General features: G+C 36.7%; 3 protein-coding genes and 1 long non-coding RNA gene across 4 annotated transcripts in view; all 4 read left to right on the top strand.

The window, feature by feature from the left end:
* Positions 1 to 454, top strand: part of LOC140135485 (uncharacterized) — a 5,956-nt gene extending 5,502 nt beyond the window's left edge. Inside the window, exon 5 of the mRNA XM_072157001.1 lies at positions 1 to 454. This exon is cut by the window's left edge and continues 398 nt beyond it. The gene's annotated coding sequence lies outside the window, so the exon portion shown is untranslated.
* A 4,154-nt stretch (positions 455 to 4,608) lies between these two features.
* Positions 4,609 to 26,050, top strand: LOC140135484 (uncharacterized). The gene is given in 19 exon segments (XM_072157000.1): positions 4,609 to 5,008; positions 6,995 to 7,054; positions 8,335 to 8,403; positions 9,212 to 9,283; positions 10,643 to 10,714; positions 11,532 to 11,606; positions 12,854 to 12,922; positions 15,869 to 15,949; positions 16,517 to 16,597; positions 17,537 to 17,608; positions 17,881 to 18,024; positions 18,137 to 18,205; positions 18,918 to 18,992; positions 19,573 to 19,644; positions 20,660 to 20,716; positions 21,192 to 21,355; positions 21,965 to 23,638; positions 23,641 to 23,880; positions 24,400 to 26,050. Coding segments are annotated over 17 exon segments (3,198 nt in total). The 5' UTR covers positions 4,609 to 5,008; positions 6,995 to 7,054; positions 8,335 to 8,371; the 3' UTR covers positions 24,549 to 26,050.
* A 7,640-nt stretch (positions 26,051 to 33,690) lies between these two features.
* LOC140172405 (uncharacterized) lies at positions 33,691 to 60,638 on the top strand. Its single transcript, XM_072195554.1, has 18 exons — positions 33,691 to 34,057; positions 34,473 to 34,532; positions 34,869 to 34,937; positions 35,729 to 35,800; positions 36,583 to 36,654; positions 36,982 to 37,056; positions 38,586 to 38,654; positions 49,836 to 49,946; positions 51,735 to 51,803; positions 52,133 to 52,204; positions 52,487 to 52,630; positions 53,365 to 53,433; positions 53,936 to 54,010; positions 54,194 to 54,265; positions 55,371 to 55,427; positions 56,309 to 56,472; positions 57,967 to 59,898; positions 60,463 to 60,638. The coding sequence occupies exons 1-18, from the start codon at positions 33,834 to 33,836 to the stop codon at positions 60,609 to 60,611; spliced, it is 3,555 nt and encodes a 1,184-aa protein (XP_072051655.1). The 5' UTR covers positions 33,691 to 33,833; the 3' UTR covers positions 60,612 to 60,638.
* On the top strand, positions 42,962 to 46,036 carry LOC140135483 (uncharacterized). Its single transcript, XR_011856523.1, has 3 exons — positions 42,962 to 43,092; positions 43,587 to 43,693; positions 44,553 to 46,036. It is a non-coding gene; the product is annotated as an uncharacterized lncRNA (long non-coding RNA).
* Positions 60,639 to 72,089: the final 11,451 nt, after the last annotated feature.

Below are 72,089 nucleotides of genomic sequence, written 5' to 3'. Positions count from 1 at the left end.
TTTTACTCTGGATGCGTTTTACCTGAAAACAAATCGAATTTTCTATAATAGTAACACCATATGTGGTACTGATCATGCGCAAATCGAAGAATAGAAACTAAGCGGCAGGCTCTATGGCAGGGCTATGGTATTTCATATCATGTAAATGGTATGGTTAGCCTGAGTCGCTCGGCCTATCTCGAACAAAATCACCATGCGTAGCTTTTGAAAAACAAGAGGATTCGCCGTACTATCACGGCAATTATTGACACGACGATATAGGGAAGATGACGCAGTGCAATGGCTGTAAAAATCGTCTCACCAACTCTAGTCTACAGAACATGTGAATCCAAGAAAACATAATAAAATACAAGGTGGTTAAAAAAGCATCCTTCATTACTTGGTTCTTGTTCGTTAATTGGTTAAAGGTGTGCCACGTGATCACAAATAAATTACTAGTTTGTAAATGCGTGAAGGCCAGGTGGAGAGAAGTCGTATTAGTACCATATATACGAGGGTCATTCAAAAAGTTCTTATTCCATCATCACATCTTTATTATTTTACATGCCAGGATATTGAAATTACCCATGATTATACTCTTAAATCAAGGCTGCAAAAATAAAATTATTTGATTAAAATGTGATTTTTTATGAAAACACACTACAACAATATTTTTAAAATGTTTTCAAAATGTTATTGTGAACTATTTTTGCAACATCTTTTGACAAATATTTTGTCAACACTGAAAGGAGTATTTCGTGATCCTAGCATCCTCTATTTATGTCATTTTTCATTAGATATCCACGAAAAAACCTATTCCCAAAATTTCAGTTGATTCCGATTTTGCGTTCGCGAGTTATGCATGATTGTGTGTATTACACTGCTCCATAGACAATGCGTTGTAATTTCGTTCTGGTGCACCAGAACGAAATTCAAATGTCACGATATCTTTGCTAAACGAATTAATCTGCAAGAAATATTTTGTACATAAACATTATGTAGCCAGAGGTTTCCAGTGATATAAAAATCTCAACTTTTTTTTTAGAAAAGTGGGGGATGAGGCTGTGGATCACGAAATGCCCTTTTAAATAACATTATGTTAAAATATTTGCACCCAGCAAACGCAAAAATGTTCTTAAAATGTTTTTATTTTCAAAACGTCTGAATAACATTTAAATGTCAAGTTATATAAAGGTCATGAAAACGTTTTAAAACGTTTTGTATGAAAAAACACCACAGAGCCATTCCATGACGAATGGAATGTGTTTCAGCTGCAAACATTTGGAACAATCTGCCATTTTCGGTTCGCTCTGCCAAGAGCTTGTGTAGTTTCAAAACAAATTTGAAAACACATTTGTTCCAAAATGCTTTTAATTGACTCTTTGCATATCATGAACTATACAACACTGATGAACTGTTTTTGTTATTAATTGTTATAATATGTTTGTATCATTGTACATTGGTTGTTTTTTTGCAAAGCGCCATGAGCGTCTCGCGACGGATACCGGCGCTTTATTAAGTGTACATTTATTATTATTATTATTATTATTATTATTATTATTATTATTATTATTATTATTATTATTATTATTATTATTATTATGACAACTCCAGGGCAGCAGCACCTCTTCAATTTTTTTTCTTTTTCTGTGTGGTGGTAGATATTGATGAGAAAGTAAAATCCTGAAAATTTGAGCTTTATACTCTATTTGGTTTTCCGTGGCATCAATTTGAAATTTAGGGGTCAGCGTAAAAATGTGTCGCAACGCGAAAGACGATGTGTGGAGGTCCATAAATGTATAAAGGGAACCCCCCCCTACCTTGAAATGTATGTATCCTGGGGTACTTTTTTGTGTAGAATTCAAATCTGGCATCACAAAACTTATGACTCCTTTACTTTAAAAAAAGATATAGGGCCCTCAAAATGCAACTTCGTCCATCCAGGACCAACTTCGGGGGTCAGAACTCCAAAAGTAAAAATAATTTTAATGTCCATTTTTGCCAGTCAGAGCCCTTTGGTAGGACATTACTCTTATCCCATATTGAGCCTATTAGAATACTTTTAGCTGAGATATTAACCATGTAAAAATCAAATTGTACATTTTTGTACATTTTGACCCCCCTGAAAACCAATGTCGGACATTTTGCCCCACAATAAACCCATTTTGTTGATGTGGTTGGAATGACATATATGTGAGTAGGCAAACCTAACTGATGTTTTTAAAGCAAAGTCATCGAGTCCCAAAGCCAATATCTCTCAGAAATGTTGTCCAAGAACATATTTTCAACATACCTGAAGTTGATGTTTATTGTAAACTTAAAATATTTGCACCCAGCAAACACAGAAATGCTCTTAAAATGTTTTTTTTTTATTTCAAAACGCTTTAATAACATTTAAATGTCGGGTTATATAAAGGTCATGAAAACGTTTCTAAAACGTTATTGCAAATATTTTGGGCAAACATTTTTAGCAAAGTATTTTTCAACCCCAAAATAACATTCTGTTTAGAATGTTTTGCTTCAAGTTTTCACAAATGTTTTTGGAATGTTATTAAAACGTTTTAATACCGTTTATATAACCAGACATTTAAATGTTTTTTGTAAAACATTTTGTATTCGCTGGTCAGAATATTATCCAAAAATGTTTTTTAATATTATGAAAACGTTTTATACCTTAATATACCCTTTATATAACCCGGCAATTAAACGTTTTCTGACATCCTTTTTATAACCTTTTGCGAATGATGTCGAAAACGTATTATGTTTTTGTATTTTGTAAGTATGTACAAGGTTAACAAACTGTTCATCTTATGTTAAATCTTTGTATTTTTCAGGCGTTAATGTGTTCATAAATAGACACTCCATACACCTTCACTGTACAAACGTAGGTCATTAAGGGTCCCTTCACAAACACTTGGTAGGGGGTGGGGGCCTGATGCCAAAAAAAAAATCATCGTGAGAATTTTTCGGGGCCCCCTTTAAGATCTCACAAATTTCATAGCCCCCCCCCCCTTTGACATGGAAGTTATGGGTCAACCCATATGAAAATCATATGAACTCAATTTTCCAAGGAAATTATTTTCAAGCCCCCCAATAGGAGAGTCAAACATTTTAAGGCCCCCTACCCCCCTGTTTTGCATCAGCCCCCCCCAACGCGTTCAAGTGTTTATTACGTGCGTTAAAGTATTTTTAAGCCTTCAAATCCGACGGGTAATGGTGAAATTGTAAGCGTCAGAACGAAATTGTACAATAATGTATTGCTCTGCTCATAAATTAATTTGAACGAGAAAAAATGGAATTGCTTGCGATCATTCAATTTCGCGAGAAAAAGATCACACTTGTATAAAATCGAACGCACAAGTTGTGTAATTGCCTGGGAAAACCCTATACATTGAATGTAATACAGAATAGCCAATTTAGACTGGATAAGGAGGAAGTACATGCGTATTTCGAAATGTGTATGCTGAAGGCATTGAATGGAGTAATTGAGCCTTGAACAACTGATGATAAAACATGTATTGAAATTAAAAGAAAAAGATTCATAAACATCATACAATCATTTGTCCTTTTATACTTTGCTTTTTGCAATCTGAAAATTGGAAATTCCCACCATTTCTATGGAATAACTATATAGTTGCTGTTGCGATGACTCATCGTAACTTTACAATAGGGACGCACCATTTGACTCCCAGGGGTGTGCTGTGAGTTTAGGTCGGGGCAAGATTTCCGCATGAGCCCTATCATGATCATGTACACAGGGCATCTTCCATCTATTGGCCCCAAGCACAAGCGGCATGGACTGGGGTTGGTTAACAATATAACCAACTGTGCACATAAAAATAACAGATGTGGAAATATGATAAACTGACCAGTAGATACCAGTTGTAGTCCGGGGTTGTAGTCCTACTATTCATTGCATATTCGATGGCCTAGGGGAAAGTTAGCCCATATTTGCAAGACTATCCTTGCCTTCAAGGTGAAACAAACCTACTCATGTTACACTCTGGCCATGGTCTGGCTTGCTAGTCAGATCTTTCCCAGGGAAAGATGACATTCCAATGTTCTTCTTTAAGTTTACCAGTTGTGGTGGTAGAGCTGTCTCCGATAAATCATTGTAAACGCTAGCGTCATGTCCCCGCAGCGTATTATTTAGCCCTACTATAGGGCCTTTAGACCTTGGCGATCCAAAAACCATTATAAACCCTGGCTATATCCAGAGAGCTGCTAAACTGCGTCGAGTGGAGCGGTCATTGGGTTGTAGCGGTTCTCGGGGATAGTGTGTTTATAGGGCTACGTGTTATGACCGTTACTATTTAAGGGACGCGCCATTAGACTTCAAGGTGGGGGTTTGGAAGTTTTGAAAAAATAAAAAACTTCCCCCATATCCCACTACATGAGCAAAAACAAACAACTTTCCCCACCAACACTAAAAAAAAAGGCTTTCCCTGTCTAACTGTGTATAAATGCTTGAAATCAAAAAAAATCCCTGACCCAACTTCCTAACCCCCACCCCCCTTGAATTCTAATGGTGCGTCCCTAACTTCCGGGTTTCACTCCTATTCTGACCCCGTTTACCTTCAATGAACTTGTATATCTTTGTTAAATCAATATGTTTTGATACAACTACCTTACAATTTCTGTATTAATGGGCCTCAACTACCGGTTTTCCAATGTGGAAATACCATACTTTTTCTTCTTTGTTTTGTCCTAGCTATGTCAAACTACATTATAACTTGACATTATCTTCTTGTAGCACACTTTGGGGGAAATTAAACCGTTAATGGTTAGCCAGATCCCAAAAATGTTCACTCACGTGAATATGAGATTTTTACTGCAAATAGCCACAATCTTTATTGGCGTAGGGGCAAACGAGTTGCCTATGGAGACTCTTAGCGACAATATCAGCGACAAAATGATGTGCAACGTTTTGCAATTGTACATTAATATTTGATGAATATCAGTTTATCAACTGTTCATCTCGTCAACTACAGGATCTGCCAAGAGATTTTCCTGCAACTACTGTGGAATTGTAAGTAAACAAGTATAATATTCGTATGTAAGTTAATATTATTGGGAATAGTTCTAAGTGTTCATTAAGGTTACTTGCCCATCAATTTCATTCAGAAAAAAAAAAAAAAAACGGCACAGCGCATTAGTAAAAGAATAAAAATACTAAAATTTTCACCGGGGTTCGAACCACTGCCAATTGCACTATGAATGCTAAAGATGCCTACTGTGGTTAACATTCGGCGATTTTAAAAGATATACATATCAACACGTTTCTAGTGTATTGGAAATCAGATTTAGGTAGGAATACGGTCATAGAAAGACATATGACTCTACTTGTCTGTTTGTTTTTCATTTAATACAAATTAAGTTTGATGAATTGAACTGGGACTCTTAGGACTCGTGATAAACGACGATTAATTTAGTAATAATAAAATGAAAACGCTGGGTCATTCACGACGTCATTTGTAATTCATGTCAAAACCTGGGGAGGACCACACACATCCGTGTTGCAAGTATACGTGCGCAATCGATACTCAATGATCCAGACAATAGCGTTTGAAAATACCGCCCTTATGTCACTTGCAGGAAGATATACTATAGGTCTACCCTAATAGCTAACAATAGATACCCCACCGTAAATAGCTCTCTTCATTACCTCGCTGATCCAGTATATACGCGTAGCGTACGCACTTTTGAACCATATCTTGTTCAAAAATGATAGGAAGGGACTGTTTTCAGCTAAAATGTTGGTTATCAGCAGATGCTTGATGATACCGGAAAGTGTTGCAGAAAGGTAAGCGTACTCTTTATTTATTCAAAATATCACATATCAATGAATTTAAATTGGAAATCCAAAACGGAAATGTCAGGTCAAAATTTTCACCTTAAAATTATTGTGAAATAAAATCACACCAAATTTAGGCTCCGCAAACAACGTCCAATTATTCCCATTGGTGTGTGCTACACGTGCATATAATAAATTATGATTTTGGGGCTAATTTGAGAAGAATTTTTTTGATCAAAAACATCGACAATTCAAGACACTGTAAAAACAAATCAAGAATTTTCTGGGATAATTGCAACTAAGTACAATGAAAGTTATGATCTAAGCTACCAGATACATCATTAATTTCCTGACTATGATATTTAGTTGTGGGAAAAGATTACTTTAATGTTTTGGCAGGATTATTTCCCGCCAAAAATTTCAACCAAAAAGAGCATGTATCCTTAATGGTGTGGTTTGTATGGAAACTTAACAGTGTTACCGAGAAGTCTAGTCTGAGTTATAGATTGGGAAATTGACTACTACACGCTAGCTATGTGTAGGAGTATAGCATGTTAATAATTGAGTTGGTTCGATTCTCGGGCTTCACCCTCGTCTCGGCAGTGGCAGCGCTACGGAGTTTTCCCCTCCCCCCACTTTTGAGGGGAACACCCAAAAGTACGTAAATGTCTACTACAAAATTTGTCGACCCCCCCCTGAAATTCACTTTGCCCCCCCATGCCCTCCCAGACCAAAAACCTGGTGCCACCACTGCGTTTTGGGCTTCGCCCTCATTTTGACCCCCTAAAGCGGTTTATTCCCACCTGGACTAATCCCATTTGGTCCAATCCCACTTAGTCCATCCAATCTCATTTGGTCCAATCCCAACTTGGTGCATGTCCCACTAGGGCCATGTCCCACTTGGACCATGTCCCACTGGGGCCATATATGTCCAACTTGGTGCATGTCCCACTAGGACCATGTCCTACTTGGTCCATGTCCCATTAGGGCCATGTCCCACTTGGTCCATGTCCCACTAGGGACATGTCCCTAATTACGTAATAAATATTTATGAGGTATAGTAAAATTAATAAGCTTACTGTACACGTAAATATCACAAGAAGTACTAAAAAGTAGCGCACTGTAAGTTTTGTTTTCGAAAAAAAGTATTGTATTTTGCTTTTTGGTTTCCAGACTTGTTTTTTTCAGTGTATTTTTGTTCTTATTTGATACCTCTTTTAGGAACTTTGAACACAACCAAATCAGATCACAAATTAAGCTACCGTCGTCAATACTTCATTTGTAAGTATTTTTTCGTTAACAAAGTCTAACCGATAACCGATAGCAAAAACAAACAGGGAATAGTGAATTAGACACTCATATGCCTAAGCCTGCATTAACACATACCCCAACCCCCCACATATCCAGTCCACATATCCCCACATGTATACACCCACACAGAAGACCTCAATTTTTTTGGTGTTTTGGGGGAAAAAATTGATATCTTCAATACGAAAGGTCAAAAAATTTCAAGTATCGTCGGCTTTATATCCAGGCCCAGCTACATAAACTACAGCTACATGTACTTCGAGGGTTGTTAAAATCAAAAATATCAATTTTAAATCATTTGCCATAAAATGTGTATTATTTCGCGCATTAATAATTATTTGATAACAGAAGGACCATATGACTTCGGCAGTATATTGTGGTATACCACTGTCACCCAGGGGTCATACTTTCTTGGGATTTCAGGATCATATGGAAAGATTTCTATACAAAAAAAGATTTCCTTATAAACCATCATGCGCACAGTTTCCACCTCGATACACCTAAGCACACATTTTCGTCCAAGAGCTTCCAGGCAGAGAACAACAAGCAGCGAATGTCTCCACCACAGTCTTTGATTACACTACACGGTTGAGTGTATAGCAATGTGAGAGCTGTGGAGCTTCAAGCTAAAAATTGGACTCTTTGATTGGTTTTTGTCAAAACCTCAACTGTTCCCCGCATCCAATCAGAATTGTTTTATATCAAACGAAAGCTAACACTTCCCCCTAAAACATATTTCGTCAGTAGGTCAACAGATAACGTAATTCATTGCTATAGCGAGGTGGTAAATCTGTTGAAAACTACTTATCCAAGCACGGGCCTTATGATGAGTGTCACCTTCGGGTTAGGGAAATATTTTCATTATATTTTTCCTTTTTTCCTTTTCATTTGACACGATTGGTTGGTTGGTTGGTTGGTTGGTTGGTTGGTTGTTTGGTTGGTTGGTTGTTTGGTTGGCTGGTTGGTTGGTTGGTTGGTTGGTTGGTTGGTTGGTTGGTTGGTTGGTTGGTTGGTTGGTTGGTTGGTTGGTTGGTTGGTTGGTTGGTTGGTTGGTTGGTTGGTTGGTTGGTTGGTTGGTTGGTTGGTTGGTTGGTTGGTTGGTTGGTTAGTTAGTTAGTTAGTTAGTTAGTTAGTTAGTTAGTTAGTTAGTTTCATGGTTCAACAATAATGTAACCTATAACAATTATTGTCTATTCACCATCATCTTCTTTATATACATGATCATGATGCCAATGGTAACATTTTGTCTATAGGTACGGGCAAGATAATCAGCTAACAGACATCGTTGGCATGTTCAGCAACACTTCCAAGATACGCATTGTGTAAGTTGAGAATTAAAAGGGTACCTCGAGTGATCCATAGTCTTATCACCCAACTTTCTCCAAAGAAGTCGATATTTTTATATACCATGTGGCATAAGTATTGTGGCCCCAGGCCTGAGTCCCACGTTCCCTGCTTGTGTTCCAGTTTTCTCCTATTAGTTTTTAAATTTTGCCCTTAAGATCAAATAAAGTTGGAAAGTACTCAAACCTCATGGACTTTAATTGCGACTGTGATGTCTCAATCAACTGAAATTTTGGAATAAGCTGTCTTCGTCGAAAAAGACGATGCTAAAATCACGAAAGCAAAATAGTATAATAACATACAGTAACATAACGAAATAGCGAAATAGTTTTTCATTTTGTCTGATATCAAATCATTGAAAGTTTTCCATTTGGTCTGATATCCATTCATAGCTGTTGTTGTTTTATGGAAGTGGTGCGTGATTTGCCATGATATCCTTCAACATGTTCAATAATAAGAAATTCAATACGCGTATTACATAACAAGTGGGTGGATTAACGTCCGATCTGTATTTCTCGTTATGTAATATGTCTATTGCATTGTGGAAAGGGATTGACTACATCTATGTGCAACACAATAAAAACAAGGTCAATTTTAGAACACAAACATGATTAAGCCAACAAAAAAGTTTGTTTCCACAGGCAGGTCTGTAAAGTGCAATGCGCAAATGCGGTTTTTAAAAACAATATGAAAAAAGCACATGCAAACAACACCATTGTTAAATAAAGTAAATAAAACACGTAAAAACCTCTATATTATATTACCCTTTTTATTTCTATGATGTAGGGATCTACGCCACAACCTTATCACTTCTATTCCAAAAGGAACCTTTGCATCTTGTCACAGGATGACCGAGTTGTAAGTATCCAATAGCATTTTGAAAACGATTAAAGTCACATATGTCCCGTGTGTCAATCTGTTATTTTGGACACATGACGAAATCAATGGCTCAGAACCATAAAGCCTTTACTCACCGTTTGGCCATTTTTGAGATTTTGGTACCAAAACAATCACCCGCACCCACAATCTTTCAATCATTAAAGTTTAACCCAATCAAACTTCACATTGCAGATATGATATAATTCCACTTAACCACATCTCAATAATAGCCAACTGCAGTAAGCCAGAAAACCTCAACTTATACAGTTCCTGAGTTATAGGCATAACACATGAGATATTGCAAACTATTCTTTGGTTAGAATGTTTTTCCAGGCGGAACAATTTGAGAACATTTTGAACAAAATCAGAGCATTTTGAGTTTTTTTTACCCCTGAACATAATTCTGGAGAACAAAATTTGACATTTGACCTTTATGCTATAACTCAAGAACTGGACAATGAGATGAATACAATTGGATAGTTTTTATCCATGTCCTCCCAATTTTGACATTTGAGGCCTGCATTAGCGGCTATTTTGGAAATTTGCAAATTATCATATTTCCATATGCCCTTTTTGTCCTCTTTGGATGTGAGGGTGTTTAGAGTCACCAGCAAGCAGTAACATTAGAAATGACATCTCCTCTGGTAGCCGGGATGGGGTCCATACAGTAGCGTCTCCTCTGGTACCCGGGATGGGGGTCCATACAGTAGCGTAGCCAGGATTTTGGTGTGAGGGTGCAAAGCCAAATTTTCGTCCCCATTTGTCAATTTTTGTCAATTTTTGAGTCATTTTATGAACAAAAAAAGGAAGGTTTTATTTCAAACTCTAATGGTGACCCACAGGTCAAATTGCTAGAATTGTACATTAAGCACAACTAAACAGAAACAATGCAATTTGCAGGCAGCAGCTTAATCAGTGCCAATATTGCAACATTGAAACAAATAACTATACAAATATCCAATCCAACCCAACCCCATCCCCCAGTAGGCAATGAGGATAAAGTGCCTTGCCCAAGGACACAACACGTTGGCACGAGCGGGGCTCGAACTCGCAACCTATGAATTATGAGTCGGGCGCCTTATCCACTCGGCCACACGTGCTCCTGAACAATTTACTGTATCCATTTTATCCCTGAAAAATGTCTGTGTGCATGGGCACTCTAACCCTTACACTACCCTAACTCACCCCCGTTACGTACACCACTGGGTCTGTTATCATCTAATTAACGCATCATAAGACTTTGTTTTTTGTCTTGAAATTAACGGTCTTGAAGGTAATGGAGCCCCTCACATTGATGTCTTCACCGATCGTAAACATGCTGTTGATGCTTTTTTTCAGATACCTCTGCCATAATCCAATCAAATATTTCAACGCAGACTCCTTCATCGGGTTAACAAGTTTACAGTATCTGTGAGTATTATATAATTATTTCTAATCAAATATTTCAATGCAGACTCCTTCATCGGGTTAACAAGGTTACAGTATCTGTGAGTATTATATAATTATTTCTAATCAAATATTTCAACGCAGACTCCTTCATTGGGTTAACAAGGTTACAGTATCTGTGAGTATTATATAATTATTTCTAATCAAATATTTCAATGTAGACTCCTTCATCGGGTTAACAAGGTTACAGTATCTGTGAGTATTATATAATTATTTCTAATCAAATATTTCAATGCAGACTCCTTCATCGGGTTAACAAGGTTACAGTATCTGTGAGTATTATATAATTATTTCTAATCAAATATTTCAATGCAGACTCCTTCATCGGGTTAACAAGGTTACAGTATCTGTGAGTATTATATAATTATTTCTAATCAAATATTTCAATGCAGACTCTTTCATCGGGTTAACAAGGTTACAGTATCTGTGAGTATTATATAATTATTTCTAATCAAATATTTCAATGCAGACTCCTTCATCGGGTTAACAAGGTTACAGTATCTGTGAGTATTATATAATTATTTCAAATCAAATATTTCAATGTAGACTCCTTCATCGGGTTAACAAGGTTACAGTATCTGTGAGTATTATATAATTATTTCAAATCAAATATTTCAATGCAGACTCCTTCATCGGGTTAACAAGTTTACAGTATCTGTGAGTATTATATAATTATTTCTATTCTGTTGTATTGGGACTATTTTTTATCTGATGAAATATTACACTCTTAACAATCTTAATAAATAAAATACAATATTTCATTATTCTACGTTTACCACAGTAAAATGACAGACATTAACGGGACCATCGTAGAGGTGGATCTATTCAGAGAAATCCGTCACTCTCTTCAAAGACTGTAAGTTTGCTAACCTTTATTGCTGACCTAAAAATAAAATAATAAATTCTTGGTCGGAGATGGGTGGAATAATAATTTCGAGGGCAAAGACGGAAAAAATCCCGATTGCATCATTTTGACCCGGTATATCGGTGATGTATAATACACATATTTTTTTAGAAAGACTGCCCATGTAAAGTCTTTGAGTTTCTAAAAAGGGCTTTATTGGTACAATGTGCGTGCGTAGTAGTATAGTGCCGAAAAATTGGCATTTTACACTATCTTAGCCCATGATCGTGGTGAATTTTGTTGGGAAACGGGCTCCTTTTCTCATTTTCTTTTCCTTTGCCTCCCCGACGTTCTCCTTCATTTTTTGTCAGAGGGCACTTTTCTCTTCTTTTTTGGTTGTCAGGGGCACTCTGTCCTCTGCATCTCCCACCTCCCGCTGGCTACGCTACTGACCTTGTTGAACCTGAACTGTTCAAACCTGGCAACCATGATTTTCAAGATGCGCCTTATATTACATACACGTGTTTGGCCTTGGTTCAATAGTGGGAAGTGCAGATGTACCGGAAGTGAAATTCCTAAAATGTTACTAAAAACGTACGTTTTTTGAAAAATATTTTACTCATATGTGGGAAAAATCGTCGCAACATAAATATCATGCTGCAAATGTTTGATATAACTGCAAACGTAGTTTACCATAATTTTCAGTCGTAACTGTAAAATTCACAAATTTACTAAGCTATGGACCTATATCGTGTATCTAAATTATATTCTTAAACACTTGAGAACGTTCCTGCAATCTCATTGGTTCTTACCCGTGTGATATGACACGATATCACACGGGTCGGCGCGTGTGCATCAACGCGATTCGCGGGCTCGCTATTTGAACGAATCGGAGGCGCATAGCAACAACGGGACTGATCGATTTTAAGCCCTAGGTAGCTCCTTGTAAAATGTAGGATTTAATTTGATTAAAATTACTTATGATATTTCTATTTGAATTGAGGTGTTTAAGAATGAGAATAAAGGTATTGTTTTTAGCCGCTTTCGTGCATCTATCAGCTCTGTTCCACCATGGATAGTTCAACATCGTTTCCTCAGAAGTGTCACACTGTGTTGCGTTTCAGACGCAATCGGGTCACATTATTGCTGTTAATGGACGAACCCTCACGTGACACGGTGCTTCATTTTAAATAATAAGCAAACGTCTCTTCAAGAGGTGCACTATTAAAAAAAACCTTTATGCTCATGTTATTTTTCAGCGATATAAGATCTTGGCCTGAACTAAGGAAAATTGAAGCAGGTGCATTGAACTTTTCACTCGCAGAGCTGTAAGTAATAATCTAGTGTGTTATTAGACATGCAGTTGTCATTGCCAGTGCATTTTGTGGTAATCTGTTATTTGCTGTTGATGTAGACCCTCCCTCGGGGCCAATGGAGAACGACTGGTAATGTAGATTATACAACATTAAATAAACCCGATACATGGACCCTCCCAATGTGTAGGCAAGTTGCATTCCAGCTTCCAGCATTTTGTGGGAGTTCACTTTTACCGATCGTGGATCAGAAGAGTTGTCTATATATCACGTCCGTGGTCTCACTGTCTTGCCATTTGTGTAAGCGGCTACTTAACCTGACCAATCAACGTAGATCTCAGTAAGCAAGGCGATATTTGAAATAGGTTTTCATTGATAGTCTATTGATCATAACCAACACGCGCGCAAAATGACAATAGAACTGGGTCATGCATGTTATGTGCCTACCATATTTGAATTGACAATGCCTGGCTATCATAATTGACGCCACAGTCACGTTACATAGCTTGATAAATATTTGGAAGGGAGTTTACTATCAAAGCGGAACAGCCTGGGTTTAGGAGAGCTATTATAAAAAAAAATGAATAAGTTGGTCTGTAGATTATTTGAGTTTTCGTCGACACACAGTGCTCTAGGAGGACTATAACTTGGTTGTCATTTATAATTAGGGCTTAGTGGTGTGTTGTTTTAATCTTTGGAGTGAAGGAGAAGGTGGTTTTAGCTCTAATTATTTACCCACAGATGGAACCCAGACTGTGGGGCAGTCTACTGTTGATGTTGTATACGATGACATTACAGTGCGTCTCAGAAAAACCGCATCATGTACCAATAATACAACTCCGATCTTTCAATGATTATCTTCGTTTAGACTATCACTGGAGTATTAGGTGGTGATAGAACTTTCACAGTTCCTGCATCAAAAGAGTGGGATAAGCTATCTATCTCCATCTACAAATATTCTCAGAAAAGCTATTGAAACTCATTTTTCTGTTTTATTTGTATTGTATTATGTATTTTAAGATGCACAAGCAAAAGTACTTTAGTAGTTTTAAGTGGTGGTAGTAGTAAGGTTTATATTTTGTACGCGTTCCGAGCCTTTTGGAAATGGCGCAAATGCTCTTTGTATTACATTGTATTGTATATTGTATTGTATTGTATTGTATTGTATTGTATTGTATTGTATTGTATTTCATCATGTTCAAATTCTCAATTCCAATAATGAACAGGGTGTCCAAAAAAAAAGAGGCCCCACATTGCACCCTCTTTTTCTCCTATTTTTGAATAGTTGATCAAATATATTTTGGTATATAAAGAAACCTTAAATCGGTAACTTTAATAAACCAAAACAATTATTTCAATCGGCTCATAACGTTTGAAGATATGTCCTTTTAAAGAAATGTATCCGTTTTTCACTCTGTCCACGGAGGAGGTTTGGCTACTTCAAATATTGAAAAGTGCATATACCATGCATGAATATAAAACATTCCTAGATGATAACATTATAAAATAACAACTTTATTTTAGGAATGGGCTTTACAGGTGGGCTTATGGGTTATGGAATTGGTTAAGTATCCATAATTTGGGCGAAATTGATGTGGGATGGGACTTCTTTTGCTATACTTGCAATTACTTATGTTTTTCTCGTTTCTTGCTTTCTTTTTATTGACAACATAAGTAATTTCTCTTTTTGGAATAAAGGTAGCCCTGAAAAGGGCCGTTTAGTTTGTTTTTGGTTCTTTTGAAGTAAGTTTACTGTGCTGCTAGGCCCTCTACCTGGTTGCCTCCATGACGAATACAGGTTTCAGCCCTAGTTCTCATTGCATTAATTGCGTTGCGTACCATCCGTGTGCGCAGGATACTTACGAATGCAGCAGAAATACGGGGTTGCGAAGATGTTTGAAGCTAGCTGGTGATCCTCGCTTATAGTGAATGCTTTCCAGGGCCTAATGCTATTATCTATCCATGTCATTAACCGTGTGTTTCGTTAAAATCTTTTATGTAGCCAAACCTCATCCGTGGACAGAGTGAAAAACGGGTAAATTTCTTAAAGAGGGCATATCTTCAAAAATTGTCAGCCGATTGAAAGAATTGTTTTGGTTTATTAAAGCTAACAATTTAAGGTTTCTTTACATACCAAAATATATTTGATCAACTTTTCAGAAATTGGAGAAAAAGAGGGCGCAATGTGGGGCCTCTTTTTTTTGGGACACCCTGTATTAAACATAAAACTGAATGGCTTAGTTACTGGAAGAGCTCCAACTCATTGATTTATTCAAGTTTGGATTGAACCGTCGGAATTACATAATTATAAACTGTGATAGAGGGTACACTTAACGTCTCTCTGTGTGTATGGGGTGTATAGGTGAATGAGGGAAGTCGGGGTGAGTGGGTAAACCCCCAAACCGTAGACACACAGCCAACCCCCAAACCGTAGATCAAAAAAAGGCCTAAAAATCTAAAATATAACGACGGGCAGCATCCCACAGGGGAGCGGGGCAAGATTATCGACAGGGAACAGCTTCCTCCTTGCTGCTGCTACCTACCTCAAGTAATCGCAAAAGGCCTAAAATACGTTTAACATTGAATAATCGATTATTGCGAGCAGGTAGAGTGTCAGTCCGTGGTTCTCTGGGTGTACTTTGATAAGGTCCACGATTTGATAATAAAGATTCACGGTTGCTGGTGTTTTCTGCTGTTCATGGTAGACATTTCGAACGTCTTACCAATGGTTATGTGTGGGGGGGCGAATGTATTGCTATTACTTTGAGGAATTACACAAGTCCTCTGAAAACATCGGAAACGGGGTCCTATGTCCTAGCTACCGCCTCTCTTAAGCTACTGTCCTCTGAGCGTTGGCATTTCGTTTGTCATTTTTCAAGTCCTCGAACATAATGCATAATGGTGTGATAATTAGGGTGGGTTTATATGCATGATTTACGTTTTTCTGCTTCTAAATTCCAGCTTCGTTTCAACTGGATCTATGACTTATTTCCCTGGAAGCCTATTTACACCATCAAAGGGAGAAGTTCAATTTGGCCTCTGGTAAGTCCACATTAAATGATCTTTTGGCATAGGAGTATTGAATTTTGCTTTTTTTTCGACATCAGTTCTGTGTTACAATTTTGATATACAGGGTGGTACAAAACAATTTTTTTTAATCTTCATTCATATTTTCACCAAATACTAATAGAAAGATGGTCTTTCAGAATATGCAACAACAATTTAAAACAGATTTTTCAACTTTCAGAACTTAACCTTTGAAATTGGGCAAAGTTGTTTTCGGACCACCTTGTATTTTTGTTGAATCCATGTCCATGTCCTTCTTACGTGTGTCAAATTGAATATAATGATGATCAAGTCAATTATAAATGGTTTAATACGAACATTATAAGTTTGTGCAGCACTGGGGATTTATTGATTTTGTAATTTAGAATTGTATTTTCCTATGTTTTCTCTTTTTTACATAAAAATAAAAATATTCCTGCATTTTCAAATTAAAAACCCAAAATAATGCAGATAAAAACAAAATGCGCGCAGCATACGGACAGCAAACTGAATATGTATTTTAATACAAAAAATAAATGATGACATTTTGCTCAAACACTTTAGCACTCTGCATGCTCGATGGGATAAATCAGTTGTTGACATATCGGCAAAGGCTTTCACTGGAATAGGACAAGTATCAGAACTGTAAGTGTAAAACTATACTCATCCACTATTTTAAATATTTTCAATTACTTCAATTTGAATAATTTCGTTCCAAAGCTTGATATAAGGGGTGTCATTTTAGCCTCATGTGCATTATTTTTCTCGCGAGGGGAAACGCCAAAAACTTAACTCAAGAACGGCAAGACCTGTGGAAATATAAATGCGATTGGCTCTCTTGACTCATTTGCTATAAGATCAATGTATTAATATTAAGAGGACAACGCAAAATATCAATGACGTCCTATAAACGAAAGTGCTTTGTTAAGAGGCTGACCCCCTACCGCCATACAATGTTTGAAATATTGAAACCGAGAGATCAACTTTAACTTTTTTACAAATGTAATCGGTCTTTTTGACCCCTTCCTCCTAACTAAAGAAATATCGTTTATAATATGTACGCTAATCGAACTATTCGTTTGTTCCCTAAAAACTACACTACAGTTTTTTTGTTAAATTGAAAAATTGAAAATTAAAAAGCCTTAACCATGTAAACGGGTTATGGTGTTCGAAATCTGCGATTAACTTGGGTCATGGTGTCAAATATGAGGCATGTCCCCGGGTTTGGCCACTGATCCTGGTTTGACGTAGCTCAGTATAAAATCATTCCGGTTATTTAAGGGAAAGGCTAAAACAATATTATTCTGAATATATTATTGAGTGAATAATAGAGGTTATCCACTTTACTCAAAAGGCGCTGGTTCCCGTAGTATTCCTCATTCAAACCAATTCAATGCCCGACCTCGGAGTTCCCTGCATTACTTTGGCGGGTTATTTTGAAACAGTCATGTTTGCTCATGCAGGTACGTGCTAGTAAAGGGGCACGATATGCATTGTATTTCACTTCTCTTATTCACATAATGTACAGATACTGCGTTTTACCAAATATGGTTGTAATTGTTATACATTTTATCATACCTTTAGGGGTCTGGCAGACCACTCTTTGAAACATTTACCAGAGGATTTGTTTACAAACACCAGCATCATTTTAGGAGTGTAAGCTTGAATTTTAGTTGTATATCTATAAAATTCATCATTAAATTAAAAATATTGAGATGGGGAAATTACTACATTAGGCAAGCGGAAATAAATTTGCAATCAAGGGTGAGAGCACCCTAAACATTTTTTCCAAGAATCGAGAGCAGATTGTCAAGGGCTTGATCAGATAGTACTGTTTTGGTGTTTGTTGTAAGATACTATGACAACACTAAGATGGACGACACCGGAAGCGTAGATCTACCATTTTGATTTGGTTTGTCTGTTCGCAGGTACTTGGAAAGTAATAAACTTGAAGATTTGCCAGTTGGATTCCTGCGTTCATCACCTCAACTAGAGTTTCTTAGCTTATACAACAACCGTCTCAAGCACATTTCAGCAGATATATTGATGGGTTTGAATGGATTGAAGCACCTGTAAGAAATGATTCAAATAAATGCTTAAACAAGTAATTACTCCAAGGTATCACATACTGAGAAATTTTTGTAATAATGTTGCTTATAACGATCTATTTTTATATATTAAAAGGTACCTGTTTCAAAACTTGATCATGGAAGTTCCTCCTTTGACATTCTACAAAACAAGTTTGAAACAACTGTAAGTAAACCAAGTTTGATTTATTCAATATCCAAACCTCGCATAGGAAATACCTAGTAGACACAGGGTTGATAAATCAACGTTGAATCGACGTCACAATTTCAACGGTTTAAATGATTCAGACTTGAAAGTTTGCGACAAAGTCAAGTTTACACCCAATCAACGATGATGTGCGTCCGCATTCCAACCTGACACCATCATGTTGATTATCGACGAGTTGATACTTCAACGTCGATTCAACGTTGATGTTGATCTTGTAGCTTTGTGTGTTTAGTTTTAGGAAAGATCATCATAAGACTGATCACATAGTAAATACTTTGATGAGAAAAGTATAGAAGAGGAGAGGAAGACATCGAACTTGGTGATAGAAGAGATGAAATGAGATAAAAAGAGAAGAGTACGTATAGAGAAGAGAATACAAGACATAACAATGCAAGAACAAAGAAAGGAATATTACGAATAGGAAAGGAACGCTGCAAAAAGGCAAGAAGTGGATATAAGAGAAGGAACAAGGAAGGGAAAGAAGAACAGAGCGCAGACAATGTAAATTTTTTTTAACAAAAAGGCTAACTGCGTGACATCCGGTACCGGTGGTAGTTTCACACAGCTACAATAAATTAAACTAGAACCATTTTTGCTTTATTGAGTGACTTAAAACCATTGTTATACCGTCCAATTTTTATTGTTATAATTTATTGCTTCCTTGTTTCAGGTGTATTTTTAACAACAATATCTCTTCTATACGAAAATCTGCACTTGACACATCAAGTAAAACCCTAGAATCGACGTAAGTTCAAATACTAAATTAATATTGCTGGGTTTTTTTTCGAATCGAATTATGTTGTAAATAGGCCAAGGCCTCATGATCATAATTGTATATAGAATAATATTTCCTGAAGCTTACAGTGTAAAAAAGTGAAAAATGTTGCCATTAATGGCTTCATTAAAAAATTCAGACGTCGTGCGGGCATATCCTAATTTTCGCCAGCGTCTCCGCAGCAACTAAAATTTTCCCAGCGTTTTTCGCTGTAGAAAACATCGAGAACATAGCTAATCACAAGACTGTGAACCGAATGGTACTGCGGGGAACTGTAAACGCACGTCAAATTGCCCGCAAAGATATCGGACTATATCTAAGTTTCAACTGAACAGAGTATATTTAATTATAATTGTTGAAGACAAAGCAATGATGATGTAGACAGTGGCGGCACTATACAGGGGACAGGGGCATTCCCCCAATATTTTTTATGCCCAACCAGTCCCCCTCTGAAATTCACTTTACCCCCATTGCCCCTCCCCAGAAAAAATCTGGATGTACAGTGTTATTTTGTTAATTTTCATTTATGTCTATGTTCTTTTCACTATAGTTATATGTATTATAACGACATAAACACCATTGACGATAATGCATTTGACGGGCTAGCAAATAACAGCACAGTGTAAGTATACTTTTCATGTTTGTAGCTGGAGCATAGTAATACCGTTAAATAAAAGATGTATATTTCTGTGCTAAAAACAACCACGCCTAGAACCTATTTCCCGCCAACTTCCACAAACACGGTACTTTCTTCCGAGCCAATGCTCACGTATTTTAATGACGGTGACTGTGGAGGTATATAACAGCGTGTTCCAAAATCGAGTAGTAGCCAAAATCAAAAGCTTATCTACAAGATTTTTTACAGAATTTTTCACCCATTTTACTGTTTTACCTTATGTAATATTTTTTTTCTTACTGTGATTTCCTAAAATTTGTATGATATGCTTCAGTTAGTATATTTTACAAAATATTGATGTCTTAATGCCGGTTTCTTCCACGCGATTCTGATGAAAATTTCCCAGAATGAAATAGAAATTTGAATATTTTTATTTCGTATGCCCAATGCAAAAGTTCACGGTCACATTATTTTTAGAATGAGGTCACGTCAATAATATGACGTACTATTCGTACTATGATATGAACGTTTCGACAGTATTTTTGTTCTTAAATTTTTGATATTTAACAGTCCTCGAAGTAAACTTTCTAAATCTAATGATATGTGCCTAAAGTGTATGCAGCTGGGATGCAAAGCCGACGATCAATTTTGACCTTTCATATTGAATATACATTTTATTCCCAAAAAGACCTCATGTTTTTGGGTGTTTTTTATTTTTTGGGGGGGGTCTATATCTTCAATACGAAAGGTCAAAATTTTTAATTGATCGCGAATTTTTAAAAAATCCAAATTATTTGATATCAGAAAAACATTCTTCGTATTTAGAATGCAATTCGACATGTCTGATGTGCTCTCATGTGCCCATAATAAATACTGTCCAAACGTTCATACCCCAGCCCTCAATAGTATGCTCGTATTATAGGTTGTAACCCAGAAGATTTGGTAACAATCCACGCCCTACTTACAAAATTGGCTCGTAGACGAGAGTTAACAATGACTGACAATGATTATTTTGTTACAGATATCTTTCGACTAGTCATCTATCTAAATGGCCTCAGTACCATGCTAATGTCAATGTGTAAGTACATATACACAATACGTATACATTATTTGTTTCCAAAACGTTATTGCATGTTATACGAATAGTAATTTGTTGCATAACCAACGTCCATTATTTAATTATAAAAAAAATATTTAAAAGTATTATAAATATTCCAAATTTCATCAGAAAATACCACTTATTAAATCTTATTAATAATATTTTAAATAAATATTGTCAGTATTATGAATATTACAACTATGATTCTGATTCTAATTTTGAATACCCCGGAATGGCCCGGATGACCTCAAAATGACCTTCAAAAAATTTGACTCTAAAAATTAATGTTGACTGTACCCACCAAGTTTTATGCCCATACGACAGTACTATTACATTATTATTAGTACAGATTATTATTATTAGTGTTATTATTATTATTATTATTATTATTATTATTATTATTATTATTATTATTATTATTATTATTATTATTATATATATTTTTTTTTTTCAGGTTTGCTGTTGGTGATTACACAAATATTCATCTTTCTGCTTATTATAATTTGTACTCGGGGATGGCGAAATTTGGCTTTCAATGTAAAGAGCATCAGTGTGTTCCTTGTATGCCGGGCACATACTGTAACCAAGATGACAAGGGTTGCATCAACTGTCCTGCAGGTATATGTCTAAAAACTGTAGTGTAATCATGGTAATAACTTATTTTTCCGGGGTAATCTGCAACATAAATCCATATCATTTGTGGTGATAATAGCGAATAATTTTTCCCGTAATCCTTAGCAAAACAGGCAAGAAACGGCGAAACTGCCCGGACGTTTAACGCGATACCCCCCCACCACCACCACCACCCCTGTGCGCTTTGTGCTCTTATCCGTTCCAGAATAAAATGTGCACAAAATAATTATATGTAACATTTTGGGTTGAAAATGAATAGAAACAAAAAACACCCAAACGAATTTAGACTAGTACTATATTGCTTGATAATATGAACACGCCTTCGCAGTCATTTCTCATAATTTCGTGTTTACGTGCTAAACAAATGACGACGTCAAATTTAGTTAATCTTGTCCCCCTACCCCGGAAATGAGTTTCACGGGGTTACAAAGCCGCTAGTACTTTTCCACCCGGTCATTGTGTTACCAAAATGTCCCTTAAGTAAAACATAAATCGTAACAAAAGATATTCACGCAATATGAAATTCATATACTCTTTTTTCTAAATCAGTATTTTACTCGAGTTTCATCATGTTCATTGTTCTTCTCTATACAGGTGGATATTATCAGGAACGAAGGGGACAAGTGTCGGAAGAACGAGGAGGCATCGGATGTAAATTGTGCACAAATGGTACCTTTGTTTCTCCTTATCAAGCTCCTGGAAGACAAGCAGCAGATTGTGAAGTATGTCCAATTGGTACCAACAAGACAAAGTTCGCAGGATTCCGTGCTTGTCCTTGCTTAGATGGATACTACAGAAAAGATAGATTTGGTCCTTGTATGCTTTGCCCAGAACAAGGTATCGACTGTACAGATGAGTATCAGAAGCTTCAGCCAGGGTTTTGGTGGACGTGGAATTGGAACGTCTCAACAAATTCGTACAATTTTGAAATTCCTCAAAACCTGAGTACCAAATACAAATCATTTGTCTCCAATTTACTGATACCTGGTACATCTTATAAGCAGAAAAGTACGAAATTTGACAATCCACTACCTAAGCCATTTCCGTGCCTCCGAGGTAATGACTCTTGTCCAGCTTTGAATGGAATTGATGAATCGTGTGAAGAAGGATATGAAGGATGGCTTTGTTCCAGATGTAGCGACGACTTCTATTCATGGTTTGAATATTGTATCGCATGTCCACCAATCTGGCATCTGATTTTAGAGGCTTTGGGTGTTATTATTCTGATGGGTATACTTGTGGCGGTCACAATTTGGGATATAAGAAGGCGAGACAACAGTGGTCGTTCCCTAATAGACATCCTTGTTGCTCGATTCAAAATTGTCCTGGGTTATTATCAGATAGCTGGTGCTATATTTACATCTCTTCATAACATTCATTGGCCACAAGGAATCTCAAATCTTGCTACGTTGTTCAGAGCATTGGAACTAAACATATTCAAGATTGTAGCTAAACCCCGATGCTTCATAAAAACCCTTGAATTGAACATCTACAATGAATTTGTTCTTGGATTGATCGTCTGTTGTCTTGCCATTGCTTTGCCATCTATTGTTTACTCGTGCACATGGCTATACCTCAAGGTAAAGTTTTTCACATATGGCAATGACCATGTTAACGGGAGGACCAACTTGAAACGCTTGCGCCCAAAGTCTTACTTGTTTGTAATCCTAATCCTGTTTATCTCTTACCCTAGTCTGTGTGATGTGATCTTATCATTATTGCCAGTAGCGTGTCAAACATTCTGCGTTGATGAAAACGATCTTTACTGTACGCACCGAGTAAGGTCAGATTACTCAATCGACTGTGATACCCAGAAACACAAGAACTACATCAAGGCAGCTTATTTTGCTTTACTTTACATTGTTGGGTTCCCTTTGACGGCGTTCCTTGTAATTCTGAAGAATTCTCCTCGTAAGTTGACAGCAATCAAAGAATACCAAGAGAATGACAATGATTCCAATTGTACAGAATTATCTGCAATTGAAGAAGATGATGAAGACAATAACAATAACAGGAGAGAAAACGACCTTGACGAGACAGGTAACACCGCTGTGGAAAATGAGGAGACTGAAAGTGTGGCATCAGAGGAGAGTGCAACTGTTCTCGAAGATTGTGACATTGCAGAGATGAACAATCACACTTTGAAATATCCATTGTATATTCGGTTTCTCTGTGAGAACTACAAGCCAGAATACTGGTATTGGGAGATAGTAGAACTATCCCGTAAAGTGCTGCAAACGTCTCTTGTAGTTCTCTTCGGCTCAGGGGACCCCTTACTTTAGGAGCTACTATAGCTATGTCAGTGGTGTTCCTCACGAGCCATGCTTATTTCAAACCGATGAAAGATGCATTCGAACATTGGCTGCAGATGACTTCACTTGTAGCTATCTTTCTCAACTTACTTTGTGCTGAGGTTCTACTGGTTCCTATGGACTCATCTGGATACCGACAAACAGCAATGGCTGTGTTCATAATTTCACTCAATGTGTCTGTTGTGCTCCTCGCCATTGGTGAGTATAATACACTTTTAAACCACACTTCAATAAATTAATCGAGTTAAATAATTAGAGATGTACTTTATTACCTGACCAACTACCACATCCTCGAAAAATTGTTCATGTGTTATCATCAAAAACCTACGACTATTATAGTACGCATACATAAAGCAGTAGTGCATATTATGGCGTGTTCAGGGGATATAGAATTTGTATCCAATTTGATGTTTTTCTATTTACCAACAAATTACAACACCGTCAAAATAGAAGCATATTAAACCCTTGGTAGTTTTCAATTTTTATATCTTTAGAACAAAATACAAAAAGATCAGGTTATGATGAGGTGATAATCGTCTCTTTTGCACTCTTTTAAAATAATTATTTAGCATTAGTTTCCGATAGACGTTAAAATAATGATCGTTATGGATTATCTGATATAGCGTATATGTCCATAATATGATAATAATTATTATTAATTTCCGCATTAATTTTATCAATGCAATCCTACTTCATGATTTATCACTTATCTTGCAGGAAATTCAATTCTTATATTGTGGCGAGCAGTGAAGGTACATGGACGTAGTGGAATATGCTCCTGTCGAAATTGTTTGACCATAATAACTGAGATATTATCCAGTGTATCTGGTGTTAGTCGGAATACTCACAGTCCTACTGCAGTTTAAGACACGTCAATATAGTTATTTTAATACAACTATTCAGAGTCGAACCAATTATTCCAACCTTAAGCAGTGTATTATAATAAGTGGTGATGGTGACATAAATATGTGAATATTGAACCTAAATATATTCTACCAAAAGGAGTAAAGATATAATGTAAAATGAAATATATATTACATTAAGTTTATGCAGGGGTCCAACAGGTATGATTACTGAACATTACCTTAACATTCTCTATTTCCTGCTTAAAAAAGTGATGGAATCATCATAATAATCATAGGCTTAGGAACCGGGGGCTTGAGTGATCAGCCCCCTCAATAATTTTGGTGCTGGGACTGGAATACCTTTCAGCCCCCCCCAAGAATCCTAGGTGAACTTAAAAAATTGTGATAAAATAGAGCACCTCCAGTCTCGCCCCACAATTTTTTCACGTTTCAGCCCCCCCCCCCCCCAATGTTGAAAATCCTCCTAAGCCTATGATAATAAACCCAAAACTACCGGGTTTGCCCATATCATTGCAAGTTGTAATACGCTTTAATAAAGATCGCGTTCTTGGTCAAGTATATAGATTCAAGGATACTGGATTTTTACTTCATAATGATTTTTCAGCTAGTACACGTAAGATCCGCAAACTCCTGCTAGATAAAAAGAAAGAAATTGGAGCCGAGGAGCTCCGAGGTGAGAAAAGCAAACTTGAAGTACAAGAAAATGCATGTAACTCTTGTTTACAAATTTGGGATTCAAAGTTGAGAACATTTTATGTATGATCCTGATTTTTTCGGTCATTGTACATCATTTGATATATTTGCTTTGGTTGAAAAGTGGTATAAACATGAATTTGATTTCAAGGAATTATTTTCATGCCCAGATAGAACAGTAGAAGGAGAAAAAGCATGGGCAGATATTCAAGTGGTTTATTAGTGTATATCAAAAAAAAATGGTCCCTGGTATTGTAAATATTGTAAATAACCATCTTGATCGTATACCATTCTGGTTAAAGAAAGATTTGTGATATAGGTGCTGGAATTAAATATCGAACTAACGTTTTCTGGAAAAGAATACGAGTGTTACAATACCCGGTTGCAGGTGGAAAACATAAATAGTTGAATTGTAAAGTAGTTTCGAAATTCATTGATGGTTGCATTGAGGGCAATACGAACCTTAGCATTAATTGAATATATTTATATATATGTGACCTGCTATGACAAAATGACCGTAAAATTGCAAGTTGGTAGTTTCGAGATGTTCTGCCTGCTGCGTTGATGTTCTTCATACGCATCTGTTCAAGCCAATAGTATGTCTGTATGTCCTTTGTGAATGGGGCACAATTGGTCATTCCTGAAGGACATTATTGCGGTTTGTACAAGTGCGCGACAAACAAGAAACATCAACTCAGCAGCCAGGATGTCTCAAAACTACCAACTTGCGACTTTATTCTCATTTCGTTGAATCAGGCCACATAATGCTTCTGTGAACGAGGAATGATTTGCAAAATTTAATCATAAAAGGAGGGAATTTCCCGAAGTTCCTAGTTATGATGTCAGTGTTATACAAATTGTCCACCATGATCGAGTTGAAATCAGTTCAGTGAATCGGAATGTATGATAATCTCAAGGTATGCAACTGTTTGGTAGTCCAGGGAATTCGGTTCCATTTTGCCGCAGTTACCTTTGATTTCTGCACTACATTTGTGCCTAGACTACGTTGATTTAGAGACACATCATGATGTTTTCACCAAGGTATTTTCATCATTGGCAACCGCCATAATTCTGATTGGCCTATGTGGGATTGTTCCATTGAATGGTGACACTTGGGGATTTCGCATACTTTCTAAGAAAGAAGTATATCCAATTCATGTTTGGCCTCCACCTTCGGATGAAGGGGCTCTCAAAAATTGTGGTAAGTTGATAATGATAACAACAATAAGTTAAGTAGTGCAATATTACTAATAACTCCTAAAACTACTAGTGATAATGATGATGATAACTACGATGCCGACGACAACGATGACGACGACGACGACGACGACGATGATGATGATGATGATGATGATGATGATGATGATGATGATGATGATGATGATGATGATGATGATGATGATGATGATGATGATGATGATGATGATTTTGACGAAGACAGATATGAATGATGAGGATCGCTAATACTATTCTCTTTATTCCAGGGCCTCCTGCAAGCTGTTCTGTCAGCCCGTGGCCTTTAGTCCTGAAGCAGAAAACAAGAGTAGAATGTAATATAACTGCAGGTAATTATTATAGTAATTACAATATAATTGAAAAGTTTTAAAATTAATCAATAAATCTTTAAAATCACGTTTTGTTGTTGTTGTTGCTGTAAACTGTTGCCATGTAAACTGTATTGTTGGTATAGTAACGTAAGTAATCTGTTGTGACATGAACGTAACGGGATTTTTTCCATTAATCATGTTATTATAATACAGACCTGGATTTTTTTTACTTAAAAACCATTGTTTTATAAAAACAAAAGTCATTTCTAACGGACGAAACGAATTCTTCTTTAAACAATTACTAAAAAATTAGTTTAGTAATCTTTTTTATCGTTCTCATCTTACTAGCTCACACATTGATTGACGCCGATTTTAACCTTTAATCTAAGCAAATGGCCGTACATTGTTAGCGGTAACGTATGTGGAGAGTGGCGGAACAAAATTGAAATTTGTCCAATAAAGAAAGGAGGTAAGGGGTATTTTGCTATTGTTGTTGTTTGCTATGTCTTATTGTTACATAATCACAGGGCCGGATTGACCTTTTGGGGGGGCCCTGGTGGCAGAATCATTAAAATTTAGAGGGAGACTATTATCTATCACAGTCCTAGTGCAGTTATACTGCACAGCAAACATGATTCGACCTTTGCAGTACTTAAACCTGGTTAACAGGAAACTATTCCAGCAAAATCAATCGATAAAGTCGAGTCTATCCTCCACATTGAATGGTACACTGCACTTATGCCCAAATATGGCACTTGCCAATCAATAATCACCCACTTGAAATCCCCTGGCTCGTTGCACTGGCCAAAGTTATGGACAGATATGGGAGCTGTTTTTTGCTGTTATCTGTCATTTACATATCAGGGAGGTACGAACATTTGCCGATGCCCCACATACTCAGTTTTTAGACTACATGTAATGTATACATTATTCTTGATTGACATCAAGTACAAAAAATATCCGTCAAGTTGTTTAGCTTTAATGCGCTTCGGAAGAGAGCGGTCTACAAGTGAGCGATAGTCACTAAAAGTTGCATTCGATTTACACAGGGAATTTTGCAGGCCATGCCGTGCCCTACTTGATAAAACACCAAAGTGCGAATATTTCCAAATATCTAAATTAGCTAAAAATTTATGACATGTTACAAAACTATATGTCCTAGAATTTCAGAAAGTACTATAAATATTAGCCGGTTATTTTTCACACAGTGGCGTTAACTAGGAAATGTCCTATACCTTTAACATACACTGTTTGTAGAGGTCACACCTCAATGGTGAGAACACTGTGTATTGTGTATAGGAAAATGAACAGTAACTGCAGTATGTGACACCTCATTATTTTCCCTGGACCTGCAGTGCTAGTGTTCGTGCCCCTCCAATGAACATGCATAATCATACCCACGCAAATATGCATGAGATGTCGATGAAGTTGGAACAGATAATAGCATATTTTTATCCGATTTTACTAGGACATTTGCGCGTGCGAAAAAAAATCAGTGCTTTTAGCGCAAAATACGGTAGTTTCATTTCAGCACAAAGTCATTTGAAAGATCAACTTAAGACAGATATTCAACTTAATTATAATCAAAATTAATGAGTGATAGGGCCTATTTGTGCAAATTTTCGCGCGCTCGGTTCGCACTTGTTTCAAAGATTGGGGAGGGGCGCTATTATGTATCCTTAGCCCTAGGTGCCACAACCCCTAGCTATGCCACTGGTTAAAAGTACTATTTTACGGCTCATCCGGGACACAGAAAACGGCTAAGCGCGGCTTATATTCTTCATTAATATATTCTCCGTAAATAGTACCTTTAAGCCGTAAATAGTATTTTAAATATCCCAGAGGAGCCGTAAATGAGATCTTTTACCTCCTGGATTATGACTATTATAATTATAATTCTATAAGTATAAAATGTATTTTGTTTTGGCAACTTTTACACTATTTTTGAGTTGTCCAAACTTACTCCTTTTGAATTGCGCCAACAAGGCGAACAAGTCATTTCTATGAGTGCATGGACCTTGAATCGCTATTTTGCAGTGTCTTTGCAGTCTAATTCAATCCATAAAGAGATTACGATGTTTGTTGGAAATGAATGAGAATGATGTGTGACTTTAAAAGATTTACGAAAGATTTACATTTTCAAATGATCGTCGGCTTTTCCTCCCAGATACGTACACCTAAATACATATCATTAGATTTGTATATCGAGGACTGTTAAATATGAAAAATAAAAACAATATAATGTGTTAATAATTTACCATAAAATGTATATTATATCGCCAATTTCAAAAAAACAAAATCATTTTATATCAGAAGGCCATTCCTCGCATTCAGAATGCAACTGAATACTTAAGAGGAAGAAGGGTCCAATTCCATCAAAACTTCTTTAAAGATATTAAGAAAAACTCCATGGAGTTTGGCCTTTCTTCCATGCAAATCATGATTTTAATTCGCTAGTTGGGCCCTTCTTCCACTCAGGTATTCAATTTGATATGTCTGGTGTGCTCTCAGGTCTCACAATAAATAAATGAATAAGCCTTACATGTCCAGATTTGTGCTTGATTTTGTATACTAATTTTATCTTTTTAGGGCAAAACTGAAGGCAACGTGACTATTACCAACAGCGAGGATGAAGTTTTAGTGTGTGTCACTTTTTGGTCAAACTTTTAATGAAAGGAGAATGGATATTGGTACGATGGACAAGCCAGGGACAGTAACTGTTACTGTAGTCTACATCTATTGGGAATGTATTGTCTTTGCCAAATTTTTAGGGGTCAAAGAATATAATTTTGTCATAAAGCCATAATGTACGATCTTATAATATGGAATTGTGGGTTTTTTTTACAAACCTGATTTTTTGGCATATTTGTAATGTTTACAGTACACATGTCCCAACTTGCACCTAAATGGAACCAGCCAAATTTGTTGTGTTTTATTACCCGCCATATTAGTGCTGTATCTATAGTATAGTATATCTCTAAAACAAATAGTTTTCTGAAGGAGGGATAGATCATTAGGCGGAGGTGCCCTATTTAACGTTAGCTATGGACATTTAATTATTTTACTCGGGTAATCCGGATGGAGAATAAATAAGTAGTTAAAAAGTACCTTGGACACTGGTGTTATAAAGTGTATGTGTTTTCTGATTTTTTTTGCAATGTAATTATTTTAATGCAATTTTTCTGATGCCATCAATCGGTTGTCTGATATAAATTTGATCTAATACAAGTCATGCGCAAATTAATATTTTTACTCTCCGATGAGAGATGGCTTGGTTGTATTATGCTTTTCTATTTGATAAAATAAATAGCATAGCGTTTAACACATGCATGTTTTCATGTCTTTTGATAGATATAATCAAAGTACTTTTCACATAGGCAGAGGCCTCTTTGTTATGGGTCTTAAGGAAGAACAGATGATTAGTTGTGTTTTGAGTGATTAAAAGGAAATAAAACAAACACACAAACAAACAAACAAATCAAACTCATAACTATATTCAATTACAGATTTTTGCTCATGCCAAATTACTCGTATTCAGAATTTGCACTTGCTGCTGTGCTCATAAAAAAGTACTCATACCCGTACTCAATTTTACTAACGTATATGAATGAGAGGGAGAGACAGATAAGCAGAAAGTGGAATTTTAAGACTTTTGGGGCTAATACATTAAATATAATATTATTAATATATTGATTGCCAATTTAAGCAATCTAATGGTAAGGAGGAAGTTTTTTAATTTTTGTATTCTTAATCAGGTCAAACAGTTAGCAGCCTGCACAACCGATTCTTTTGTTTGGCAAGGCTCACTCAGTCATTTAATGAGGCAATACAAACGATCGAATTTGGTGTTGAAATGAGCTAAATTTTTAGTTACACCTTTTCGATGTAAAATTAATTTTCTCGGCCAAATGAAAAGCAATCATTTTCATTTTTTCAGTAAATGTCAGGAAAAATTGTAGTGCTTGATACTGTCTTTTTTTTTTTTTCAAATTCTAGTGTTAAACTTAGGCGTGAAATTTAGTCATTTAGTGTAAGATTTTCGATTTTGATAGGCTTAAACTCTGTCCGCGAGCCTTTTTTTGGATCAACCTTTTAGCTTTTCAAAGTAAGATAGTTCGCTAATGTAGGATTTTTCCCAACTTTCTAACGCACATCACCGTGAGCGATATATCATAGTTTTGTCAGAATTTGCGTTTTCATTTCACTATTTTAACTGCCGGCTGACCATTTTTCAAAATCAACGAGTGAAATCTATAGGCTAATACTAGCATTGTGGATCGATATCCCTGGGTTTAATAGGAATACCGGCATGGCTACAGTGTTGCTAGAACTTCAATATAGCAAAGAAATTCCCAGGCCTATAGCGCTCCTACTGATCATGTTTAACCAGAACACTCAATTGGGGATTTGGGCTACCAAATCGCTGGTCGGGCAATTTGCTTTCAATGGAAAATTGACCTGGATAAACAACAAAGGAAATATCGACTATTTCTGTTGGTTGCTCTCGAGATAAAAGTACTGAGTTAGACATTTTCGGAGTAGGAAGGGAAAAGGGTAAAATAAAACGGAAATTCTAACAAAACTATAATATATAGACCCACACGATGTGCTTTACAGAGGTGGGAAATATCTTTCTTTAGCAAACTATATTAGTTTGAGACGCTAAAAAATGAATTCCGTAAAAAGCTCGCGTGCGAACTGAAGGCCTATAAAAATCAAAAATATCACACTAAAAGACACAATTTGATGCTTAATTTTAACACCAGGATTTGTAAAAAAAATGTATATCCAAGCACCAAGTTTTTAACTAACATTACTGAAAAAAAAAAAAAATATTGCTTTATATTTGACCGAGAAAATTAATTTCATAGCAAAAAGGTGTATCTCTGAATTGTGCTGATTTTAACATGTATCGATCGACTTTCAGCGCGACTAAGCATTTCTAAAGAATCGGTTGTGCAGGCTGCTAACTGCAAAGACATTGAAAACGAGTAAATGAGCCTTGAAAAGGAACTGAACCGATGATAACGCATGTATTGAAAATGTATTATGAAAATATTCATATGATTAAATCCTTTGTACTTTGCTTTGCGCAAGACAAACATGGAAAATCCCACCAAGTTCACTGAATCTAAAAATATTCTATAAATAAAATGTGTTTTTGTTGGCCTGAAACTGCGCACCTTTTCAAATTCAATACCTGTTCAAGTTAGTTTAATTATATGAGTTATTGTATCACACCTAACATCCTTAGGTTGTATATACAGGCTCGTATCCAGGGGGAGGCTGAGGGTTTTTTTATGCCTTATTGTCAAAAAAGGTCAACATTTTGAAAAAAAAAAAAAGTCCACTTTTTCAAAATCAGTCCCCCAGTTTAAAAAGGTCCAAATATTGAAAAAAGTTTCACTTGTTCAAAATCGCCCCACCCCCCAAAAAAAATAAATCCTGGTTTCGGGCCTGCATGTATGAGGTAAGTTAAGGAATTACTGTACACCGTAAAAACTCGATAGTTAGCATATTATGCGCTTACTATCGAGCGCTTTTAAATCATACTGCAGTTACTGTCCGTTTTCCTATACACAATACACAGTGCTCTCACCATTGACGTGTGACCTCAACAAATGATGTATGTTGGGAGAATGGACACTTGCCTAGTTAACATCACTGTGTGAAAAATAACCAGCCAATATTTTATTTATTCTCCAAAACTTCTAGCAAATATATTTCTCTAACATGACCTAAAATTACAGCTAGGTTAGATGTTCAGAAATGGTCGCACTTTTGTAAAATATGAGTGAGGGCAAGGCATAGCTAGCCAACTCCCCGTGTTAATTGAATGGAGATTTGACCGAAAATATTGGTATCGGACCGCTCACTTCTGATATGAAGGATGCCACAAAAAAAACGGTAAAAGCTACATTTAAATTATTCTAAATAGGTTCTAGAAAATAAAGTTTTGTAACATGTCCTAAATTTTTAGCTAATTTAGATGTTTGGAGAGGGTCGTACTTTTGTGTTTTAGGAAGGATATGTAAACGACAGATAACACCAAAAATATGAAGAAATTATTTCCAAACTGTGTTAAGTCAACAATCATTATGTTGCTCATTTTGAAGAATGCTGGTTAACAAAAAGCAGTTCTTTGTGTCATTTCGTGAACAATGGTACACATACCATTGTTTCCTTTCGTTTCCTTTATAATCGGTTACCCAACTGAAGCTGTAATACCAGCTTTATTGCGATGTCGCACATTGAAAACAGACACTTGTACACAACCAGAGAAGATCTGATTTAATCAGTTGAGCTGCTTCAATGAGTGTTATCTTGGTTTAATAGCTTTTAATGGGGTTTAAGTCCTGCAAAGGTCGAGATGAATTCTACTGTAGACATGACTGCATCATGTCAAGCAAACATGAAGAGCCTCATCCACAAAAGTGTAAAGGGTTTTGAGCAAATCATCTATACACATAATTATGTACGAACAAGTAAACCGGCAAGTGTGGGTCTCAACCCCAATAGCTCAGTTGGTAAAGCGCCGGACTTTGGTACATGTTTCAAAAGCGCTCGATAGTAAGCACATAATGCTAACTATCGAGTTTTTACGGTATATGTAACATGCAAGCAATCCTCATATTGACCCACATTGAAATAATATCACTTTTCAAATGTGCTTCAGAATAGTTGCACTGTAGTTGCATAGTAGAGCTGTATTTATCATGTTTATGTGAAGTTAAGTTATATTAATAGAATTCCGATTAATTGATTGACGTCAAAACGATTTACTTAAACTCAAGCGTCATGCCCCATGTGACTTTAACCATGAGTTTCAGGATTTCCCCGTTATATACCCTTCAATGAACTTGTATATTTTGTGTGTCAATTCCCTATTAACGGCTGAAATTTTCCATGATAAATACTTTTCAGTTGTCCTTTTCTCTATATTTTGCCCTGTCACGCTTCATTTTCAGGGCTACACTAAAATATCAGTTATCTTGTAGCACGGTATTTTGAAAATTGAACCCTTTCTGGGTAGCAAGACCTCAACATGGGCTCGCACGCGAATATGAGATTTTTACTGCAAATTGCCGCGATATTAATTGGCGTAGAGTCAAATGGGTTACCGATGGAGATTATTAGTGGCAGTATCAGCGATAAGCAAATGTGTGACGTTTGTAATTGCACAGGAATTGATGAATATCAATTTATCAACTGTTCATCTCGTCATCTACAGGTTCTGCCAAAAGACTTTCCTGCAAATACCGTAGAACTGTAAGTAGATGTACTTAAATATTATATTAGCATGTTATGGAGTGTTCATTTTAATGTGATTGGGACTCGTCCATATTCGGGGGTACGACGGGCCATCAAAAATTATCATAGAGGGGGTTGGTGAGGCCCAGCGTTGGTTTCTACAGTAAAATCGATGATGTTTACTTCGCTCTTGTAAAATTATGATTATTCCAAGAGCTACTGACTTTTTACTTGTTAGTTATAGGTTGAAATAGTCGTTCCCTTTTATATCCGTAAATATAATAATATTATCATACGAAGTCAAAAAATAATAGTGTACTGTAAATTTTTATTTTTTATTTTCATAGTTGATTGGAATTTTTTTATACTGACTTCTGTCATTGTATTTTTTTGTCATTGTATTCTTTTTTTCTTTTTTAATCTGTCTTAATAGGAACTTTGAACACAATCAAATCCAATCAGAGATTGAACTGCCATCGTCGGTACTGCATTTGTAAGTATATTTCGTTGTTATAAGTTACGTCTTGGCTGCTTTAAACCTTTATAACTAATCAGTAGCAAAACAAAACAAAACAGTGAGACACGCGTATCAAGTATGCACACCAACAACCCCATTCCCAACCATCACACCCAACCCACCTAATAAACACATCCCACGTGGTTCTTGTAGCAATTAATTGCAAAAGTCGTAGTTTCAAAAATCTGTTTGCGCACTTCGCATTATCTGTTTTGCATTATTTTATGCACTTGACATTTTGTGTTTCGTGTTTAACATTTTAGTATTTATAAACTTTATAAACATAATCATGTTGACAATTATTTTCTATAGATACGGGAAAGATAATCAGCTGACAGACATCTTTGGCATGTTCAATAAAACATCCAAAATACGCATTGTGTAAGTTAAAAGTTAGTAGCAAAATATAAGTAGATATAATAACAACCAAATACTTGTATAAGTGGAAATTTTCGCGAGGGTTTTATTTTCGCGAATTTCGCGATTAGAGCTCCAACCGCGAAAATAACACCTCGCGAATATATGCAATAATGTATTACAAGTATAGGGGAGGACTTTGCAAACGCGAAAATAACATTCGCGAAAATGTGTCTCTCACTACAAATCGCGAAAATAACTGTACGCGAAAATTACAACTTATACAGTACTTTGTCTGGCAGCTGATGACGACGTACCAAGAGATTGGAAGTTCCGAGTTCATAGGGCAAATGAAAAACGCGTGGTCACAAAAGGCACTGAGATATATTTCACTAGACGCCATGGTTGCTGTATTCTAACGTATACCGTAAAATATTGTTAATAAGCACATGTGCCTATTAACGAGTTGCTCGGACAAGAACCATTTTTAGGGTAGTTTGTTAAACTTTTTCAATTTCTTTTTTCAATTTACAAATATTTGTTTAATTTACAAAAAGTTTAACAAAATACCCCAAGAATTCGTTCTTGTCCAAGCGATTTTGACGGTAGTACATTTCAATTTAGACTAATTTCATTGTTCAACACAATACAAAACAATATCAATGAGGTACACGAACATGAGTTATAACTGTAACGTAAACAACTTTATTGCAAATCAGCAAATGTTTGAAAATGTTTTGTAACTATTCTTTAAATTCCAACCATTCTACCTTCATGATTAATATAACATTAAGGTCTGTCATTCTATTATGTAGGGATCTACTCGAAAACCGTATCACTTCTATTCCAAAAGGAACCTTTGCATCTTGTCACAGGATGACCGACTTGTAAGTATTCAATAGGTGACCCCGGCCATCCGGGTACTTATTTTACATGACGCTACATTAGCTTACACTTACGCTTTTCAACCCACAATAGATCGTGGAGCACAGCGACTAGTTGAAGACTTGTAGCAGAGCTGAGCGTGTTTGTTTACATTCTGTTTTGACCTTTTATGATTAGAGACATGTCATTCAACAACTCTTCCTATACCTTTGTACATGAGCCAACCGTTGTTAATCCGTGATGAACCAACACTTTTACTGTAGCGTATACGCGAACGCGCGCGAGACTACGCGTTACGCGAGAGCGCGTAAAATTCGTCATGCCTGGAACCTTTGTGCGTATGCCAGCTTACAAGTTCAGTATTTATCAGGAAGCGGCTAAACATTGCCGTTTTATTCTGAGTTTTATTGCTGATATCAAAAGAGAAATCATCGAAGTTTTTGTAAGGCTGAGTGGCAATGATTAACTGACATTCCTCGTAAAATAATCATGAATTATACGATTTTAGCTTCTTTTCGTTGTTGAAAGGGATTCAATCATCTTTCACTGTTGTTCATCACCGAATAAACAACTCGCGTCCGGCGCGTCTGCGTGGTTTACTTCGCTCGGGCAGCTAAAGCTGCCCTCGCTAAGTAAACCACTTAGACGACGCGGACGCATCGTTGTTAATCGGTGATGAACAACGGTGCAACATGATTGAATCCCTAAATGTATGTAAAAGAAAGAAGACTTTAAAAAGTTTTCTTTCTTTTTTTAATGTTGTAATTTTTTTTAAATTTTGCAGAAACCTCTCGAGGAATCCAATCAAATATTTCAATGCGGACTCCTTCATCGGATTGAAAAGTTTAAAGTATCTGTGAGTATAATATACAGCTGCGCGGGTCGAGGGAACAATTATGGGAAAAATTTCCGATGTATTATTTCAGTGTATTATTGATTGCCTGAAGAGGACATTCAATTCGATTATCCCTCTGGAGTGAGTATTCTTAACACAGCCTTATATACCTTCTGAAAGGGTGTCATCAGAGGAGGGAAATATCATGTTCCATTGTTCTTCCTAAGTGATACATGTACCAGTATGATGTGCAATAGTTTGTTTTTATTTAATTTTTTTTAATTTTTTGTCTCAAATTTGGTATAATATAGTAAAACGAAAGTTTGCATTATTTTACATTTATCACAGTAAAATGTCAACCATAAACGGGACCATCATAGAGGCTGATCTGTTCAGAGAGATCCGTCACTCTCTTCAAAAAATGTAAGTTTGCTGACCTTGAAAATTCTAGACAGTGCAAAATATTCCATATTTGCCTTTATTTTATACAACGAACAATGTTCGACCATTTTCGTTGAAATCAGAGCAGATCCTTGAATCCTTGAGATGGCAGAAATACTTTGGTATGGTTGTTAACAAAAATTTGAGCAGTTTGAAATTTGACCCATGAGTAACTGAGTTGACCTTTGGTTAACCCCTACGCGCTTTAGGTTACTTTTGGAAACAGTCATCTTGAATGTGTTTTTGGTTTGGGTTATGGGGATGCAAATTAAGGTAGTGGTGCTTGTTCCCCGTCCAATTAGGCGAATGAATCAATTTTAGGGTACGAGCTTCTCCACTGTGTTTATTATTGATTGTACATAGGTTGACCTCCATCTCTCCATAGTACAATTTGATATGTCAGATATATATGGGGCTAGCTGGATTTTTGTGCAAAGGTGAATTTCGGTGTGCTGATTTCAAAAAAGTATCCTTTTTTCTGGCACGTCTTCAATTTCCAATTTTAATTTCAAAATGGCTGCCATTTTTTTTTTCAATTTTGTTATGCGGCGGTTAACAGACAGGTTTGCCCACACCCCCAAATGTGTGCCAAACCAACTTACTTTCTTTTGAGATATTAAAACACATTTATGATGTTTACAGAATATATCCCAGCACTTAGGGGCGTTGCCCATAAATCGTAATGAAGGTGGAAAATAAATCACAAAATAGTTTTCTTGGTCCGGAAATGGCTAGTGAAGCCACACTTTATGAAAATACTGGCCATATACCACAGTTACATCATTCTCTGTCCCCATTTTACGAGTTTGTCAAGAGTCAATGACAATAAAAGTGGAATCAAATACATCAGATGACCTTGCTTAGTACAGCTTTCCAGAAAGTGACCTAGGCCTGCGGAAATTTGTTGCCAATTAATAAACACGTCTGTCATGCTGAAAGCATTTTGGGTCAGTATGAGTGAATGAGTTATTATTAATGAGTTATGGTTAGTGTTACCCCACCTTGTGTTTGTTTAGTTTTTAAGCTAAAGCGCTGCTAAGGCACCACGCACAATTTGGTCCTATAGAACTATCGGTGCCCGGTTAGGTGCCGATGACTCTTAACATCACTCCCTGGAGATGTAATGTATCAAGCATAATAATTAACATTTGCATAGTGTTATTGTTTTTCATTTAAATAACAAACGTTATTCAGGGTAGGAAAAAAGTGCCATCGGTACCTCTTCGGACACCGATAGCGCTATAAGACCAGAAAAGATCTAAAATAAGGGCGATTTGTTTAAGGCGTCTACTTAGTGTTGTAGCGTAATAAGTAAACATGCAAATACCCGAGTTGGAGTTGGGGTCAAAGGGTCGTAATATAGATTCCACATACACGACATAGTGAACCTTATTTCGACCTTCGAAATAGCGGACCGTAACGATCAAAGTATGTTCCACCAAGGATGGTTCAAATGTGTTAGCTCAGAAATTGACATCAATTGCTTATATTATATTAATGTTATTTTTCAGCGATATAAATGCTTGGCGTGCACTTAAGAAAATTGAAACGGGCGCATTTAACTTTTCACTCACAAAGCTGTAAGTAATAGTTTTTTGTTTTATTTATTTTTCAAAGTAAAATGCGAATACCTATTTCAACACATCCACCCAGCAAACACAAAACGTTTAGAAAACGTTTTCTCTAGGTTCTAGTTTGGTCTTTTACGTCTTCGTCTTCCAAAACGTTTTAAAAACGTTTTAAAAACGTTTTGACTTGGGTAAAATATTGTTCGTTTTACCATGACGTTCAGAAAACGTTTTTAAAACGTGACAAAATATTTCGATTTTTTACGTTATTTTGCCACGTTTGTAATACGTTATTTCCAGAACGTTTTCCGAACGTTTTGTACAACGTCAATTAAATGTCTTTCTAAAGCGTTTAATTATTATTTCATATTATCAAAATGTTTTAACACGTAGCCTTCTCTGGTTTAAGGCACTGTATGGTCGTAAATCCTGGGGGACAGGGGGGACACGTCCGCATACACTTTGGGATATCAAATGTCACCCCCACCCCGTTTTCGGCAAACACTTCCCTGGTGTAAGTATATTTACTCTAAAAATACAGGCAATAGGCCTATTCGATATTATACCTTGATTTTTGGATGAAATAGTTTAGAATTGAAATTTTCTCGCGCTCCGCGTACTTCATCGAATTCAAATTCACCTTCATATTCACATCCAATTCACCGTGATTGGGGGCTAAAATAGTATAACAAGTTTTGTGTGAATAATACGCGCATCTCCCCGTAAACTTGACCGGTAAAAAGCAATTTATCTATGTCATACCCCTGATATCTGGTACGTCAGCAATTAACAGAAAGGAAAAAGAGGAGCTATCATGTCAGAAGACTGAGGAAAAGGACGGAATCGAAGGATTGAAGAAAGTAAAAAAAAAGACAAGATACACATGACAAAAGCCGACTAAATATTAAATCAACAGGGATTAAATAATTCCTTGAATTCTTATGACAACCCCCCCACATATCAAAGAAAAAAAAAAGTGAAAGAAAAATTCCTTGTTGTTTATAGATAGCCCTAAACGCCTTGATTTGGTATAAAATAGTGTAAAATTGCATATTTTTGCGCGCTTCGTGGGAAATGAACCCAAATGTGTATCAACTTTCACTTCAAAATATGAAACTTAATGTTCGCTATGCTGTGCGCGCATAAATCCCAGCAATTGTGAAGTCAATGATGTCTGTATATTGTTGATGAATACAAGTTTAACTGTTTAATTCTTTATATATGTGCATCAATCAGGAAACATGTACCTAATTTGGCAAGTGTTTCACGCAGTCCTTTTTATTATATCTCATCATCACAGCACGGTTCAATTATATGCATTCGACAACATCACTTCTCGGACGTTGACCTCAATTTGTAGAGTTAAGCTTTTGCAACCAACATTTTAAAGTCAGCCTAAGCCTAGCATAAGCTGCTGGTTAGTGAGGAACTGTGTCTTAGAGATTGTGATGTATGACCCGGGTGTTTGACTTGCTTGACATCTTTAAGTGTGACCTATATAAAAGTTTTATGGTTTTGTGAATCGTCTGGCAACCCAAAATTCAAACCTGGAATGTGACAAATTATACGTTTCACACGATCGTTTATGCTGGCATGCTGTTCTAAGGAATATATACATCAAGTTGCTCATCAAAAGGAACTATTTGCATCTGTTTCGTTCAGTTCTACCAAACAAAGGTAAGATTGTATTTTATTATTACTATATTTCCATTAAACATGATAAAGCGTGTATGTTTTTAGTCCAGTGAGTCAATTTAATCAGTGAAGTACAATGAGTAACATATGCATTGTATGCATGGCATCCACAATATAATGACGGTTGATGTAATTTGAATTCGAGGAAAGTCTTTAAAAGCTGAGGACTTAAACTTAATAAGATGTTTTTAATAGGATATTGTTTTTCTAATTATTATTTACCATTCTTGACTTAAAAGTATGTTGTAAGGTTTGATGATATTCATGGTTTAATTCCGTATTGGTACTACTAAATAAAATACTTGTATGTTCGTGATGCATTCGTATAGCTGGCCTATTTGTCGTGATTGAGCGCTTTATAAAATTGCAATCTTGAAATTGAAAAAGATCGGCGATGTTGTCAGAATTGAAAGGCCGTGTCTACAATTAATTTGATTGAAATTCAAGGTGGTTTATTGACTTGAGTTTTGTCATGTTTGTCAAATTGTTATACCTATTTCATAAGTCTATCTGACATAATGTGTTAGATGAGTATTAGATTAGCATGACACTCATGACACTCGATCATCAGATCGTCGGACAACTTAGTACCTGATTTAATTACAAGTAGGCTATATTATTATTCTCATCTATATCATATTATATTTACACAGACAAATTCCTGAAAGTAGTAAGAGAAGTCATCAAGTATAAAAACAGAACACGTGAGAAGTAACATTAATAATTACAAGTGCAAAAAAGAGTGGCCGTTGTTACCCAATATGTAAGCAATATGTGATTAATAGGGAGTATTTAGCATGTTTAGCGCCCAAAAAATCACAATTTGAATAATTGCTTTAAAGTCAGGCAGAAGGGAGCTCTAAGGGTTTACTGGAAATCCATTGAAATGATTATCATGTTGCCGGTTATTGCACCCAGAGGTGTATTTTGTGCACCCAGAACTTCACCTGTACCACCTCAGTCTTGACCTATGTTCTGGGTTAGTCACAAACTCCAAGTCCATGGTTAAAGACAACAGATGGTATGACCTATAAATCATATATTACCCATGAAGTTCAAGTACGCTTATTTTTGCCCTAAACAATGGAATGTTGCAATATTTATGAAATGATTGCAAATGAATAATGATGTATATTGATTGCTTGGAAGTGGAACACATTTGTTTTAATTTTTAGTGTAATTATTATTAGGTTTGTGTTGCCTGAAAGCACTGAATTAAAATGGGACGTCTGAATTGCGCTTCTGTCTGAAAAAACTCAAAGAGATCGATGACCAGGACGATTCTTTAGCCCTAGGTATGCATGCATAAGAGTTCAAAATGATTAAAAACAACCAGTAGAATTTTTTAGCTGTAAATTAAGACCAAAATCAAGTTCATGTAGCCCCTGTAGTCATTAATTTATTCAAGTTACACATGCGAAACGCCCTGTTCCCATAGACTTTATGTGCTCCTCTTCCCATCCTTCCCTCACAACTTCGATCAACCACACATCTCCAGTAGTTGAAAAGCTATATTGTTCATATATACAGGGTTGTTACTAATGTTAGTGGTTTTTTAGCTTTCAAATGACACCAACACAAAATATGACATTTTATCAATTAAACAGATCACAATTTAAAATACATAACCCACCACCCTGTTTGGGTGGCGACTGGGAAAACGCATATCCATTAGTATTAGATTACCATCTCTTGTAATCTTAGTTGTTCTCCTTCGTATAAAGTTTTAAAAGCAAGACAATTTTGTAACTTATTTTGTACATGTAACATGTCATAAAATCATATAGGCCTTAAGGCCTGGTAACTGCTGGTTCAGAAGTTCAAGATATTGTCCTTCGTTCTGTTGAAACATTTTACGATGTGCTAAGAACATTGTCGAAAAATATCCATATTCCATATTTTGCAACATTGAAGTTTATCATTTGTTTAAAGAGTGATAGCTAGAGTTACGCAATCTGCTGTTTAGTTAGTTATCAATTAGAACTTTGTAGAGAAACATGACAAGATAGCTTTTTATTGTACCTGATTGAAATACAAAAAAAAACTATGTCAATATTTTGGTGCACTCTTAACTATAAGTTTTGCTTTTTGCAAAACATGCACATGAGGGCCGCATATGTGGTTTTATATTAAAATTCCACTCAGCCAAAATTATTCCTAAAATATATAGGAATATCGAATAGACACGAGAGGTTCTTTAAATATTTTAATATTTCTCAGGAACTGGCATTTTATACCAAACAATCATAACCTGTGCAAAATATTCCCTTGTCTCCACCCTATACTAGCTTTAAAAACAAAATTATGAATTAAGATGCCATTTTCGTGTGTTCAAAAGTACACAATATGAAATTGTGGTTGATTTACACAATTGAAGTACTAATAATCATGATCATTTTTAGGCCATAATTCAAAATATGTTTGACATTTTGCACTTGCGATGAAAATCACAATAACTTTATTCAGTTGTGGGTCAAAGTATCACAAGATACTGAACCATCAACAACGGCAACATCATAAACGATATTGACTTCCAAATTCCATGCGATAATGCATTAAAATATTTAGCTTTGATTCATATGTCTTTATTCCAGATACGACACCTTAGTCGTGTGGGAGGACATGATCTCAACGAAACCATCAGGAGGATGATGAGGAAGCTGGGAACGAACAATTTGTGGTCCTCCTGCAGTGTATAGGGAGAAAAGGCAAGCTGAGCATTAAAGATAGCCCTTTTTCTACAAAGTTATCGTCAGTAAGTTTCATAGGCCCAAGATACAATCTATGATTAACATAATATGTCAAATCACGTAGGCCTTTCCTTTTATTTCACAGTATGTTTCCAAACATTGGGTGAGAAAACAGATCCATAAGCTTCCATAGAGCTAAGATCGGCTAAGCCTAAACAGAATGCATATAATTTGTCATGCTGTCTGAACCAATCATAGTGGGTGTAATATACTCATGTTCTGTGATTATAAAATTAAAATATGGATATTTAAATCTGACCCCTAAATCGGACGTCTGTTTCCAACTTGTTTTTTGTTGTTGTAATTTTAGATTATATGTGTATACTTTATTCATAAACTTATCAAATAAAAAATATTTCCCTAAGACCACAGACCGCACGTATGGTAACACGTCGACATGTAGGCTTTTGGAAAATCCTAATATTGAGATACAGACCGTTTATTTTGATAAAGGAGTTTAATTTAATACTGAACTCATATCATTTCCACCTTTCTATAGAAGCTTGCATGAAGAATCATCCTCAAGCTAAGGAGGTTGAGATAGAGAAGGGACTTGGAGATTATCTGAAAAGAACACCAAATCTTCCAGGTGGAAAAAAGTATAAAGTAAGTTCAAATATCATTGCTGAAATGCCAAATTCATTTATTTAATTCATGTAGGCCTAAAACAATGTCTAGGGATTATAATATTAGCACCCATTCTAGACACCACCTTGTCCTCTATTTGTAAACACGTTTAAATGCTAAACATGTTTAGGAATTAAATATGTCTTGTGTTCAGATATTAAACATATGATGTTTTGAAATTTGACATTGGTGTTTAGGTTTTAAAAGTATTTACAAATAGAGGACAAAAAAAAGTGTTCAATCTCTAGACACTGTTTTTGCAGTGTATTACTATGTTTCTGTATCTGAATATCAAAAAGTGCATAAAATTGTTCGTTGAATGTAAAATGAAAAAATATCGCATATCGCACAGCTCATTTTCTTTTAAAAATAATGTTTAAAAAATAATAAAGCATAGCACAAAGCTATTTTACCAAATGTATCTGAGACATACTTTTTTGGACTTACATTTCACACACCTACGTGATGTTTCTTTCTCTATGGAGCATTTTTGTTTATTTTCACTTCTCTTAGGTTTTTAAGGGCACCATGCCCCCTCCCCACACACACCCCCACGCGCGCATTATGATTTCGTTATGGTTTATACAGACCTTGAAAGTTACTCAGAATTAATGATACTGATAATATAAATAAGTTGTCTGGATATCTAAGGGTGACCATAACCGGATAGAATTTTTTTTATTCATAGAATTTCTTATGCCTATTTATATATATTTTGTCAGGGCTGCTATTTTAGTGAGCTGATAGATTTAAGGGTTTCAGTTCAATTTAAAAATGATGTTTCCCAAAATGATGATCATGCTTATAAATAGATTGTTTTCCATTTTATTATCTATAGAAAGCTGGGAATGTGGATGCAGCGGTACCTGTAGGGGAATTGGAGGATGATGAGCGCGGCGAAAATGAACGTGGCCCCCAACAGGAAGAGGAAGAACAAGACTAGGGGACACATTGAAACTGAAGAGTGAAGACCACAGACACTGTACTGGTAAACATGCTAGTTTTACAACATTGTCGGACAAGGTGCTCACTGTCTATTGAAGTATATATATTCGATAAATATAAGGTTTAAGTTTAAAATAGCTGTGATTATATATCAGACTTTTATTTTAAAACATTTCTCATAAGCATGTTAAGATGTTTTTGTTTCTGTACTTATAGCTTTTAACTTTTCCTATCCGATATACGCTGGCGAAGTGACGTCCTAATCGGATTAACTACCATAGCAATAGATGAATACAATTTTTGAATAGATCGCTCTGCACTACAGCAGGTTGCACTCATCACCTGTCTTCAATCATATAATAGATTGAATACAATACCGCTCTTTTCAAACAGGCTAATCTTACAGGTGCAAGTGATTAGCATTTCTTTGACATATATGGTTCAATGCATCGGTACCGCATGGACGTTGTAGGCCTATACGGGGATACAGTCAAAATTGTATTCATCTATTGCTATGGTAGTTAATCCGATTAACTACGTCACTTCACCAGTGTATAATCACACTAGTATTCGCTGAGTGCGTTTCCACAATCGCTGATTATTAAGCCTTTTTGAAGTATGGCGGGCACAAAAGAGGGAGTACTTGAAAGCATACACAAGATTACCCAAATAAAAGTACACCATCTCCATTTGTGCCCGTCATACTTCAAAAAGCCTTATTGTTGCAGCGTCGAGGTCCGTTCAAACTACGCCGCAATGCAGTGCGATGCGGTACCGATATATCGATTACTTTTTGCCTCAACTCAACGCTACTCGTCGCATTTCCAAGTTAAAATGTATTGAACTTCATTGCAATATCGTAAGTATTCTGCAGTGTGGCACCGCACCGCACCGCACCGCAATTGCGGCAATATGTACGGGCCTTTGGTCAAAGTTGCATTAAAGGCCATGTATGGCTTGCAACTTGACGCTCGAGGGCATGCTATAATCTGAGCCCGAATTAAAAAGACTACTTTGCGTCTGACATCCTGCCAACCAGACCGAAAATGTCGTACCGGTACTCTGACTTTTAAATTCTGCCTCAGATTATAGCGACTTATCGATTATAGTAACTATACCGTGATTTTAATTTGCTATAAAACTTTTGACGAGAGCATACTTCCGCGATGTTCACAATGCGCCTCCGATCCGAAGCGTAGGCCTACTATGTGTTCTTTACACGCCGTACGTGTTGTTATTTCTGTCGCCATACTCGCAAGTTGCGCCTTGTCAACATCGCGCAAGTACGCTCTTGTCAACGGTTTACAGTTAATCGCTCTGCCCATCAGCAACGGAAGTGATGATATTATTTGTATGTTGCGTAAACAATGTAAATTAATGGTTTTTACGTTGTATTTGGGGACACTAGTAAAGAGGTAATAATTCAATTTGAGGAGTTTTCACACAGCACTTCAATTGAACTTTATTTTATCTTTGAGACTAGACTGTGCGTATTCAAATTATTTGACGTGTTTAATGACATTAAGGGATCTGGAATGAGCGTTTTGAGCGTTTCGACAGTATTTTTTTTTGGGACATGAGAGCACATCAGACATATCGAATTGCATTCTGAATACGAAGAATGTCTTTCTGATATCAAATAATTTTCTTTTTTAAATTAACGGTATAATACACATTTTATGACAAATTATTAAAATTTGATATTTTTCACATTTTTGATATTAACAGTCCTCGAAGTAAATGTTATAAATCTAATGACATATTCTTAAAGTGTATGTAGCTGGGAGGAAAAGCCGACGATCAATTGAATATTTTGACTTTCCATATTGAAGATATGGAATTTTTCCCCAAAAGACCTATTTTTTTGGGTGTTTGGGAGAAAAAATCCATACCTCCAATACGAAAGGTCAACATTTTCTAAATTGATCGTCGGCTTTTTATCCTAAATAAATACACTTTAAGTATAAAACATCAAATTTATCAAGTTAACTGCAAGTACTGTTAAATTCAAAAATATCAATTTTTAATCATTTCACATAAAATGTGTATTACATTGCGAATTAAAAAAAAAAATCAAAACTATTTGATATCAGAAGGACATTCTTCGTATTCAGAATGCAATTCGATATGTCTGATGTGCTCTCATGTCCCACAATAAATTTTGTCCAAACGTTCATACCCCATCCCTTAAAGGAACAACCAAAAAAGATCGAGGTTTGTGGGAGTGGGTTTCAAATCTCAATGACGTTTGTAAAAATATTTCTTTTAAGAAGATAATTTTCAACATTTGTGGATTTACGTTTCTGGCAGGGAGGAGATGATGGCCGAAAACGAAAGTAGTTTCGTTTAAAGGACTAATTTGCTCGTTAATGCTTTGGGTACCGGTAGTTCCTAGCACTCTGTACTCTGATACCTGTATGATGATTTTCCACTGCGCTCGCTGCTCGCTCCGCTCGCTTTTCGAGAGGCGTCGCGGTTTGAGAACGGGGCTAGTTCCATAAGGGAAATGCAGACTTATCACCTTTATAGGCCTACATTTAATCAATTTAGGTAATGAGCCGTGAAAAGGCTCATGAACTGTACATTTGCCAATATTATGCCAAAAATAAATGCATACATGTTCATGGTACTTTTATTTTACAGAATTCTGCCTTAAAACTTGGTCAATCAAAATACGTGTTGTTAATTCCGTCGCCATATATTCGTTGCGAGTTGCGACTTAGAATTAGAGAGTGTCTAGACATTATAACTCATTACGAACACAGTAGGCCTATGGCAAAATTCTACAAAATTAAAGTAAACCATGAACAATAATTATGACTTAATTTTAGCAAAGTGTTGGCAAAAGTTACGAGCACTTTCAAGTCTAGTCATCATTAACTCTCTAAGAAATAATTGTCCTCTCAGGAGAACCTGCCCTCTTAGATCTTGAACCTCTAAAAGGTTCTTTAGTTTGGGGGCCATTTTCGATAGTCTTGGAACCATATTTGGTTCTTTAGAAAACCTCTAAGGGTTCTCCTGAGAGGACAACATTAGAATCTTTTAGAACCTTTATTTCTTAGAGTGTTAACTGCGCTTTGTACGTGAGAGTAATCAATTAAGTTTGTCGAATTTAACTGAAGACCGAATGTGATTGGTTACTGACCTGCGCAGAACGGCATTTTTGGTCTGGTTGACAGGACATTATACGCAAACTAGTCTTTTGAATATTATTCTGTCTTCAATTATAAATAGTAACTTATATTTGAGAGTTTTCATGTATATAAATCATGTTTTAAAACTTTTTATCCTATAAATGTACAATAATCGGGTTTCATAAGTATTCCATCCATGCATATGTATTAAACAATAATTATTATAAATCGAGTGATAGAGTGTATAAACAGTCATCAATGGTCATGACAATAGTTGACTCGATACATGGTAACACAAGTTCCACATGTTCCATGGGGTGATTTTGCATAGCATGTTTGTATAAAATTAATTTATGTTTCAGCAGTATTTTCAACGAAAATGAATGAAGAATAATATTCATACACAGGAATAAAGTTTAATGAATCACACATCAAATCAACATTAATTGTCTTGTGTGATTTATTATGTGTCGTGTAAGTCGTAAGTATCACTAATTTGCCAAACTAACTTGTTTCATGAATTTTGTATTGGCCTAATTTGATAATATTTGATATTTGTTTTGGACTTTTAACTAATAAAACATAGCACGTTTTCTAAACGTCACTAAAACGTCAAGAAAACGTTCTAAAAACGTAGTAGAAACGTAACATACGTTTTCTGGTGGTGAGTAATGCATCCTCCAATACGTTTTTTACGTTGCTATAACGTTTTCAGGACGTTTTGGACGTTTCTGCAACGTTCTTAGTACGTTAGTTGCGTGCTAGAACGTCCAATACGTTTTCTCTAGGTCCTGGATACGTCTTGGGTAACGGAAAGATAGGCCTTAAAAACGTCTTTTACGTTGTGAAAACGTTTTTAGAACGTCTTTTAATAACGTTTTTAAAACGTCAAAAACCCTCCACAAAATTACGTTTTAAAAACGTTTTATCAAAACGTCTAGAAAACGTCAACGGTACGTTCTCACAACGTTCAGAAAACGTTTTTTGGTTAGCTGGGCAGAGGTCCAGGAAAATTAATGAAGTTTGACAAGAGCTGGAATACATTTAGATAATATACATGCAGTGATTCTTGTCATTGGTAGTACGTTTTATATTAGTCTGTTATTTGCCTTGTTTGCGTTATGATTCAATCATCTTTATTCAATTAATTCAAAGGAATAAAGAAAAGCCTTTACTGACCACCAGGCATAGCGTGAACGAAATACATATTACACACACACCAATATTAAAACACCTAAAAATATATAAATTCCAGTACGACTCAGAAACCCGCAGCATTTTTTTACATTTTAATTTTACTATCTATGTTCTACCTGCTGAATGCCCTGTTCAAATTCGCAGTAGTTTTTACGATATTTGTGAGTAGATAAAGACATGCCATTCAAACGAATTTGAATCAATGATTCGCTTCAATCATTCTTAAAAGGGGCTTATTATTGTAGAAATATTGACCAAAAGAATATTCTTGTTTTAACATATTGTAGTATGTTAATACTTTTACAACTTCAGCTTCGTAACAAGATTATTGATGCACATTTTAGTTTAAAGGTCTAAAACTAAAAAATGTGTCCGACCGACCTTAAAATCTGAAAATATTTGAATTTGAATATTTTGGTATAGGCCTAGCGCCTAAATTTGCAAAATGTTTTGCCTGTTTGAAATTCTGATATATGAAATAAATGACAAACCTGATAAATCATTTTTTACCATTATTGTATTTTGTGATGAACTTGTGTTTGTTAGCATTGTATGTGGCAAAGTATATTTTTAAAAATTACCGACTGAACGACCCTGACGTTGGATCTTTAATTAAGGGCAATACAATTATCTTTTTAAGGCCTAATTGATCCTGTGGCTGGTATGGTTCAATGCAAAGATTACGATATGGTGGGGCAAATTACAGTATTGACGACACATCGACATGTAATTGTTCAGGGTCGGAAATTATCGTGTTGCAAGGATTGTGTTTGTGCGTGGGGGTGGGTATATACAGGGACATGAGAAAACATTCATGATTTAAGTGTTCTGCTTCTAATTTCCAGCGTAATTCCAACTGGATCTATGACTTATTTTCCTGGAGGAATCTTTGCACCATCAAAAGGAGAAGTTCAATTTGACCAACAACGGGCAAGTGCACATTACATGATCTTTTGGCCTATTTTTAGATGTTTCTCTTAATTTTTGTTTTGGCTATAGCCCCCCCTCTACAGAAATAATTAATTATATTAATACTTGCTGAAGTAGCATTCGATGGGAATTTTGTCACACAATTATATGGGGTTCTATTTCTATATGATCCTTTTAAGTGCCTAAAATGGCCTAAAATAAGGCTATAGCGCACGTTTAAGCCTTCGCTAATCTTTATCCCCATAGACATGATAGATTTTACATCTAACATTTGCACAAAATGCTGACAAGTAGGCCTACATAATATGCAGCAGACTGTTTTTGTGATCTTTTTATGAATAAAAATGTCCATCATGTCCATCATGGTGTAATATATAGAAATTTACAGAAAGTTGGGTTTCTGATTGATGGTTCATAGGGATACCCCGTTGGACACACACTGAAGAAAAGTACCTTGCCCAAATAAAACAATATTTGCACTTTAAGTGACCCTACAGACTTTATATTCGACGTAAAATATTCGATGCACCATATCTACGTTATTTAATCTAGTTCCATTTTCTTTCTAACGAATGTTTAATGACGTAAAATCGACAATGTATTTCCACCAGATATTTTACGTTACATATAATGGGACTAGATTAAATAACGTAGTTATGTTAATAAGTGTAAGGGTGAATTTTTATTTCTTTAACTTCAGTTCTAAACTTTAATTTCTATTTTGTTATAATTTGTAGTTTTGTGTTTCTTACCAAGACGTTTGTGTTTCTTATAAGACTATAAAAAAAACAAGTTGTTTCCTGTAGTTGACATGAAACCCAAAATGCTAAAATGCGCTTTTTAGGTCATGCTATATCCTGAGATATGCCTCAAGTCACACAAATTGTTGGCCAAGTCATTATGCAATTGAATATATGAATACAAAAGCCACCCAAGTCCATACGTTGGCCAAATTGAGTTAACCATGGGAAAGTGTTGCTATACATAGGCCTGTCATATGGATGAAAGAACAACTCAAATTCATCCTCTGTGTCTATTGAGCATGTGAAAAATAACATGTATGAAAGAAGCAACCCAAGTCCATGATTTGAGTCTTGTAACACATTGATTGAAATCCAGTATGTATAAAAGTCCACTTGTGACATCTGCATTGCTGGAGAGTGACTTTTGAAGAAAAAGAATGGGTTTAATCAAGGAAAGTGTGTGGTTTATATTATATGGCAGAATGCTAATCAACAGTATACATAACTGTGTGCTTTATTTTGTATTATCTTACTAGTGGTAATCTCATTCCAACATTATTGTCTTTGTATATGATTCAAAAAACCACCCAAGTTCAAAATTTAAAATGAACCCCACGAAGTCCCTGAAATGCTAATCGTCATACCTAATACAGTTTAACCCACCCATTTGCACGTACAACTTACCATATTGACCAGGTAAATCTGAAGGAATTAAAATGATAAACAGGTTTTTTTCTCAAAATCACTTCCCGTGGACTTGGGTGGGTTTTGGATTCATGTATTCAATTGTTTGATACAAAATAATAAGTTGTTGCATCACTGCGCTGAGCGTTTTATTGATTTTTGATATATGATTTGTTTAATTTGTTCAAATGTTTTTCCTTATTGTTTTTATATGAAAGTAAACAGTTTCTAATGAAAACCCAAATGCGGTACAATTTCTCCAAAAAACAAACGACGCGACCTAGGAGAAACAAAACAGATTTTGTAAGCCTAAATGTATGTTATGTTCAAGTGATTTAACACATCTTCTCTTATTGATCACCCTTTCTTATTTAAACAATACGTTAGGTATCTGGGTACATCAGTTGCTGGTATATCGGCAAAAGCTTTCACCGGAGTAAGACAAGTTGTCGAACTGTAAGTAAACATAGGGCACAAACATCATTCAAAACTTCTAAACAAACCTTTTTAAAATATTTTTGAATTACTTCAATTTCAAAGAAGTGTAGCGAAGGCTCTTAGTGATTTTAACGGGTTATGATATGTGACCATAGACTGCAATGTGACGTGTGTTGTGTGTCATAGTGATCAACGAATATGGTTCTTTTAGGGCAAAGTAGAACCAATATCTGAATATGGTGAATATGTATGCTAAGTAAAATGACAGAATCTGCAATGTACATTGTACAGATAGCTGTGTTTCACACAATATAAATCGTATTTGTTATATTTATCATATCCTTTAGGGGTCTGGCAGGCCACTCTTTGAAACATTTACCAGGGGACTTGTTTGCAAATACCAGCATTATTAAAGCAGCGTAAGCTTGAGATTTATTTGCTTATAATTTATATCTATAAAAGTTTATCATCAAAGTAAAAATATTGAGATGGGGCAATTACTACGGCGAACAAGCCGAAAGGAAATCACCCTGAACAGTTTTTCCAAAAATGAATTGCCATATTGAGAGTATAGATTGTCAAAGGCTTTGTCATATATTTTCGGTGCTTTTTGTGAAAGATGAACGCACAATTGACGGATACCAAAATATGAAAAACGGCGTCGGATTTCATTTTTATTTGTTTGTTTTTTTTGTTCGCAGGTACTTGGAAAACAATAAACTTGAAGATTTGCCAGTTGGATTCCTACGATCATCACCTCAACTAGAGTTTCTTAGCTTGTACAACAACCGCCTAAAATACATTTCAGCAGATATATTGATGGGTTTGAATGGATTAAAGCACCTGTAAGATATGTTTCAAATAAATGTTTGTTTATTGTGCAAAACAATGTTTAACAGGGGATGCCTCCTGGTCGAGCTACATGCAGACCCACGGGAGCATCTTCAACTTGATTTCTGAACAAATATGCAAGCTCGCAAATACCTCTCCTGAAGGCACATAGTCTATAATCTCAGCTCACACCATGCAACACTTATCAACATTGCCACGAAAATACTTTGCTTCTCTTGATCATGTACGGTTATTAATATCAATGATTGGTGGAGGAATTTGATTCAAAAATTTTAAAATGGTAAGTCTAGACCCTTAAAGGGGCATTTCGTGATCCACAGCCTCATCCCCCACTTTTCTCAAAAAAGTTGAGATTTTTATATCACTGGAAACCTCTGGCTACATAATGTTTATGTACAAAATATTTCTTGCAGATTAATTCGTTTTGCAAAGATATCGTGAAATTTGAATTTCGTTCTGGTGCACCAGAACGAAATTACAACGCATTGTCTATGGAGCAGTGTAATACACATAATCATGCATAACTCGCAAACGCAAAATCGGAATCAACTGAAATTTTGGGAATAGACTTTTTTCGTGGATATGTACTGAAAAATGTCATAAAAAGAGGATGCTAGGATCACGAAACACTCCTTTAAGAAAGTGGTATCTAGGAATATTCTATTTTCTATTAAAAAAAAGCACTGATTAAGACAATACTTTTATATTTACTTTTATTTTTTGAAAGGTACCTGTTTCAGAACCTGATAACGGAAATTCCTCCATTGACATTCTACAGAACAAGTTTGAAACAACTGTAAGTAAACAGGTGATCTTGTCACATTCTTACTAGTTTTGGGAAATACCATCCATAGACGGATGACACAGTAAAAAAGGGAGTTGAAAAGAAAAGTAAAATGAGAAGAGTGGAGGGAGGAGAGGAGAGGAAAGGAGAGGAGAAATATTGCTTAGTTTAACAAATAAAACACGGAAATGTAGTCAAATAATTAAAGAAATGGAGTAATGAAATGAAGATGCTAATTAAAGAATGCGGGATCGGGAATCAAACCCACGATCTGTGGATGTAAAAGCAAAAGCACTATCCATTAAGCAAAAAGCCATACATCTTTGACTTTGAATTGGCTATAACGTTATAATATGTGCCAATTTCAATGATGTAGTTTGTATCTCATTGGACGCAATTATGGCCCCAAAATCTGAAGTATATAATTTTGTACTCAACGAGCCACAATATCAAGAATGTATAATCCGTATCCGGTTTTTTCTCTGCCGACGATATTTACTTTATATCCTTTCAGGTGTATTTTCAGCAACAATATCTCTACTATACGAAACCATTCACTTGACACATCAAAAAACACCCTAGAAACGATGTAAGTTCAAATTCATACTAAATAAATATTTCAGTTTTCTTTCTCGCAACGAATAATTGTAAATTCAAAACCCACACACCCCGTAACTGACAGTATGACCGATAAAAGTATCAACGTCTTCAGCCTTGTTGTTATTATGCTGTATTAATGTTATTGTCATATATGTTGTTCTTTTTACTATAGTTATATGTACTATAATGACATAACTAGAATTGAAGATAATGCATTTGACCGGTTAGCAAATAACACCAAAATGTAAGTTTATTATCATTCTTTAGGGAGCACGTGTGGCCGAGTGGATAAGGCGCCCGACTCATAATACATAGGTTGTGAGTTCGAGCCCCGCTCGTGCCAACGTGTTGTGTCCTTGGGCAAGGTACTTTATCCTCATTGCCTACTTGGGGGGATGTAGTTGGGTTGGATTGGATGTTTGTATAGTTGTTTGTTTCAATGTTGCAATATTGGCGCTGATTAAGCTGCTGCCTGCAAATTGCATTGTGTCTGTTTAGGTGTGTTTAATGTACAATTCTAGCAATTTGACCTGCGGGTCACGATTAGAGTTTGAAATAAAACCTTCCTTCCTTCTTGTGTAGCCGTTATACTGATGTTGAATCAGCAGCGTAACCTGCCTTTTAAAATAAGGGGGGAAAGTCAGAGGTTAGTCCCTATTCGTCAACTTTGTCGTCCTGTTTTTAATCATTTTAATAACACTTTACTCTTTGCTATCCCCATTTGCATCCCTGAAAATATCTGTAGGCAGTTGACCGCTGCGCTTGGAGGTAAATAAGGATTATTGGTTGGGCAATTTAATTTATTTATTTATTTAGAAATAATTTAAGGGTAGTAATTAATGACATCCAGGCGTTTGGATTTTCGGAAATATCTGTTTATGCGAATAGTTTGGCTCTGTTGTTTGAGTTTATTTTATTTTTTTAAATACAAAATTTGTGACAAATTACTTAAAAATTATATTTTTGATATTTAACAGTTTTTATTTAACACTTTTTAGGTGTTTTGGGGGAAAATATATACAAAAAGTTATAATTTTCATATGATGGACGGCCTTTCCCAGCTACATACACTTTAAGTACAAAATCATTAGATTTATAAAGTTTACTTCGAGGACTGTTAAATATCAAATATATCAAAAATTTCAATTTGCCATTCAATTTGTATTATATCACGAATTTAAAAAAAGAAAGAAAATTATTTGAAATCATAAGGACATTCTTCGTATTTAAAATGCAATTTGGTGTGTATTTTGCAGCAATCCTCTTCTTCATGATAGGTTATTTAAAAATGGTTAATATAGAATTATAGAATAAGGTTAACAAGGCTGACAATGATTGTATTATTACAGATATGTGTCAACCAGTCGCCTATCTAAATGGCCGCACTGTTCTGATGATGTCAACGTGTAAGTATATCACCCTACTTACACATTTCTGAACGTTGCTATATGAAAATAAGTATTATATAAAATTAAATATTATAGTAATTAAATTTGCTTAACGTAAAGAAAGACGAAAGTTATCCATTCGCGAGGGAAAAAACCTGTTCGACAGTAGGGTCAGTCGGGTTTTTTTTTAATTGTTATTATTATTATAATGTTCTTATTGGTTTTTGTTTTTAGTAAATGATTCTAAAATTCTCCTAATAAATAATTAATGTTTTTTGCAATTTTTCCCTTGCTTCGCAAGCGTTTTCTTTTTTAGAAAAAAATGACCACTCTTTGCCCAAAACCTTTGATTTTACATGAATACAATCCATTTTAGGTCAAAAACGACAAAATATAAATTTTTAACAAAATACAGATTCTCACAAACTAAAAATCGGGCCCATGTTTTTGTTTTGTTTTGTTGTTTTTCTTTTCGTCATAGCGCCCTTTTTCAAATATGAAAAGCTTGTTTAATTAGATAATTGTTTATATCAGCCTTTGAGTTCTACAATAAATCCGCCTATCACAGTATGTCTTCAAAGATACCTACACTATTTGAAAAATATCGCGCGTACATTTTTCTAATCGGCATTACACTTTCACTAAGGTTAAATATGTCAAATTTGCTCTAATTTTACCAAGTCAATCTGATAAAAATAATAACAATAATATTGAATGGCTTATTTTCGTGTGATACAAGAATTGCACTCGATAGTTATAATTATTTTTATTATTTTTATTATTATTATTATTATTATTATTATTATTATTATTATTATTATTATTATTATTATTATTATTGTTATTATTATTATTATTGTTATTATTGTTATTATTATTATTATTATTGATCTTGGTAGGTTTGCTGTAGATGATTACATAAATATCTCTCTTCCTGCCTATAATAAACTGGACGTGGGCATGATGCAGTCTGGCTTTCAGTGTAAAGAGTACAAGTGTGTTCCTTGCAAGCCGGGTACATACGGTGACCACAAGACCTACGGTTGTATCAACTGTCCTGCCGGTAAAATTATTATTTATTAACCACATTTCACTAATTCCAAAAGGCTCGGGTGTGGCGTGTGGTGGGGTGTGTATGGGGGTGTGGGGTCAAGAATTCACAAAATGCCAGTCGATCAGTTTTATTTTTCGACTGTAACGAGGTCTTTTATTATCGGTCATCTCCCCGCCTTACCAGATGAGCCACAGGGAGAGCGGATTAGATTTGCTTTTGACCTGGGAGAATTAAGCCCGGGACCTCTCGTACCAAACATACTGCAGTTACTGTCCGTTTTCCTATACACAATACACAGTGCTCTTTCCCATTGACGCGTGACCTCTACAAATAGCCCTACATTAAAAGTATGGGGATATGACTAGTTAACGTCGCTGTGTGAAAAATAACCGGCCAATATTAAAAGTACTCTTCTAAATTTTTAGAGAATATAGTTTTGTAACATGCCCTAAATTTTTAGCTAATTTAGGTGGAAATATTCGTACTTTGGTGTTTTAGTTAATGTTATAGGTAATAGTACATTGCCTAGTTAACGTCGCTGTGTGAAAAATAACCGGCCAATATTAAAAGTACTCTTCTAAAATTCTAGACAATATAGTTTTGTAACATGCCCTAAATTTTTAGCTAATTTAGGTGTTTGGAGAGGGTCGCACTTTTGTGTTTTAGGAAGGATATGTAAACGACAGATAACACCAACAATATGAAGAAATTATTTCCAAACCGTGTTAAGTCAACAATCATTATGTTGCTCATTTTCAAGAATGCTGGTTTACAAAAAGCAGCCCATTGTCTCATTTCGTGAACAAAGGTACACATACCATTGTTTCCTTTCGTTTCCTTTATAATCGGTTACCCAACTGAAGCTATAATACCAGCTTTATTGCAATATCGCACATGAAAACAGACACTTGTGCACAACCAGAGAAGATCCGATTTAATCAGTTGAGCTGTTTCAATGAGTGTTATCTTGGTTTAATAGCTTTTAATGGGGTTTAAGTCCTGCAAAGGTCGAGATGAATTCTACTGTAGACATGACTGCATCATGAGCCACCGTTAGATGCAGATATAATCCGCATAATGCTGGTTCTTTCATTACTTGTTGTACCGAATTTTAAATTGAAATATGTGGTTAAAGAATCCAGTTATTGCCAAAAGTATGGTGTTTTAGTTTTACCGCAACAATACAAACAAATGTAACATGGTTATGAATATGTTGCGCACAATATATCAAGATGGCAAGATTTCAATTTTCATTTTCACGTATGAAAACGTTGAGTGAATCCCCACCTTAAAAACCAGGACTTTGTTGAACCTTTCTTCGTGGACATATTTTGCCCCCCCCCCCTGGGTTTCTTCATCGGGACAATGGCCCCCTTGTTAGCCGTCCAAAACGTGTGAGAACCACTCCCTCTTTTCACCCCACAAATGTATTTTTGAATTATCTCTAACACAGAATAAAATTAGAATTATATATTTTAGTTTAATCTATGTTCTTCTCTGTAGGTGGATATTTTCAAGAGCGCAGTGGTCAGGTGTCCGAAGACCGGGGAGGTATTGGATGTAAATTGTGCGTAAATGGTACTTTTGTTTCTCCTGATGAAGCTCCTGGAAGACGAGCAGCAGATTGTGAAGTATGTCCAACGGGTACCAAGAAGAATAGGTTTGCTGGATTCCGTGCTTGTCCTTGTTTAGATGGATACTACAGAAAAGATAGATTTGGTCCATGTATGCTTTGCCCGGAACATGGCATTAACTGTACAGATGAATATCAGAAGCTTCAGCCAGGGTTTTGGTGGACTTGGAATTGGAACTCATCAAATTCTCGAGATCCTGAGATTCCTCAAAACCTGAGTACAGAATACAAAGCATTTATATCGAATCTACTGATACATGATAGATCTTATGAAACTTACGATCAAGCAAGTACCCGATTTGAAAATGCACTACCAAAGCCATATCCGTGCCTACGAGGTAATGACTCTTGTCCAGCTTCTAATGGAATTGATGAATCGTGTGGAGAAGGTTATGAAGGATGGCTTTGTTCCAGATGTAGCGACGACTTCTACTCATGGTTTGAATATTGCATCAAATGCCCACCAATCTGGCATTTGATTTTAGAGGCGTTTGGTGTTATTATTCTGGTGGGCATATTCATTGGGGTCACCGTTTGGGATATCAGAAGGCGAGGCAACACTAGTCGTTCCTTAGTAGACGTTCTGGTTGCTCGACTCAAAATTGTTCTGGGTTATTATCAGATAGCTGGTGCTATATTTACATCTCTTCATAACATTCATTGGCCACACGGAATCTCAAATCTTGCTACGTTGTTCAGAGCATTGGAACTGAACATATTCAAGATTGTAGCTAAACCCCGATGCTTCATAAAAACCCTTGAGTGGAACATCTACAATGAATTTGTTCTTGGATTGATCGTCTGCTGTCTTGCCATTGCTTTGCCATCTGTTGTTTACTCGTGCGTATGGCTATACCTCAAGGTAAAGTTTTCCAAATATGGCAATGACCATGTTAACGGGAGGACCAACTTGAAACGCTTACGCCCAAAGTGTTACTTGTTTGTAATCCTAATCCTGTTCATCTCTTACCCTAGTCTGTGTGATGTGATCTTATCATTATTACCAGTGGCGTGTCAAACATTTTGTGTCGATGAAAACAACCTTTACTGCACGCATCGAGTAAGATCAGATTACTCAATCGACTGTGATACCCAGAAACATAAGAACTACATCAAGTCAGCTTATTTTGCTTTACTTTACATTGTTGGGTTCCCTTTGACGGCGTTCCTTGTAATTCTGAAGAATTCTCCTCGTAAGTTGACAGCAAGCAAAGAATATCAAGAACGAGAGACTGATAATGATTCCAATTGTACAGAATTATCTTTAATTGAAGAAGATGAGGAAGAAAATAGCAATAACAGGAGAGAAAACCATCTGGAAGAGACAGGCAACACCGCTGTGGAAAATGAGGAGACTGAAAGCGTGGCATCAGAGGGGAGTGCAACTGTTCTCGAAGATTGTGACATTACACAGATGAACAATCACACCTTGAAATATCCATTGTATATTCGATTCCTCTGTGAGAACTACAAGCCAGAATACTGGTATTGGGAAATAGTTGAACTATCCCGTAAAGTGCTTCAGACATCTCTTGTAGTTCTCTTCGGCTCAGGGGACCCCCTTACCTTAGGAGCGACTATAGCTCTATCAGTGGTGTTCATCACAAGTCATTCTTATTTCAAACCGATGAAAGATTCCTTTGAGCATTGGTTGCAGATGACTTCACTTGTAGCTATCTTTCTCAACTTGCTTTGTGCTGAGGTTCTGCTGGTTCCACTAACAGACCCATCAGGATACCGACAATCAGCAATGGCTGTGTTCATTATTTCACTCAACGTGTCTGTTGTACTCCTAGCCATTGGTGAGTAAAATGCACTTTCGAACTTTCAAACCACACTTCAATAAATGAATCGAGTTAAATAAATAGAGATGTACTTTATGACCTGACCAACAACCCCATCCTCGAAAAATTGTTCATGTGTTATCATCAGAAACCTGCGACTATTATAGTACGCATACATTAAGCAGTACTGCATATTATGGCGTGTTATGGCGTGTTCAGGGGATATAGAATTTGTATCCAATTTGATGTTTTTCTGTTTACCAACAAATTACAACACCGTCAAAATAGTTAATGGCGATTTGAGAACACACCACCAGAAGCACATTAAAACCTTGGAACTGTTTCATTAATTTTAATATCTTCAGAACAGGATATAAAAAGAGCAGGCTAAGATGAGGTGATAATCGCCTCTTATTAAAGTCACTCTTTTTAACAAATTAGCATTTGTTTCCGATAGACGTTGGAATAAAGATCGTTATGGATTATCAGATCTGCGTATATGTCCATATTATTAATAATAACAATCATTAATTTCAGCATTATTTTTTATCTTACTTTATGATTTATCACTTCATCTTGCAGGAAATTCAATCCTTATATTGTGGCGAGCAGTTAAGGAACATGGACGTAGTGGAATGTGCTCTCATCGAAATTGTTTGACCATCATAACTGAGATATTATCCAGTGTATCTGGTGTTAGTCGGAATACTCACAGTCCTGCTGCAGTTTAAGACACGTCAATGTCGCAGTTATTAACTATTCAAAGTCTAACCAATTATTCCAACCTGAATATTGAACCCAAATATATTCTACCAAAAAGAGTTACATTAATGGACTTGAATCTATATAAATTGTCTGATCCTGATATTTTTCAGTTATTGTACATCATTTGTTATTTTTGCTTATGTTGAAGTGGTATAAATATGTATTTGATTTTAAGGAATGGTTTCCTGGTTATACATTATTTTCATGCCCAGATAGAAGGAGAAAAAGTAGGGCAGATATTTAGGTGGTTTATCAGTGTGGGAGAAAAATAATTTTTCTCCCTGGTATTGTTTATATTCTAAATAACCATCTTGATTGTAAAATATCCTTGTTAAAGAAAGATTTCTTTAAATTACCTTATGATATTGTTGTTGCTTTTATTTATTTTCATTCAGAAAATACGTATATACATGACATTGATGATTTATACAGCTTTGAAAACTTCGCAAATCAACTTGTTCGACTCTCAATTCATCATGATGCAAAACTGATCATTGCTGGTGACTTGAACGCTCGTATGTCAACAGTTAAGGAGTTTACTCTTCATGACGATAATGAAAATGTTGCTCAAGACATTCTTGCTAAATACAGGGTGATTTAAAAAGAACTGTACCCAACTCCACTAATTCTTTTCACCAATTTGCGGAGATTGCAGATGTAAGAATAAACTATCATAGAAATAAATAAATAAATAAATTTCGGAATTTATATAGCGCTTTTTCCAGAGGATTCAAAGCGCTGTAATTTCGCTGCGTGGTGAATCATCACAATCAGATCGCATCAACTAGGCTAGTTGCAGCCGAACCTGGCGCAAACCTATCCGCACTTAGATTGTAACATCCACCCATTTTCTGCAGCTCCCCAAATTCCATTGGGTGAAGGAAGTTTTTGATAACGAAACAACAAGTGCTAAGTGTCCTACTATACAAATTTTTAATTTTGTATATGATATAGGTGGTTCTAATCAGAAGATATCGCACTTTCAAGTTATCTGTAACCAAATACAATGACTAAATGTACAGTAAAAACCAAGACAAGTGTATTATTATTTCACATTAATAATATTGACACTGAATATCAATGTCAGGTTTGCTAAATCTGCTTCTACATACATGGCTTGTTTTACCCTTTGGAAGTAGAATTATAGTCGCAGCAAACAGCAAAATACAGTAAAAACAACTGCTTTAGGACGTTTAATTATTGCAAAATTTAAGTTCCAGTATTTGATTTAATTCCAAACTCTCTTAAAAACTAATGGAAGACTAAGAACATTCAGTCAAGACATTAAATCATTGACTGATATATTGATCATATTGGGCTTATTTATAAATTAATTTTCTTATTGTCATTCTTCACCTTGTATGCTTGTAATTAAGTATATATACTTTAAAATACACTTCTAATAATCATACCATCTTTACATAGAAATACACGGCTCAGTACGGGCGTCCTTTCTCAGATATTTCACAACAGCCCGAAATGATTTTTGATTTTGGAATCGTTAATAAGTTAACAAGTACATACACAGTCCTGGCTTGAACCTGGGACTCTATGTCACGCAAACAAATAGTTATATACCGATACTCATCGTATTTCCATGCATTGTCCAGGCCTATTAGTGGTGTATATTAACCAATGAGGTTTTTGTAGGATAAGTCAATAACGATAGATCGTAGATAGCACAATCAAAGATCTGATTAGGTTAAACAAGAAACAACATTTTTAAAGAACTCATTTCACAACTTGGGTGCAAGATGGAAGAAACTTCTAAGACAGCTGAATGATGGGTATAGAGGATGGGAATGGTTACATTCACGTGAGTGAGGTGTGACAACATAAGGAGCATAAGAAAGGCGGGAAAGAACTTTAAAAACATGGCGCACGGGGAAGGGAATGTTAGTTTTGGAAAGGAGACTGTCATGATCCAGGTCCCTGGTTTGCAATATCATTTGGCAAGCAAACCTCTGAGCAGAATCCAAGCGGTTGGTTAGGGTTTGGGTGAGTAGATGCTATGTCGAGCTGCCTTGTTCAACAATTGAATGGACCAGAGAAATATACAGGATGCGATGTAGGTTCTGGGGAGTTAGGGATCGATGATCTTACGACCCTTCTTGCAAATGACATCATATGTGAATAAATTATTCCATGTTAATTTGCTCGGATTGTGAATCCCAAGGAAGATGATGTCAGTTACTCTATCGATCGGCTGGTTGTTAACATGTAACTGAAAGCCCGGGTATGGATTACGGTTTGTTGATATGATCATGGCTTTTGTTTACTTGGCATTAGTTTGAAGGATGCTGTTATAAAACCAATTAGAGACTTTGTTGATGTCATCTTAAAAATATTTGTTGGTGCAGAGTGGAATAATTGGCTTATAAAACTAGCCGGTTACCTCGCAGGTAGCAAATGGATGCGAGATAAAGTTGTTGATAAAAAGTAAGAAAAAAGAATTCAAGATACACCAAATAACACAAAATAGATAGACACATTTATATGCTTTATTTCAAAGTTTGTTCCAGCGTCATATGGTAGTCCGTTTTTAAAATATTTCAATTTTTTTTTATTCACCATGTAAATCAATGCAGGAGCTTTATATACACCGGCACCAGAATCGAGTAAATTACGGCATGTCTTGCGACATTTTCTTTTGGTATAAAATTATGTTAAGCTCGTGATTGTACTTGCTACTGAAGATAGATTAAATTAAATTGACCGTGTAATTTTGGTCCCCAGTAGTGTTATCTACTAAAGATTAAATGGGCATGCAGAGCGTTGTGACATTATTTTTGAAAAAGAGTACTTAACGCGTGGTATCAAATTATCGAGTTGTTTTTTTACGCAATCACTCGCGACATTTGAACTATCATCTTCAGTAGATCGCACAACCATGGTTGAATAATAGCCCGAAGTGTGTGGGAAACAAGTTAAATACTGAAAAACTGACTTTTCCCCGCTCAGAATATTATTAATTAAAAGCTGTTAAAGACGCACAGTGTCGACACCCTATATTATAAATATAAACCTAATACTCCGTTGGAGAGCGACGGGCGAGTGGTATTTCACCGAACGCAAGAAAAGGAGTTCTATCTGATTGGCTAGCAATCGATCGCTTGATCGCTCAGTGGTGAACTACAAACTCAAAATGGAGCGATGTATTCAATTGGATTGAAATCAATATTCTATTATTGACGCAGATAAAGTAAGTGACGTAGTGTGTATTGTAGACGTGTGATTTAATTTTCTAATACAGGTGTTCCTTTATAGAATTGGAATTCTCAAACAATTTTTATTTTCATGATTAAAATCGTTACTTATAAAATGCAGTAAAATATATCCACAGCAAAATACCGGTCCCCGCTAATTAGTGTATTTAATTTCCTGGGATTTACCTGACAACAAATTTTCTTGTAATAGAAATATCATATGGGATACTGATCATGCGCAAATCGAAAAACATAGAATAGAAACTATGTGGCAGGCTCTGTGGAATCTCATATCGTGTGAAAATGGTATGCTTAGCCTGAGTCGCTCGGCCTATCTCGAACAAAATCGACATGCGTATCTGTTGAAAAACGAGAGGATTCATCGTACTATCACGGCAATTTTTGACACGAAGATATAGGGATGATGACGCTGTGAGGCGGTATTTTGTTTATTTCAATCACAATATTTCTGCTCATAAAACTTTTTTACATATCGAGTTTTCCTCGTTATAATGAATTCATACGCATTTGCTATCTGCCGAAGATAACTTGAATAGCTTAACTGATCCGTCTGGTTTCCTAACAATGAGAGTATCTAAAAATGAAATTTGACCATTTGTCTCTTTTTCAAAAGTGAACATTATGCTCTCCGTTTCGTCTATAGTGTTCAGATGGTCGGTTAGGTTTTGAACTTGTCCCTCTTTTATGATATCGAGCACGTCGACGACATAACCCAATACCGTGATTTAAGCTCTAATGGGGCAGATGGCCTGCTGCTGTAGGAATTCCATGAAGAAATTAACTATGATGGGGCTGACTGGACCAAGGCGTTGCCTGTAAACGGTGCCCCGAAATTCAAAATAGGTTGTAGTTAATATGAATTCAAGGAGCTCAAATACGGTCATCGACTTCAAGTTTTGTGCGCTTAATTAGGTCTGTACCCCCAATCAGTCTTTGTTTAACAATGCCGAGGGCTTCTTCATAGGTGTATTTGTAGCCCCCCAGTCAAAAAAGTGGAGGGCCACTGGCCCCCTGCCCCCCGGTTCCGCCGCCTATGTACTACATCGTGGGAGTAAAGGTATTTCATGGTCTTCAATGACAACTCCACTGAGCTCTTCTGCCAAGTCCTTGGGATTTTTAACATGGTGCTCAGTGTGTTTCCAATGAGTAGATTGAGTAAATTGGCTAGCGCTTTGATAACCACTCTTACAATGTGTGTAATGCACACGTTAAGCATATGACCATTATTCATATGTGCACGACGACATGGCATCCTTTACGTTTCATTTTTAACCGATTTTATCTGGACATTACACGTACAAATTAAATACACATGATGACGATTACTTACCTTCAAAAGTATTTAGGGACGCACCATTAGATACCAAGGGGGGGGGGGCTGGGTAGTTTTTTGAAAAAAACATTTTGTCGCGCCATCTGAGCAACAACAAAAAAAATTTGCTCCACCTCAGACTAAAAAAAAAATTTGCTCCACCTCGGACAAGAAAAAAAAAGATTTGATGTCAAGGGTGAAAAAAAATTTGTCACAGTTAGTGAAGAAAAATTAACCTCATATAGCTTTTAAATTGCAAAATTTTTCGCGCTTCGCGCGAAATTGAATCCTTCTTTAATCAAGAATATCTATTTTAGCTTTGAACTGGTACGTATTTAGTGCGCATTTTGTTTGTGAAAAGTTATTATGTGAGCCGGGTCTGTGCGGGGGCCACATGACTGATTGAGAGCATAGACGTAAATCCCGGGGGGATAAATCCCCCCAATATTGGCTAGGGGGTGCTCCATACAATCATCTCCAATGTTGATGCCTGTATGTGGGTTTCTGATGAAATTAACCTAAAAGAACCCAATTTTTGCGCGCTTCGCGCGCATTTATTCCACATTTCACCAGTTTAGCTTCAATATGTCAAAATGTTTCGCGCCAAAAGAGGTTCATTATACTTCAAGAAAATTTTTACACATAAAAATAATGATGTTTTTTGTGGCATTTGAAATTTAAGGGCTACAAAACGTAAAAATGATTAAAAACATGGACAAAATTTTACAACTCGACAAACAAATTGTGGAAAATTATAGGACTTTACGATTGAAAAAAAAAATTGTCTCTCTGAGGTGTTGAAAAAAAAATTTTTGCTTCATCCAGGGGCTAAAAAAAAAAATTGCTTCACCGAGGTGCTAAAAAAAAAAATTTTGTCACAACCCCAACTACCCAGCCCCCCCCCCTTGATATCTAATGGTGCGTCCCTTACCACATCCTCGTCAAAGCCTGCCTCCCGCAACCATTTACCCACCGTTTCCACTCCCGATTCAGCACCTGTCACAGACACGTCAGCCATCGTCACGAAAAAGAATCATTCAATATTTTTCGCGGTGAATGGTCACGTGTCAACGTCGTCCTGTAAAAGAGCGACTCCGATTCGCTCTGAGCGAGAGTGAATATGGATTAGCACGCATGATGTCGGCTCAAAAAAGAGTAAACACCTGGAACACAGCTCAAAACGAGTGACCAAGTGCCAACACACAGCAGTCGCTCCCAGAAATTGAGCTGTTTTTAACCACTCTGATGAGAGAGAAATTGCGAGGATCATTGAGTAAATATGTGTGGCTCTTTCAGAGTGAAATCCAGCTCAGAAAGAGCTAAATCGGATTCACTCTCAATTCGTAGTGACCTTTTCACTCTTTTAAATTTAGAGAGTATATTGGACTGGGGAGGCTTAGCATTTCGTAGCACACCAACAACTTCAGCTCTCACGGTAGCTACTATGAAATCTTCATTTGGTACATGACCACAACTTACCGAGAAGTTCAAGACTTTTTGTAATATTTTCTCCTCCGGATCGGTAAGCTTCTGCTTGGAAACGTTTGTCTCCCATTTCTTGAGTAGGTTTCCAGAAAGGTCTACATTATCTTAGCACTTTAGTGGCGATATTTTACTCATAATTTTTGTCTTTCAATCTTTCCAACTTCGCGGTTTGACGGATTTTCCCCTTTTCATTTTCCGTCACACGCAGACGCGTGTTGTTGACATGACAATCAACCTGCGACTTTACTTCGTTTCTAGTTCTTTGTTGATTACATTGTGCTTCTTGTCTAGGGTATCTAATTTATTACTGATCACGCGGATACGCTCCCGAATAAGATCTTTTTCCGCCTTTTCGATAATCTTTTTGGCGTTATTAGTCCGGATAGAGCATTTCAGTTTCGGGCTTACCGGGAACGTGGATCAGATGACCATATCAGTCAAACCTGATGAAGTCCTCCGATGACTGATGAAAATAAATACTAGCAAGTCACTGATGAAAATTACTGATGAAAATAAATACTAGCAAATCAAATGGTCTTCACAATCTACCTGCGAAATTCATCAAGGATGCTGCACCGGTGATATGCGAGCCTCTTACTCACATTATTAACATCAATAAAATCTGATGTAATTCCCAATGACATGAAGAATGCTAGAGTGGTGCCTATACATAAGAAAAGCAGTAAAACAGAGACTGGCAATTACCGACCAGTTTCCATCCTTAGTGTTAATTCAAAACTTTTTGAAAGGATTGTTTATGTCCAGTTAGAAAAATATCTGAAGGATGAGTCTCTCCTTTATGAATTTTAGTCGGGCTTTCGGCCGTCATTTTCCACAGATACTTGCTTGATTCACCTGTTGGACTACATAATAAAGGAATGGGATAGATTTACAAGAAGCGTTCGACACGGTGAATCACACAATTCTTCTTAGAAAATTGGGGGCCCTTGGCGTGGCTGAGTAAAATCACAACCCAAGGATATTACGTGCGGAGTTCCCCAGAGCTCAATTTTGGGGCCTCTTTTGCTCTTAGTCTATGTCAACGACATGGTCAAGGAAGAAAGCGACATATCGCTAGTCAACGCAGTGTTACCCAGGAGCAGCGCCGTGACCCTGAGCCCTGCTTCGCGTCCTTCTCAGGACGGACAGCTACTGCTGTCGAAGGCTACGGTGTAACGACGTTGCAACTGAACGTAGAAGGCCTCACCCCTGCCAAGATGAATATCATTGAGCAGCTGGCAGTCAACAACAAAGCCATTGTGATCCTTCTCCAAGAAACACACCGTGAAACCAATGAAAAGCTAACTCTACCTAACTTCTCACTGGCAGGCTACATCCCAAGCAAACACCATGGACTAGCAACCTTCATCAGCCAAGACACAGATGACTGGTCTCTTGAGGCCCAGTCCTCACCCGACTCCGATACTGAATGGATCGCTGTGAAAGTGCTTGGCATCAACATCATCAATGTGTACAAACCACCTCCAGTACGCCTGACCAACGCATCTCTACCTCATTATCCAGCACCATGTGTATACGCAGGAGACTTCAACTGCCAGCACACTGACTGGGGCTACTCTCGCTGCAATAGTGATGGGACTATGCTCGCGGAATGGGCTTCTACCAACAACCTGACCCTCTTGTTCAATCCTAAGGAACCTGACAGCTTCTTCTCAGGACGGTGGAATACTGGCACCAACCCAGACCTGGCATTTGCTGAACCCAGCCAAGGAAACCAACTCCCTGTGCGTAAAATCCTGGACAAGTTCCCAAGATCTCAGCACCGACCATCTCTGATAACCCAACCTGCTCTAGTGTCTCCAACAGCTAGTAAACCAGTAAAGCGGTGGAACTTCCGGAAAGCAAAGTGGGACAAGTTCTCTGCCGAGGTCGACCAGCGTATTACCAAACTACCACCACCAGAGAGTGATGATATTAACACCACATACTCGGCCTACTGTAACTTGCTCATAGATGCAGCCAAGCTGTCGATCCCAAGGGGGTACCAGAAGAGCTACATCCCATGCTGGGACGATGAGTGCCAAGCTCTGTATGAAGACTTTACCTCGGCCCCATCGAAGGAAGAATCTGACTCCTGCGCTTCCACTCTCCTCACAAGACTGGATGAGAAACGAAAAGAACGCTGGATCGAGACTGTGGAATCAATCGACTTCACCTACTCAAGCAGAAGGGCCTGGCAAACCGTCAACCGCCTGACAGGCAGATCAACACCAAACGCCGGAAAGTGTCCAGTAACAGCGAACGCCATAGCCAGCGTACTTGTGAACAACGGTCGCTTCACCAACCCTGACCGTGATCACTCCAGGCGGGTTAAGAAGGAAGTGTCCAATCTCTGGAAGATGCCATCCACCTCCGATCTCTGCAGCGATTACACCATGCAGGAAGTAGAAGATGCTTTGAAACTACTCAAAGCAGGTAAGGCACCTGGACCAGACAGTATCCACCCAGAATTCCTCCATCATGCTGGCACTGCTGCAACCAACTGGCTATGCAAGTTCCTGTCATCCTGTATGAAACGATGCAAGATACCAAAGATTTGGCGCAAGGCAACTGTCATCGCACTGCCCAAACCTAATAAGCCAAAGGATGACCCTAAGAGCTACCGTCCAATCTCTCTACTCTGCATTCCCTACAAGCTACTGGAGCGCCTGATCCATAGCCGTATCAACCCGATTGTAGACCCACAGCTTCCTCACGAGCAGGCCGGTTTTCGTCAGGGCAGATCAACAGTGGACCAGGTCACCCTCCTCACCCAAGACATCGAAGACAGCTTTGAAGGGAACCAGAAGGCTGGTGCTGTATTTGTAGATCTGACAGCAGCATACGACACCGTGTGGCATAGAGGCCTGATATGCAAACTCCTCAAGCTCATACCAGACAGAGGGATGGTGTCCTTCATCGTGCAGCTAATCTCGAACCGCAACTTCATTCTTAAGACCAGCGACGGCCAAGCTAGTAGACCACGCAGTCTGAGGAACGGTGTGCCACAGGGCTCCGTCCTAGCACCTCTCTTATTCAACATCTACATCCATGACCTGCCCAATACCATTGCTAAGAAGTATGGATACGCAGATGACCTGGCAATCCTGAAGTCTGGCAAATCTTGGGACACAATTGAGAGAGCGCTCAGCCTAGACATGGACACCCTAGATACTTACCTCCACCAATGGCGGCTCAAGTTGAGTGTTGCTAAGACTGTCTCCTCTGCCTTCCATCTCAACAACAAGGAAGCCAACAGAGAACTCAATGTTACCATCAAGTCCAAGCGACTGAACTTCGATGCTTGCCCCACGTACCTAGGAGTGAAACTGGACAGAGCCCTCACCTACCGGCAGCACTTGGTTAACCTAAGGGACAAGGTCACAGCAAGATGCGCATTGATTCGTCACCTAGCCGGCACCAGCTGGGGAGCAAGCGCCAAGACCCTCAGAACATCAACCCTGGCCTTGGTATATGCACCAGCAGAATACTGTGCACCAGTATGGAGCAGGAGCTACCACACCCACCAGGTAGACACGTGTCTAAATGAAGCTATGCGCACTGTGTCAGGATGTCTGCGACCAACTCCTACTGAACAGCTTCCGGTTTTAGCAGGAATCCTCCGCCGGACATCAGAAGGAAAGCAGCCTCCGTAGCTATAGCACTCCGGTCTGAAGAACCAGGACACCTCCTTCATGACACCATGTCAAGAGCTAGGAACAGTGAGGGTGAAAGCAGGAGATTGGTATCTAGGAAGCCGTTTGCTCAACAAGCAATAGACTTGATGAAGACAACACAGTCTAACCAGACAGCCAAGGACTGGACAGCTAAGACGTGGAAAGACCAATGGCAGCAGACTTCCTCACCACTCCAGCGCTTTGTCACAGACCCAACAGACACCATCCCAGGCTTCAACCTACCCAGATCTGCTTGGACAAAATTAAACCGCCTGAGAAGTGGAGTTGGACGCTTCAATGCCAACCTGTTCCAATGGGGCTTAAAGGAAAGCCCAGCATGCGAGTGCGGCAGTGAGGAACAAACAGCCGACCATATCACCTCATCCTGTCATCTCCATAGACCACCGAATGGTATATCCGGCCTGATTGAAGTCGACGAAGCCACCAGGGACTGGTTGATGCGTACTGGGCTTGAAATTTAATGAAATTTATTGTTTTGGCTTTTATATCTTGTTTCTTCCTGACATACGCAAGAAGAAGAACGACATGGTTTCTGCAGTGGGGTGTAAATTACTTTTGTATGCGTTGTTTGTGATAGGAAGAGAGGTACCGCTAGAATGTACCTCATTTCTTGACATATGAAATGGGCCGCTTGTCTTGAGTCGCTGAGGTTTCGGTGAGGTAATTGGGTTCCTTGCCCCTGTAGTGTACATGGATTTTGTTGCCAGTGTGTAGTTGTTCTTTGGGAGGAATGCAGAACTGGTCACGGGATTTGTCAGGGGGTGTGGTACCACCATGATGTGTGTAATATGTGAAGTGCAATTTCTTTATTCTTGTACCATTATGTCTTAGGCTCATCAAGGACCACAGTGGAAATAAGTGTGCTTTTATGTATTCTTTTCTGTGTTTTTTTATCCTTGGTTTGAATCCTAAATAAAATGAAATGAAAATGAAAAAGAGTAGGACGAAATATTGTAGTGAGTAAAATATTCACTTGGTTTTGGCAAACTAAAATCCAAAATGTTTATTTACTGAACAAACCTGATGAATATACCTGTTGTATACCATCGATTTTATTGGAACAAAGCTTATCTGGTTGCTAAAGATATCATCTTGATAGGAATATAAATATCAAACCAAAATTTAAGCGGCATACTTGTGTCATTCTATTTCAAATTGTACAAATTGTATTGTTACACCCTGTATATCATTGGAGATAGCAAGTGATTTACAGATAAAAATTAATTTTGTTATTTAGCCATATATGTAAGATAGCAAGAATCCTTTCACTTGACTGTCTACTATAAATAGACAAAATAACTTATCAAAGGCTATCTTCTGATCACACAAGAAAGAAATTTGCCACTTAATTATCTACTGAAGATGGCATATAATTTGTCACTTAGCCATCAAGTGAGAGCGATAATAACTTGTCAACAATCTGTTGATGATATCAGCATAAATACCTACACTGTTTAAAATCATTCTGATGCATGTAAAAGCATGCAAGAAAATAAAAAAATTTACTTAGTATTGAATAATTATACGAGTATATTTGTATGAAGAATGTCATTTTAGTAGCAATCAGGAGTGGATTTGTGTATAAGTTAATGTAACTTCATTAACAGAACTTATTTGAACTTACACAACTGTAGAATATGTTTTATTATATTTTTCCTCAAGGTGACGAAATTAATTTTAATTGATTTCAAAATAATATTTTACATTAGAATGAATTTGCTG

Source organism: Amphiura filiformis, chromosome 16 (assembly GCF_039555335.1).
Source record: "Amphiura filiformis chromosome 16, Afil_fr2py, whole genome shotgun sequence".
Taxonomy (NCBI): domain Eukaryota; kingdom Metazoa; phylum Echinodermata; class Ophiuroidea; order Amphilepidida; family Amphiuridae; genus Amphiura; species Amphiura filiformis.
The sequence above is the reverse complement of the archived record's forward strand: the minus strand, read 5'-3'. Positions and strand labels throughout refer to the sequence as shown.

Coding starts and splice junctions, on each gene's coding strand:
- LOC140172405 (XM_072195554.1), top strand. CDS start 33,834: ATGGGCTCGCACGCGAATATGAGATTTTTACTGCAAATTGCCGCGATA. Junction 34,938..35,728: donor ACATCCAAAATACGCATTGT/GTAAGTTAAAAG, acceptor TCTATTATGTAG/GGATCTACTCGAAAACCGTA. Junction 54,266..55,370: donor TTAGCAAATAACACCAAAAT/GTAAGTTTATTA, acceptor GTATTATTACAG/ATATGTGTCAACCAGTCGCC.